Raw genomic sequence first — 72,089 nt, 5'->3', positions numbered from 1 at the left:
AGGAAAACAACAGACCAATTCCCTCTAATGAACCTGGATGCTAAAATCCTAAACAAAATCCCTGCTACTCATATTCAAAAACACATCAAATGAATCATACACTATCATCAAGTTAGTTTCATCACTGCTATGCAAGGTTAGTTCAAAATAAGAAAATCAATACAATGCATCACATTAACAGATCAAAAGAAACAATTCACACCATCATCTCCATCAATGCAGAAAAGCATTTCACAAGATACAGAATCCTTTCTTGTTAAAAAAAAAAACACTTCAAAAAATAGAAATAGAAGGAAACTTCCTCAAAATGAAGTGCATATATGAAAAACCCACATCTAGCATCCTATTAAATGATACAATTCTAAAGGTCTTCACTTTAAGATCTGGAATAAGATAGTGATGCTCACTTGTTACTGCTGTGATTTAACATTGTATTAGAAGATCTGGCTTGACCACTTAGGCAAGAAAAATATATAAAGACACCTAAGTTGGAAAGGAGGAAATAAAAATGTCTCTGTTTGCAATGCCATGATCTATAAATAGAGTCCTGAGAAACCTACAACAAAGCATCTAGAGCTGATAAATGAGTTCAGTAAAATGAGGGGATATAAGACAAACATGCAAAAATCAGTAATATTTTTTCATACCAATAATGAGCAATATGAGCATGAATTCAAGAAAAAATCCATTTACATAAGCAACTAAAAGAAACAAATATCTAGTAATAAACTTAACTAAAGATGTAAAATATTTGTACACAGAAAACCTCACAACATTGTTAAAGGATATTGAAGAAGACCTAAACAAATGGAAGAATCTTCCTTTTCCGTGGATTGGAAGATTAAACAACATTAATCTGTCCATCCTTCCCAAACTGATTTACATATTTAGCACTAATAAAAAATACAACATTTTTTACTGAACTAGAAATCTATTTAAGAAATTTATTTGGAAGGGCAAGGGGCTTTAATAGACAAACACATTGAAAAAGAAAAAAGGAATCGGAGGAATCACAATACTTTTCTTTAAATCATATTAAAGAGCTACAGTGGTCAAATCTGCATTGTATCAGCACTGGATAGACATACTGAACAATGGAACCAAATTCAAAGTTCTGATATAGAAATCCATAAAAGTCAACTAATATTCAACAAATTTCCAAACCTGCTCAACTGGGACAGAATGGTGACTTCAAAAAAGGTGCTTACAGAACTGGATAACTACTTTCAAATATATAGAGAGCATGATGGTCTTACAACCTATACAAAAGTTAACTCAAGATGGATCAAAGACCCAAATATAAGAGCCAAGAACAAAAAGCTCCTAGAAGATAATGTAGGGAAGCATCTATGAGACTTTGTAGTAGGAAATGGTATCACTAACTTTGCACCAAAGTGTGAGAAATGAAAGAAAAAATAGATAAATGGGACTTCCTCAAATTTAATAATTTTTCACTTCAAAGGATTTTGTCAAGAAAGTGGAATGTTTCCCTAAACATTGTTCTTCTGTTCTATTTGAACTTTTGCATAAGGCATAAGTACTAGCATTGGTAAGTCTAAATCCAAGGGGCTTAAATCTTTGAGCTGTCCATGTGACTCCTGGACTTGGATTCTCATTAGAGTTGTAATACCTACTCTCCAGTTCTTTGCTCTCACCCAGTACAACTAACAAAGAGGTGATGATGGACAACTACCTTACCAAGAACTGAGAAAGTCTATAACTGCAACCAAGAGTGTCCCATCCATCAGCCCTAGGGGATCTCAGCCTTCTCAATTAGAGGTGGAGTGGACATCACCATTCTGAATCCTCAGGATTGGGGAATGAAATATAGATTAAGTAAATTTACTGGTATTCTACAATAACTTGTGATTCAAGCAATGGAAGAAATTATATCATGGATGTGGAGGCAGTGACCACTGGAGATTTTGAAGTCAGGGAAAGGGAAAAACAGATGTAATATGGGGGCATTTTCAGGTCTTGGGAATTGTCCTGAATGACACTACAATGACACATGCAGGCCAGTATATATTTTGCCATAACCTAAAGAATTGGGTGGGAAAGAGTGTAAACTACAATGTAAACATTAATCCATGCTTAGTGGCAATGTTCCAAAATGTGGTCCTCAATTGCAATGAATGTTCATCACTAATGAAAAATGTTGTTAATACTGGAAAATGTGGAAGATGTGGGGGGCAGGGCATATGGGAATCCCCTATATGTTTTATGAGACATTTGTGCACTGTAAGTATATTTTAAAATAAAAAAACAACAACAGCCTATTCAATGGGAGAAAATATATGGTAATTGTTTATCTAATGAGTATCTAATATCCAGAATAAAAGGAAATACTCATTCATTGTTGGTGGAATTTAAAATTGTGCAGCCGTTGTGGAAGATAGTTTGTCATTTCCTCAGTAAGCTAACTATAGAACTGCCAATGATTCATTAATCCCATTACTGGGTAATGGGATTCAGAAAAACTGAAAGCATGGACATGAACAGATATATGCTCACCAGTTTCATAGAAGCATTATACACCATTGTCAAAAGGTGTAAAAATAAACTACATATCCATCAACTGCTGAAAGGATAAACAATTGTGGTATATACATACAATGGAATATTACTCACCCATAAGAAGGAATGCAGTATTTTTTTTCTTGTGGCACATTCATTGCATTTGGAGAATACATTTTCAAGTACTGCTGCATCATATGGATTGTAGTTTACATTGTAGTTTACACTCTCCCCCAGTATATTCAGTGGGTTAAGGCAGGATATATAATGTCCAGTGTCTTTTCCTGCAATATCATTTAGGACAATTCCAAGTCCCCAAAATGCCCCCACATCACATCTCTTCTTCCCTCTAGCTGCCCTCAGAAACTACCAATGGCCACTGCCTCCACATCAGTACCATTTCTTCCACTGCTACAGCCACAACAATTCTATAATAGAATGCCTGTAAGTACACTCTAATCCATATTTTATTCCTCCATCCTGTGGAACCTGGGATGGTGAAGTCCACTCCACCTCTAAATTGAGAGGGGGCTTAGATCCCATATGGCTAATAGATGTTATTCTTCTGCTTGCAGTTGTAGGAACTCTCGGTTCCCTAATGTGGTGGTTGATCATCTTCATCTCCTTGTTAGCATACCTGGGTAAGTCCAATGAACCAGAGAGTAGGAGTTGCAACTCTGCTGAGGCTCAGGGCCCAGATAGTACATGGCCAGTCCAGAGATTCAAAGTTCCTGATTATACACCAACCCCAGCACCAACCACAGGTTGAGTAAAAGTGACAGAAGAGCCATGTGTAGAAAAATCACATCTGAGTCCAATTCCATCACACTCAATAGCACAAATTGCAAAGTAGGGCCCATTGACAAGGCACTGAACTCCAGAGCTATCTGCCATGACCATAGAACTTGTGTGTCTCCATAGCTCAGAAGCACCAGTACCTGTTGTTGTATCTACTTCAGCTGTCTCTGGGATCCTGCTGAGATATGCATAAGTGCTACCCCTCTGATGACCCCCCAACTCATTTTGAAGTCTCTTAGCCATACAAAGTCATTTGTCTTTACAAATTTTCCCTTTTATTCAAGGTTTTTTCTAGTTGCACCACCAGCTGGTGATTGGTATTAATCCCTCAGCACCAGGGAGGCTTATCCCCAGGAGTCATGTCCCACACTGGGGGAAATGTAATGCATTTAAAAGTTGAGCTTGACTTAGAGAGTGGCCACATTTGAGCAAAATGGAGGCTCTCAGGAGGTGACTATTAAGCACCCTGCAGCTATAGACCTAGTTTAAATGAAAGAGGATTACTGTCTCACAATTTATAAAAAATCAAATCAAGATGGATCCAAGACCTAAATATGAGAGTCAAGACCATAAAGAGCTCAGAAAACAATGTAAGGAAGAATCTACAGGATTTTGTAATAGGAAATGGCTTCATGTACTTCATGCCCAAATCACGAGCAGCAAAAGAACCAATAGATAAATGAGACCTCCTCCAAATTAAAGCCTTTTGCACCTTAAAGGAATGCAGTATGAACACATGGAGTGGCATAGATAAATTTTGAAGAACTTACATTGAGTTTAGTAAGCCAGTCACTGAAGCACAAATATTACATGAACTCACTGATATGGCAAACAATTTCAGGAGATTAACAGAGTTAGAGTTGGAAACTATGTTATCAGGTGGCAAAAAGGGAATAGAGGGTGATAAGCTGATGTTCAATATGGACAATATCTATTATAAGTTGGAAGAGTATTGTTGGGCAGTTGATTCGGATGATAGTTGTGCAGTGATGTGTTTGTGTACAATGGTGCTGGAATTTGAGGGGGTGTAGGGTGAGGGGGTTGGTTGGACTATCCATGGAGCTTGGAGGAGGGCTGGAGGAAGCAATAGGTGAACCCTGGAGATTATTTGTGTTTGTGGTTAAAACTAAAATGCTGGGAATGTTTCTTTGGAAAATATGTATGGGGAGGTTTACTGGTGCAGGGTGTGGGGGATATGCAAGATTGTGCACACCTGGGGCATGATTCTATAAAATATGAAAGAGTTAACCTGGTCAGAGTGTATGTCAGTCACTATAAGGAAATATCAAACTCCCATCTATACAAGTTCTGCTATGTTCTCAATGAGAGGAGCAATAATCTCTCAAGAACGTAGACAGTGACTAATAGAAAAACAGACCGTTATGTCAAGCCATCCATATATTGCATGTAACTATGGAATGTCATTATTTTAAAATTGAAACTTAATGATTAACATAGGTCTGAAGGGAGGAGTGGTGAAGAATAGAATAGATGGAATATAAGGCAATTTTATGGCATTGGAATTGTTCTGAATAATCTTGCAATGCCTGATACAGGCTGGTTGAAATTTTGTGAAAATCTATAGAAGAGTACATTGCATAGTTTATACCATTTACCATGGTTTATAGAAAATTTTCAATATTTGTACATCAATTGTAAAAATGTATACACATTTAAAATGTTATTAATAAGGGAGAGTATTGGATATAGAGGAATCCCCTGTATTTGCTATATGACTCTTCCATAACCTAAAGATTCTTTTAAGATAAAAATATAAGACACTGGGGGAACATACAGAAGAAATTGTCAAAATTTTCAGTGTGAATAAAAGATAAGGGAGAAATTCTTCAGGACCAGGCTGTTTCTGGATTTTGCAGGGCAGGAGGTGTCTGGACATCGATTTTGTGGGAAGGTAACAGAGAAAATTCGTGTTAAAGATAAAATTGAGGCTCTCTTACATGGAATTAGGGGCTGCATGTGGGACGCTCCCCCCTGGGGTGGGCAGAATTGTGGCACCAGCATTGCGGCAGCGATTCCTGGAGGCTCTGCGGTACTGGGGAATTCATAAGCCCTGAGTGAGCTATTAAGAGGCTAACAGGGCAGGAGGTCTTCACAAACCGATTTGGTGAGACAGATGGGAGTTATTTGTGAGGTGGGGAATTTTTGATTTCTGCCATGAATAATAGCGTTTCCGGCTAGAGCCCCACCTCCAAGGCCGGCTGCTGATGTGCAGCAGCCTTAAATTGTTCACAGTAAAGAGACGTCACCAGGAGGCTATTTCAGGGGATTGCAGGGTGGGAGGCAACTGGAAGCTGATTAGGGGAATCTTTTGTGAGGCATGGGATTTTTGGTTTTGGACACTGAAACAGCACTTCCGGCTAGAGCCCCGGCCCCTAGGTCTGGCTGCAGATCTGCAGCATCCTTAAATTGGCTGCAATATAGAGGCGCCCCCAACTGGCTGTTTCAGGGGCTTGCAGGGCGGAAGGTGTCCTGAAGTTGAATTGGTGATACAGCCACAGAAGAGACCCTAGTGAAAGGGGGAATTGCGGGTTTCAGACACATAGGTCAGAGTTTGCAGATGTGACCTCTCCCATAGGGCTGGCACCCAGCAGTGGGGATCCCTGAAGGCTGTGTTGAACTGTGGTGCTCCCAGGCTCCCTGTTAATCAGATTTGAGGTTGCCAGGTCTGTGTCCCCTAAACCCTGGTGGCCCACAACCCAGAGACTCACACCTCTTGAGTCTGCAATATCACAGACTTTCCATCCCTGAATCCACCACACCCTGAGGCCCATCTGAGGTCCTTGATTTTCCTAGTCTCCAAGGTTTGCGGGTTTTTTAAATTTTAATTTTTAATTTTTAATTTTTTATTGTCCTGGTAGTTAATATTGCATTATTTCCTAGTCTTTTCTCCCATTGTATCCCCCACGGTCTTTTTTTTTTTTTCATTTATTTAGGGTTTTTTTGTTATTGCTGTTGTTGGTGTTCTATATCTTCTTTTCTTTTCCTTACTTGTCCCCTCCAATTTCTTTACCCGCCCCCACTATTTCTTTCTTTCTTTCTTTCTTCTCTCTCTCTTTTTTCTCTCTCTCTTTTCTCTTGTCCCTCATTTTCTTCTTATTTTATTTTATCTTAATCATACAATAGGTGCTACAGGGAATACCTCACATTTGCTGGGCTTCCTCATCCTCTGTTGCCTCATTTCTGTTTGAAATGATTTTGGCTACCTACACTATCCCCTTTCCCCCACATCTTGGTATCCTCCATCATCTACTGTCTCTCCTATATTGCACCTCCCTTTCTTTGATCCACAAAGTGTCAACTCTTAATTTCTAATACCTTTGTTTTATTTTCTGTCTGTTATCCACTCTTGAAACTATCGCCTTTCTTTTCTCTTTCCCTCTCTCACAAAAATACTAGCTTTTTAATTCATACCATATTCCCCCCATATACAGTCGACTACCCCATTATAGGTACTCTACTCACTACTATAAATCTACACAACTTACATGAATCTAATATCCATCCTCCCAGATCTCATATTGTTGCTCTGTTAACATTTATTACCAATACTACTTTACACATTTTCCTTTCTTACACAATTGCCTTTCCCTGGCCCTAATACTTTCCTTCAAAGTGAACTCAGCCAGCAATAAGAAATTGGAATAAGAAGAACAAAGTGACAAAGAAAAGATAAAACACTTATGCAAGAACAACAGCTAATTAATCCCCAAGACTAGACAAAGAAGCTAAGGAACTGATTAAACCTGTCAAGATAAATGATGACCAGACAGCAAAAAATATCTACAAACCAAACCCATAATCAGGAAAACATGACTGATTCCAATGAACATACTAAAAACCAGGAAGGGGAACAGAACTTCACACAAATAATTAAAGATCTCAGAATGTATATCACAGACAAATTTCATGAAGTAAAGGAAGAGGTTAACAATATGAAGACAACATATAATAACAGGAGTTTAAAATGCTGTTTGACCTAATATAAGGGGGAAACGGAAAGGAGAAATGAGTTTATATGGCTATGAGTCTCTAAAAACGAGTCTGGAGGTTGTCAGAAGGATTGCCCTTATGCACACCTGAGCAGAGTCTCAGAATCAGATAAAGTAGATACAACTCCAGGTATTGGTTCTTTGGAGGGCTAAAGAGACCCACAGGTTCTATGATCATGGCAGATGGGGTTCACTGCCATGTCAGTTGGCCCTTCTTTGGAGCTGGTGTTTCTGCATAATGGAACTAGACTCAGATGGGATCTCTTTTCACAAGCCTTTCATTCTACTTTACTGGAATTGTAGTTGGTGCTGGGGTTTAAGATATATCTAGGGGATTTGAATCTCTGGACTGACAATATGATAGCCAGGCCCTGAACCTCAACAGACTTTAACTGCTACACTCTGACTTATTGGACTTACCACACTCAGCTAACATGGAGTTGAAGAATGTCAACCACCACACCATGGAGCCTAGAGTGCCTACAACTGAAAGCAGGAGGATTGCATCCAGTATCCATCTGGAATCTAAACCCCCTCTTGACATAGAAGTGCAATGGACACAACCAATCCAATGTCTACAGAGAAAATGTGGCACTGGTATGGGAAAAGTGGCCATGATGGTTGCTGGGTGTGGGAAATGGGAGGAAGAGATGAGATGTGGAGGCATTTTAGAGATTGGAGTTGTCCTGGATGGTGCTTCATGGACAATTATGGGACATTGTAGATCCTCCCAGGGCCCACTGGATGGAACATGGGAGAATATGGGCTATGATGTGGACCATTGACATTGAGGTGCAGTGATGCCCAGAGATGTACTTACCAATTGCAATGGATGTGTCATGATGATGGGAGAGAGTGTTGCTGTGGGAGGGGTGGGGGGTGGGGGCAGTGGGGTTGAATGGGACTTCATATTTTTTAATGAAATATTTTTTTAAAAATGAATTAAAAAAAATAAAAAAGTAAACCATAAAAAAAAACCAAACACTTGGAGGGGAAATTGCAGACATACACAGAAAGATAACAGATATGATGGGAATGAACACCACAGTTTAAGAAATCAAAAATGCACTCGCAGCAAATAGCAGCAGATTAGAAGAGGCAGAGCAGAGAATTAACGATGTGGAAGACAGTACATGGGAAATCAAACAGATAGTAGAATTGATCGATAAAAAGATAGAAAAAATCCAGCTAGGACATAGAGACCTGAAAGACAATGCATAACACCAAACATACGTATTATAGGAATCCCAGAAGGAGAAGAGAAGGGAAAGGGGTCAGAAGGAGTGTTGCAGGAAATAATGGCTGAAAACTTCCCAAATCTACGGAGAGAGATGGATGTACATATCCAGGAAACACAACACACCCGAAACATCATAAAACCCAACAGACCCACCCCAAGACATATACTTGTCAAATTATCCAATGCTCAAGACAAAGAGAAAATTCTAAAAGCAGCAAGAGAAAAGAAAACCGTCACATACAAGGGAAGCTCCATAAGATTAAGTGCTGATTTCTCATCTGAAACCATGGAGGCAAGAAGGCAGTGGTATGATATAGTCAAGGTACTAAAGGAAAAAAATTTCCAACCAAGAATACTCTATCCAGTTAAGCTAGCATTGAAAAATGATGGAGAGTTCAAAATATTCACAGATAAACATAAATTGAAAGAGTATGCAAACAAGAAACCTCCCCTTCAAGAATTTCTAAAGGGAGTTCTGCAAGAAGAAAGGAAAAAACAGGACAGGCAGAGTTGCAGGAGAGTGTAAGAGCAACAAAAAAGACAAAAAGAGAAGGGGAAAAAAAACCAAACAAAGGAATTATGACAAACACAAATCCAGTAAAAATATGGCTAACATAAATAATTACTTGAAAGTAATAACACTGAATGTCAACAGATTAAACTCACCTATCAAAAGATTCAGACTGGGACATTGGATAAGGAAATATGACCCATCTATATGCTGTCTAAAAGAGACACATCTTAGACCCAGAGATTCATGGAGGCTGAAAGTGAATGGTTGGAAAACAATCTTACAAGCAAACAATAACCAAAAAAAAGGCAGGAGTGGCTATATTAATATCAGACAAAATAGACTTCAAAGGTGAAACAATTGTGAGAGACAAAGAAGGATACTACATATTAGTGAAAGGGACGACAATCTGTCAAGAAGAATGAAAATCATAAATATTTATTCTCCTAACAAGGGCGCCTCTAAATACGTGAGACAAACACCAGAAAAACTAAGTGAAAGAATAGATGCCTCTACAATTATAGTGGGGGAATTTAATACAACACTATCAACACTGGACAGAACATCTCCAAAGAGAATCACTAAAGAAACAATATATTTGAACAGTATACTAGAGGAGCTGGATCTAATAGACATATACAGATCATTACACCTGAATACAGCAGGATATACATTTTTCTCAAGTGCACATGGATCATTCTTCAAGATAGACCATATGTTAGGCCACAAAGAAAGGCTTAATGAATTCAGAAAGATTGAAATCATACAAAATAATACCTCTGACCAAAGTGGAGTGAAGCTGGAAATCTGCAAGGGCCAGAGGCCCAGATATCACACCAAGATATGGAAATTAAACAGCACACTCTTAGAAAAACAGTGGGTCAAAGAGGAATTCTCAAAAGAAATCAATGACTACATTGAAACAAATGATAATGATAACACAACATACCAAATTTTATGGGATGCAGCAAAAGCAGTACTGAGAGGGAAATTTATAGCCATAAATTCATACATCAGAAAAGAAGAGCAAAAATTGAAGAACTAACTGCACATTTGGAGGAATTAGAAAAAGAACACAAAGTAATCCCACAGAAAGAAGGAAGGAAATAACAAAGATAAGAGCAGAACTAAATGAAATAGAAAATAAGAAAGCACTTGAAAAGATAAACAAGACCAAGAGCTGATTTTTTGAGAATATCAATACAAGTGACAAACCTTTACCGAGACTAACAAAGAAAGAGAGAAGACGCACATACACAAAATAAGACATGAGGAAGGAGATATCACCACTGACCCCATGGAAATAAAGATTATCATAAGAGGATACTTGGAAAAACAATGTTCCAACAAAATTGACAATTCAGAGGAAATGGACAAATTCCTAGAAACACATAAGCAGCCTATATTGATGAAAGAAGAAATTGATGATCTCAACAAACCAATCACAAGTAAAAAGATAGAAATAGTCATTAAAAACCTCCCAACTAAGAAGAGCCCAGGGCCAGACCGCTTCACAGGTGAATTCTACAAAACATTCCAGAAAGAGCTAACACCAATCCTGCTGAAACTCTTCCAAAATTTTGAAACAGAGGAGCATTGCCTAACTCCTTCTATGATGCCAACATTACCCTAGTACCAAAGGCAAACAAAGACACCACAAGAAAGGAAAACTACAGACCAATTTCTCTAATGAACCTAGACGCAAAAATACTTAACAAAAGACTTGCTAATTGTATTCAACAACACATTAAACAAATTATACACCACGACCAAGTGGCATTCATTCCAGTATGCAAGGATGGTTCAACATAAAAAAATCAATCAACGTAATACACCATATAAACAGATTGAAGGAAAAAAATCACAGGATTATATCTATAGATGTAGAAAAAGCATTTGACAAAATACAGCACCCTTTCTTGATAAAAACACTCCAATAGATGGGAATACAAGGAAATTTTTTTAATATGACAAAGAGTATATATGAAAAACCTATAGCCAACACTGGTGACAATGGAGAGATCCTAAAACCCTTCCCTCTAAAGTCAGGAACAAGACAAGGATGCCCACTGTCTCCTCTTCTATTTAACATTGTCTAGAAGTACTTGCTCGAGCACTGAGGCAAGAACCAGCTATAAAAGGCATTCAAATTGGAAAGGAAGAAGTCAAAATTTCATTATTTGCAGATGACATGATCCTATACATAGAAAACCCTGAGAGGTCTACAACAAAGCTTCTAGAAGTCATAAATGAGTTTAGTAAAGTCACAGGTTATAAGATCAATGCGCAAAATTCAGTAGCATTTCTGTACACCAATAATGAGCAAGATCAGGAGGAAATCAAGAAACAAATACCATTCACAATAGTAAATAAAAAAATCAAATAGGAATAAATTTAACTAAAGATGTAAAATTCTTTTACACCGAGAACAATACAAGACTGTTCAAGGAAATCAAAGAAGACCTAAATAAATGGAAGAATATTCCCTGTTCATGGATAAGAAGACTGAATATTATTAAGATATCTATCCTACCAAAACTGATCTACACATTCAATGCAATCCCAATAAAAATCAACACAGCATTCTTTAAGGAACTAGAAAAACTAACTACGAAATGTATTTGGAAAGGAAAGAGGCCCCAAATAGCCAAGGACATATTGAAAAAGAAAAACAAAATAGGAGGAATCACACTACCTGACTTCAAAATATACTACAAAGCTACAGTAGTGAAAACAGCATGGTATTGGCATAAGGAGAGACACACAGATCAATGGAACTGAATTGAAACTTCTGATATAGAACCTCATATATATAGCCATATAGTATTCGATAAAGCCACCAAACCCTCTCAACTGGGAGAGAATAGCCTATTCAACAAATGGTGCCTGGAGAACTGGATAGCCATATGTAGAAGAATGAAAGAGGATTACCATCTCATACCTTATACAAAGATCAACTCAAGATGGATCAAAGACCTAAATATAAGAGCCAAGACCATAAAGACCTTGGAAAGCAGTGTAGGGAAACATCTACAAGACCTTATAATGGGAAATGGCTTCATGAACATCACACCAAAAGCACGAGCAGCAAAAGAACAAATAGATAAATGGGACTTCCTCAAAATTAAAGCCTTCTGCACCTCAAAGAATTTTGTTAGGAAAGTAAAAAGGGAACCTACACAATAGGAGAAAATATTTGGCAACCATATATCCAATAAGAGACTTACAGCTTGCATATATAAAGAACTCCTATATCTTGAAAATAAAAAGATAAGCAACCCATTTAAAAAATGGGAAAAAGATTTAAACAGACACTTCTCCAAAGAAGAAATACAAATGGCTAAAAAGCACATGAAAAAATGCTCCAAATCTTTAGCTATCAGAGAAATGCAAATCAAAACTACAATGAGATACCATCTTATTCCCAGAATGTTGGCAGCTATGAAAAAACAGAAGAATACAAATGCTAGAGAGGATGTGAAGAAAGGGGAACACTCATCCACTGCTGGTGGGAATGCAGAAGGATCCAACCATTCTGGAGGAGAGTTTGCTGGTTTCTCAAAAAACTAACCATAGATTTGCTGTATGACCCAGCAGTTCCACCGCTGGGTATATACCCAGCAGAACTGAAGGCAGAGACACAAACCCATATATGCACACCAATGTTCATAGCAGCATTGTTCACTATCGCCAAAAGTTGGAATTGACCCAAATGCCCATCAACAGATGAGTGGATAAATAAAATGTGGTGTATACATACAATGGAATACTACTCGGCTTTAAGAACAAATACACTACAAATATACGTGATAACATGGATGAATCTTGAGAACCTTATTTTGAGTGTAGCAACCCAGGCATTGAAGGACAAATACTACATGACCTCAATGTATGAAATAAGTAAGCTGCCTCAGAGAGCTAGAGACTGGAAGATAGGCTTACAGGAAATTGGGGAGTAGAGGAAGAATGTAAGCTGACATCTACATGGGTGAAATCTATGATAAGCTGGAGGTAAGTATGTGTACAAGGAAGAGATAAAATGGGGGCATAGGGTTACCTTTGGGTGGGGCTTTGGGCGTTTGAGGGGGGCTAGGGATGGGCAGATGGGTAATATTGCCCAAGAAATTGGGAGTGTGTGGGGCAACACACAAACATAGGAGATTGTCAGGTGTTGGTTGAGAGTATAATGCTGAGAAAACCTTTTCAAAATATAATTAGGAAAGTTACCTGCTTAAGATACTCAAAGGGGATAATCTGATGCAGGACAGACTCCTAGGGAGTATCTGAATGCTCATTTTGCCAGAGTGGGTTATACCATTGGGTAGAGACGCATATAATGAGAATGAAGGTAGACCCACAACCTGGGGAGGACTAATGCCATCAAATAGAGGGAACTGTATCTGTCAAGAGAAATGGTGGCTCCCAGGGCATTAGGGCAGTTGAGCAAGTGAAACCCTCAACCCTGTTGCAAGTATCTCTGAACATGGCTCCTCAAGAAATGAAGATTGACAGTCACTGTGGGCCCCAAGGGGAGGAGTAAATAGATATCGAATAGATGGAACAAAAGTAAATGTGAGGGCAAAAGAAGTATTTCACAAGAGTACACAAGGATGGATATAAACATGTAATATTACACCAAAAACATATAGGGGACGACAGACTAATAGTGTAAACCATAATGTAAAACATAGGATAACTAAAAAATTTAGAAAACTCTATAAAGTATGAACCACAATGTAAACACAAATATTACATTGTTTGAAAGCTGTTGTCTCAATATCTGTATATCAGTTTCAGTAAATATGATATGAATAAGTTAAAACATTATCACTGTGGTAGGGAAAAGGTTTTATAATGGATATGTGGGAGTACTGCATATTGTATAGATGAATTACTGTGATCTAGGGCTCTTGCAAAGAATTTCTTCTTTGAAAACATGTCTATTTAAAGCTCTTGCTCATTTTATAAATGGATTGTTTGTCCTTTTATTTTTGAGATGTAGGATTGCTTTTTATATTCTTATTAGTCCATTATTAGATAAATGGTTACCAAATATGTTCTCCCACTATGTACACAGCCTTATAACTTTATTTACTAACTTCTTTGAAGATCACAAAATTTTAATTTAGAGGCAGTCCCATTTTTCTCTTATTACATTAATTGTTCACATTTTGGGTGTAAAGTCTATGCAACCATTTCCTAAAATAAGATTTCATGCACGCTTCCCTACATTATCTTCTAGGTGTTTTATGGTCTTGTCTCTTATATTTAGATTTTTGATCCATCTTTAGTTAATTTTTCACAGGGTGGGAGATGGTGATCCTCCATCATTTTGGGGGGAGTGGATATGCAGTTTTCTATGCACTATTTTGTTGAAGAGGCCATTTTGTTTGAGATACATGTGCTTGGTGGACTTGTTGAATAACAGTTTACATTATATGCTAAGGTCAATATCATGAATCTCAATTTGCTTCATTGGTCACTACCTCTATATTTGTGCCAATCCCATGCAGTTTATTAAATACTTTTAAAAATTAAAGATACTTAAATTACATAAATGTTATATAAAAAAATGTACAGGATTACCATATGCCCCAATCCCTACCCCTCCCACACTTTCCCACCTTAAAAACATCATTCTTTAGTTTGGTAAAAGAAATAAAAATAGGCAGCAGACTTGGCCCAGTGGTTAGGGCATCTATCTACCACATGGGAGGTCTGCAGTTCAAACCCCGGGCCTCCTTGACCCATGTGGAGCTGGCCCATGCGCAGTGCTTATGCACACAAGGAGTGCACTGCCACACAGGGGTGTCCCCCACATTGGGGATTCCCACGCACAAGGAGTGCACCCTGTGAGGAGAGCCACCCAATGCAAAAGAAAGTGCAGCCTGCCCAGGAGTGGTGCCGCACATGCGGAGAACTGACACAACATAATGACACAACGAAAAGAAGCACAGATTCCCATGCTGCTGACAACAACAGAAGCAGACAAAGAAGATGCAGCAAATAGACACAGAGAACAGACAACCTTCGTGGGGGGAGGGGAAGGGGAGATAAATAAATAAATAAATAAATAAATCTTTTAAAAAAAGAAATAAAAATAAAATTTAAAATTTTGACATTATGATTTTCCTCACAGTAAGGTCTGTTGTTTTGTAAGCAAACTGTCATTTTCTTCAACCTATTCCCCCAATGTATTATTTTTTTCATTTTATCTTCAAAGAAGCTTTAGGTTACAGAAGTCACATACAGAATATAGGGGTTTCCCATATATCCAACATCCTCCCTATTTTCCCTTTCCCCTAATAATAACATTTTAAATGTGGATGGTATAAAATTGAAGCATTACTACTAATCATTGTCAATGATTTACATTATGGTATACATTTTAGAATATACGCTTTTATAAATTTTAATGAAATTTAGCATGTTCTTTATCCATCATTGCAAGATCATGTAGAAAAATTCCAATGTCTCCCAGAAGCCCCATGTTCCATCTATTCTATTCCTCACTCCCCCTCCTCTCTAGATTCATGGCAATCACTCCTTGAAAAATAAGATTCATAGTTACTTGCAATATTGAGAGCTTGACATACTGGCCTGTCCTCCCATATAAGGCACTGCTTATGCTCTCAAAAGACTACTGCCCCTCTATCTGAGAACATAGCAGGAATCCCCAGGATGGGTGTCCAACATTTTCCCATTCATTTTGTGTGTCTCCACCCACTGATACAGTGCACTGTATGATCACTCACACACTCACTAGAAGCCTTCCCTGGAGCATCCTGAACTCCATGCCCCCACAATAAAAAACTTCAACTAGTAACTCTTCCCTGGCTTATTTGCTGAAATAACATTCCCAACATTGCAGCTTCAGCCATATTCATGCAAATTCCCTGAGTCAATCTACTTCTTCCCCCAACCATCCCCCAGTTCCATGGATAGTCCAACACTGTCTCCCAAACTAAACCCCTCACAAACCAGCACCACCCATCCCAATAACATCACTGCACCACTGTCATGCCCATCTATTACACCACTACACCCATTCAAAAATGAAAAATCCAAAATCAAGATTTTGTTCATATGGGCATTGACTCACAAACTTCAACTCCCTTTCTGTTTCCTATAAACCTATCTTCCAGACACTAGCACTGTAATTCTGCTGAATTTACTTAAATCATGTCAGTGGGGTCAGGTAATATTTGTCCTTCAGTGCCTAGATTGCTTCACTCAACATAAGGTTTTCAAGCTTATTTCATATTACCCGATGTAGTAATGATGCAATTCTTCTTACAATTGAGTAATATTGTATGTGTATGACAGAGATTGCTTATCCATTCATCTGTTGATGGACATTTGGGTTGTTTCCAACATTTGGCATTAGGGAATAATGCTTCTATGAACTTTGGTGTACATATATCCATTCATATCCCTCTTTCATTTCTTCTGGCCAGTAGTGGGATTGCTGTATCATATGGCAATCATAAGGCTTCCAAAAAACTGCCAGACTGTCCTTCACAATTGCATCATTCTGCATTCCAAATAGCATTGGATAAGGTTTCCTTTTCCTCCACATCTTCTCCCACACTTGTAGTCTTCATTGCTTGCAATTGGTCTGTTGAGTTCGTCAATTTCTGCTTTCTTCAATTAAGGCTGCTTGTGTGTTTCCAGGAATTTATCCATTTCCTCAAAATTATCCATCTTGTTGGCATACAATTTCTCAAAGCATCTTCCTATGACAGTCTTTATTTCTGTGGGGTCAGTGGTGACATCCTATTCCTTCTTTCCCATTTTATTTATTTTCTTCTGTCTGTTTTTCTTTATTAGTCTGCTAAGGGTCTGTCAGTTACATTAATCTTCTCAATAAACCATCTTTTCATTTTGCTTCTTGTTTCTAGTGCTTCCATATTTTCAATTTCATTTAGGTCTGCTCTAATCTTTGTTATTTTCCTTCTTTCTAATACCTTTGGGGTTAATTTGCTGTCCTTTTTCTTTTTTCTCCAGATGTGTAGTTAGTTCTTTGATTTTAGTTTTTTTTTTTTCTTTTTCAATATAGGCATTTATGACAATGAATTTTCCTCTCAGTATAGTTTTTCTGCATCCACTAAGTTTTGATTTGTGGTGTTCTCAGTTTCATTTGTTTCAAGGTTGTTACTGATTTATTTTGCTATTTCCTCCTTAACCCATAGATTATAAGTTTTTGTTGTTTAACTTCCATATCTTTCTGCCTAAACTGCTTCACTGCCCCTCATCGATTTGCAGTTTCATTCTATTATTGTACAGAAATTACTTTTTACATTGTCAATCTTTCTGAATTCATTGAGTCTTGTTCTGTGGCCTATCATGTGGTGTATCCTAGAGAATATCCAGGGACACTCTATAAGAATACATATCTCACTGTATTTGGGTGTAATGTTCTGCATGTGTCTAGCAGGTATAGACCCTGTAATGTATTTTTCAAGGTCTTTTTCTTTATTGATTCTCTTTAAAGATCTTCCAATAGTGATAATGTTGTACTAAAGTCTTTTACTATAATTGTAGAGGCATTTATTTCCCCACTTAGTTTCTCAAGTGTTTGCCTCTTGCATTTTGAGTTGCCCTGATTTGTTGCATAAGTGTTCATGATTTCTCTTTCTTCTTGGTAAATTAACCCTTTTACTAATATATAGTGCCCTTCTTTGTCTTTTATAACAGTTTTGCACCTAAAGTCCATTTTGTCAGATATTAGTATTCCAATACCCACCCTTTTATTGGTTATTGTTTGCAAGTAAAATAGTTTTCCAATAATTCTCTTTTAGGCTCCATGCATTTCTGTGTTTAACGTGAGTTTTTTGGAGACAGGAAATATATGGGTCATAATTAATTACCCAATCTGTCAATCTATGTCTCTTGATTGGAGTGTTTTATCCATTAACTTTAATGTCATTAGTATAAAGGAATTATTTATATTATTCATGCTATCTTTAGTCTTATGAATGCTATATTTTGTTTTTATTTCTTTTTATGTTTATAGTTATTCTTACTCTCCTCTCCAACTCTTTTTCATGTCTTTTCAACCTGCAGAACTCCCTTTGAATATATTATAGGTAAGGTTTCTTATTGTCAAATTTTCTTAATTTCTGTTTAGATGTGACAATTTTAAACTTTCCCTCATTTTTGAATGCAAACTTAGCTGGATTCAGTATTCTTGGCTAGAAGGTTTTTTTTTTTTTCTTTTCTTTTCTTTTACCACCTTAACTATGTTATACCACTGCCTTCTTATCTAGTGGTTTCAGATGAGAAATAAGGACATTTATCTTTCATGTTTACCTTGTATGTGATGTATCTCTTTACTCCAGCTGCTTTCAGTGTTCTCTCTTTGTCTTCAGCATTGGACAATTTGACAAATATATGTTTTGGGGTAGGCCTATTAGGAATTATATTGTCTAGGATGTGCTGCACTTCCTGGTCTTTTACATCCATGTGCCTCAATAGAGTTGGTAAATTTTCAGCCCTTATTTCTTCCTACACCTCTATTCTCTTTCCCTTCCTTTCTCTTTCTGGGATGCCTATAATGCATATGTTTGTGTGTTTCATGTTGTGATTTAGGACTCTAAGTCCTTTCTGGACTTTTTCTATTTTTATCTATCTGTTGTACTCTCTAATTTCAGATGTAAGGTCTTTCACATTGCTAATTCTTTCAAGTGTCTGTTCAAACCTGTTTTGTTTCCAGTATATTCTTTATTTCTTGCTTTGTGCCATTCATAACCATCATATCCATTATCTTTTTATGTTTATTTAAAATTTCTTAGTATGTTCTCCCAGTGTCTTCTTAACATCCTTAATCACTTTCTTCACTTCATTAATTTGATTCATGGTGTTTGTTCGGACATCTCTAATTGGTTTTTCCATGTACTGCATCACCTCCTGCATTTTGGTTTCTTCATTAAACTGACATTACTTCCAGTTTCTTAGTATGGATTGTGATTTTTTGTTGGTGTCAAGGCATCTGTTTGTCTTGATGGGTTTATTCAGCTGAATAGCTTCTCTTACTAATCTATGGTTTTAATTTTTTGTTGTTTTTGTGTGAGGTAAAGTTTCACATTGATACTTCATTCCTCTTATTCTATTTCCTTGCTGTTGTCTATACTCTCTTGAACAAAAAAAGAATTAGAATCTTAGAAAAGGATAGAGATAAGAAGGGAAAAAGAATAATAATAGTAATAATTTAAAAGGTAGAAGGGGAACAATACAAGACAGATTGTCTTTGGCTTCTTTACCTTTCAAGTACCCTCATAGATGACTCAGAGCACTTTCCCATTCTATATACATTGAAATGAACTCCTTTAGATAAGTCCCTGTATTCTCCAATTTCCTGAAAATCCATCTGCAATTTTGACCACTGTTGCTTTGGAGTATGATTGAAAGTCATGTAGCATGAGTCCTCCAATTTCATTTTTCTTTTTCAATATGTTTTTGGCCATTCTGGCCTACATGCCTTTCCAAATAAATTTCATTATAAGCTTTACTATTCAACAAAAAAATGCTGCTTTTCTTTTTATTGGGATGAGTTTGTCATCTCTGTAAATGAGTTTGGGTAGGACAGTCATCCTACTGATGTTTAGTTTTCCAATTCATGAACAGGGAGTCTTTTTTCCATTTATTTAGGTCTACTTAGATTTCCATGAACTATGTTGCTTCTATTTACAAGATTTTTCATCTTTAGTTTTTATTCATAGATATTTGATTCTTTTAGTTGTTATTGTAAATAGAATTTATTTTCTTGATTTCCTCCTCAGATTGCTCATTATTGGTGTTCAGCAAAGTTACTGCTTTTTTCACATATTGATTTTTTACCCTGCCAATTTACTGAATTCATTTATTAGCTCTAGATTCTTTGCTATAGAATATTTTTGAGTTTTTTTATGTATAGGATCTTGTCATCTGCAAATAGTAAAATTTTTGCTTTTTCCTATTTGTATTCCTTTGATTTGCTTTTCTTGCCTAAGTCCTTGAACAAGTACTTCTAATACAATAGAAAGTAAGAGTGGTGATAGTGGGCATCCTTGTTTTGTTCCAGATCCTAGAGTGAAATTTTGCACTGCACAATAAATTATATATATATATGCCAAATCATTTTAAGGAAGTATCCTTCTCTTCCTTTGTGATTTTAACTAAAAGAAGAATGCTGTATTTTGTCAAATGCTTTTTCTGCATCAATAGAGATGATCTCCCATTTATTTTTTCTTTTGATGTTTTAGTTTGTTTCATTACATTGATTTTCTTACATTGAGCTTTCCTTGCAAACCAAGGATGAAAGCAACTTGATCATAGTGTGTAATTTATTTGTTGTGTTATTGGTTATGATTAGCAAGTATTTTGTTGGGAATTTTAGCATACAGATTCATTTGAAACACTCATCTTTAGTATTCTTTTCTTTTGCCATTTATATGTGCCTTTGGTATTAGTGTTATGTCATCATCACAGAATGAGTTAGGCAATATTCCCTCCACTTTTATTTTTTGGAAGAGTCTAAGAAGGATTGATGTTAGTTATTTCTGGAAGGATTGGTATAATTCACCAATGAAGCCATTTGGTCCTTGGCTTTTCTTAGTTTTCAGGTCTTAGTTGCCTTATTCAATTTCTTTACTTGCAATTTTTCCTGCTGAGTTCATCAATTTCTTCTTTCATCAATGTTGTCTGCTTTTGTGTTTCTTGGATTTTTTCCATTTCATAGAAGTTATCCATCTCTTTGGCATTCTGGTTTTCAAAGTATCCTCTTATACATTTATTTCTGCAGAATCAGTGATGATACATCTCTTTTTGTATATTTCCATTTTCTCTCTTGCTTGTTAATATAGCTAAGGTTTTGTCAATTTTAGTATTCTTCTCAAAGAAACAGCTTTCAGTTTTGTCAAAATTTTCTGTAAATTTTTTTAATTCTAAATTTTATTTAGGTCCACTCAAATGTTTCCTTCCTTCCTTTGCTTGCTTTGGGTTTAGCTTGTTATTTAATTTTGGCTCCTCTAAGTGTGCAGTTAGTTCTATTTCAGGTCTTTATTTTTTAAATAGGCAGTTAGGATTAAAAACTGTCCTCTTAGGTCTTCTTTGGCTGTGTACATAGGTTTTGATATGTTGTGTTCTCATTTTCATTTGTTTAAAGTTAATTACTTCTTTTGTTTGCAATTACCTCTTTGATCCACTGATTTTCTAAGAGTATGTTATTTGACTTCCATATCTTTCTTTTTGTGCCTATTCTCTTTCCCTACCACATTTTCATTTCCACATTCATCCATTGTGGTCACAGAAATTACTTCATATAATTTCAATGTTTCTGAATTAATTGTAAGTTGTTTTGTGCCTACCATGTAGTCTATCCTGGAAAATTATCCACGTGTTCTCATGAAGAATGTATATTCTGCTGTATTTAGGTATAGCATGATGTTTTATATGTCTATTAAGTCTAGAGCTTACAAAATTCTCAAGGTCTCTGTTTCTTTACTGTTTTTCTATCAAGATGTTCTGTTTAATGGTGATATTCATGTATTAAAGTACCTTACTTTGATTTTAGAGGCATCTATTTTTTCACTTAGTTATTCCAATATTTGCCTCATATATTTTGGGGCACCTTGGTTAGGTGAATAAATGTTTGATTGTTCTCACTTTTTTTATATATAACATCTTTTATTAATATATAGTGTTCTTTTTCTCTTACGATAATTTTCCACTTAAAGTCTATTTTCTTTTATAATAATCTGACTACTCCTACCTGATTTTGCTTATTGTTTGTATGTAAAGCAACCATTCACTTGCAAACTTCATCTCTGGGTTTAAGGTGAGTTTCTTGTCCAAAGCCTATAGATGTATCATAATTCTTCATCTATTCTGCCAATCTGTGTCTTATTGGAGAGTTTAATCCATTATTATTCATTGTTATTGAGTTGTTTCGTGATATTTGTTTGGACATCCTTGATTAGTTGGTCCATAGTCTCTATCTCCTATTTTTCAGTTTGTTCTTTAGACTGGGTCATGGCTTCCTATATCTTAGCACAGCTTGTTATTATTTGGTTGTGTCTAGGCATGTGCTTGTCTTCATGAGTTTATTCAGATGGTTATCTTCTTTTACTACTCCATGGTTTAATTTTGCTTTGTTTTTTTAAACTTTCCTTTTTCAGACTTTGTTCCAGATATTCTATAACCTTGTACTTGTCTGTGTCTCCCTGAAAAAAATTTAAAAACATAGAAAAGGAAAGATAAAAGAGAATAGTAATAATAATAATAATAATAATAATAGAAAAGGAACCATAAAAGATTGAGGAAAAATAAATAAAAAGAGTGAAAATCAAAAAAAATAAAGGTATAAACATAAATGGTATACTGAAAAAAAACCAGGAAAATAGATATGAGAAGGAAAGGTAGAAAAATAAAAAGAGCTGAAAAAAGAGAAGTAAAATAAATTAGGAAGACCAAGTAAGAGAAGGTGGGGAAAAAAAAGAAAAACAATGGAAGAGGGAAAAAAGAATGAAAGAAAATAAATATAAAATCTAAGGAGAAAGGAAGAAAGATAAAAAATGAAACAAAGAAAATAAATAATCATATTAATAATAAATCCAGGAGAAAAACACTTCCTTCTTAGGCCACTAAGAGCAATCTCAGAGTGCCATTGCTCATCAATCACCCTACATTCAAACTCAACAGGAAGGGTACCCAATTTTAGAGAATTAAATAAAGAATAAAAAATTTAAAAACGTAAAATTAAAATATAAGAAAAATGTAAAATAACAGATCAAACTACCTAAACTAAACAAATAACAATGTAACTAAATAACTAATCTCAATCTATAAATTCCTTTTCACACATACCAGAAGGATGCTTGATATCCCTGGGTCTCCCCTGGGACTCTTATCTTAAGCAGTGCTGGGTATTGAACTAGGGATATAGTAAATATGAGGCAGATATTTGTTCACTGATCTACACCCTCTCCAGTCCAAAGGTTAGGTAGGTTTTGAAAGTTTCTCTGCCTCTCCTCTCCCTCTAAACCTTTAGGTGAGTTGGACTTCTAAAAGTTTTCTGGCTATCTCTCTAGCACTATTTGGCACCTGTTAGCCTATCCTCTCACTGTCATAGTTCCTCCATCTCCCAGGGCAGGTGTGCATGGCAACCTGCCTGATACAATCACCACCTCCTTTCTCTGTGGGATTGCTTCAGCACTGACTGGGGTCTTTATATTATATTATATTTCCCCCCTCTATTCTGCTGTCCCTTTCTCCCCTCCCCTTTATACTTCTCTCTTTCTCTGAGTTGGCTGAGTGTCTGTCCCACACCTTTTTACCCCTCAGCTCCCCTATGGATGGTTCCAGCTGAGAATCAAAGTGGGCTAAACTGGCCAAACTCCCTGAAGATAAACCACTCTCTGCCTTCCTCCAGAGCTCTCCTCCTTCAAGGGAGAAGGACATATTTCCCATCTAAGTTGGTTGTAGTGAGCCAGGGATTTTAGTGAGGCTATTTAGCTTGAGGGTGGAGGACATGTGCCATTCCCAGGTGCAGTGGTAAGTAACTCATGGTTTTAATTTGACTTCTTTTTTTCTCTGTGTCTTCTCCATCATGAATGAAGTACAGAAATCCCTTGATCTGCAGATCCTGAAAGCCATTCCCTTGGATAGGTTTTGCTCTTCCATCCTTCACTGTTTATGTGAGAAATTAGAGCCCTATCTAGGTATTCTGATGACATCTTCCCTTCGATCACTATATTCCTTTAAAGTGTTCAGTCATTGTGCTTTACATATTTCTAAATTTCCTGAAAATTCAAATATGTAGTAAATATGTAAAAAGTATGTATTTTATTTATGTAATACATACATATTATTGTTTTTACCAATATTGCTGTGGCAGTTTGATATTATTGATGAATTTCAAAAAGAAATATAGATTATATTTGTAAACTTGTCTGTTCCTTTGGGTGTGATATCATTTGATGGTATTAAATTTAGAGTTTTCACTTTTAATGGATTAAATTAAGGTACGATCTTTGATTCTACTGCATCAAAAGGATATTGAGTCCCTTCCCTTGGTGTTCGAAAATACACAGAGGAAATGACAAGGCAGAGGAGATAGCTGAGTTTTGATGCTGGAGCATCAAGGAGAAAGTAAAGTCATTCACCTGATAGTTTACATTTGGCCTTTTGGAGAAAGCAGTGCAGCTGAGCATGGAAAGAAATGAGCCCTGGAAAGAGAGACCAGCCTTATGCCAGCGTATGGCTGAAACTAAAGGAAGCTGGGACTTAGAGACTGAAGAGGAAGAGGAAAGCTGAACATTTACAGACCCCAGCAGACATCTTTCTTCAACATATGGCAACAGACTTTGGTGGGGGAAGTAACATGCCTTTATGGCCTTGTGACTGTAAGCTTCTACCCCAAATAAATACCCTTTATAAAACTGACAGATTTCTGGTACTTTACATCAGCAACCCTTGGCTGACTAATTGCATTGTATTATTATAAATATATATATGTATGTGTATATATATATATATGTATATTCATCCACACATCTTTTAATTCATCCAATTATCTTTATTTTATATCTTAAAATATTTGATTTTCAGGTAAATTGCAAACATCAGCATGGTTCAACCATAAACGATTGTCGATGCACTTACTTACCTGCAATTATTTTGGTGTTTCTTTGGTTTTAAACATAACTTACAAACAGTTAAATATAGTATATAGTATTCAAATATTTTGACAATCATAAGCACTACTATAGCCCCACCCTTAACAAAATAGAGCACATTTTCATTACCTGAGATATATCTCTTTGACCTTCCTTTTGAATTCTTAAATCACACTATATCAAATGAGAAGTTCTGTTTCTGTTGTTATCGTTGTTTAATTCATTCATGTATTTTCTGTCTATAAACCAATTCCTTGATGGTGATTTTTTTCAACCCACTCTGGAAAATGATGGGAGTGGAAGACAGTTTGGTAGTTCCTCACAAAATTTAGAATTACCATATTAGCAAGCAATCCCACTTCTGGGGATATACCCCAAAGAATTGAAAGCAGGTTCTTGAATAAATACTTCCATGCTCTTGTTCAAAGCAGCATTATCCACAATTGCCAAAAGAGGGAAGAAACGTGTCTATCTGTTGAAGAAAGTGTATACAAGATTTGGTATATGCATTCAAAGGAATATTATTCAGATAAATAATGAATAAAGTAATGAAGCATTCAACAAATGGATAAAACTTGAAGATACCAAGTTGGGAGAAATACAGACACAAGAAGCACAGGAGGACACATACTGTGTGATTTTTCCTGATATGAAGTAATTAGAACAAGCATCTCTTAGTGTCAGAATATAGAATATGGTTTACGTGGTGATGAAATCGTGATTGAGTATAAAGTAAGGCTTAAATTGTAGAGTTCCTATTTCAAATGATGGAAAATTTCTTGTAGTGGTGTTAGGGGATGATACCCTAACCCTATGTATATAAGTAACTCAAATTCAGTGCCCAGAGGAGAAGGGGTTACCCTGAGGCCTGGACTCAATTTGAGGGTGCCACACCTCTCTGTCAATGATGCCTAAGCTCTGCCCAAACCTAGATGTTCCAGTACTGGTCCATCCAGGGAACCTTGGATGGAAAAATAATTAATCTTTTTGGCATTAAACTCCATTTGTTCCTGATCCCAAAGCAAAAGTGCCTGCACCATGTTGGCCAGAGTGAATGGCACTGCTGCTGTTCCTCTGCCCCTCCTGGATGGGTCAATGGGACTGCAGAATTTTACCTGAACAATTTACCACTCTTCTGAGGTCCCTCTGTTGTGAAGGGGGTGGGCAATGTTCTATGGTACAGATAGAATTTAATGGGTAAGTGGATAAAGAAGTTACATTTTTAGACTTTTAGATACTGGTGTACAGATGACTAATATCCCTGCACTGTTGCTACCAACATGATAGGCAAACAGATAATCTTATAAGATTTTGCAAGGCAGCAGAAAGCCTGTCTCCTTTCAGAGCCTCTGTATTCCATTTTCCTCAAATTTTTACTTTGTTTTCTTCACAGATTACTGGTATAATGAATTAAGTAATCCTTCAATTTACTTACTTGTGTTTTGCAGTAGCTATTCTGTTATTTTGTGTTTCTATATTGCCAATGTTTTTGGCTATTGTGTGGTTAAAATTATATCTCAATTTTCATATCAGACTCATTAACTTCAGGGCACAACAGCACAGAATATAACAGCTCATGCATGAAGATACAAAACATTTTCTTCACCAATATTGTCTTGCCAATCTGAAGACAGTTGGATTATCTTCTCTCAGACGCTCCCTTCCAGCAAGCTATCAATGTTGTGAAATCAACTATCACACCCAACAATCTATATATGTGTACTGCTATGTGGTTAGATAGAAAAAAGTTAGCAGCTAAGCTGTGGTTCATCTTTGTACCTTGAGAACACAGATAGGAGAAATAGTTAAATCAGACCTTTGTTGTACTTTTTCTAATGAGATGTCCTGCTGGTATTTTTCATGTGAAGGAGATTTGGTCTATGAAATGTGTTTAGGAGGATATAATTTGCTTTCTTAAGTTTTCTTTGTTGTAAAAGCTTAAAATTAACAAGTTCATAGAACTAATTTTCTGAAATATGTCAAAGCATACTATGAAATTTTTCTAGTAGAAAATGAGGTATTTTCTGTCCCATTTGGGTCATTTCCTAAGCCAAATAACTGCTTTTGTACAAGGTAATGCCTGTCAGTTATGTTTTGGAGAACTCCTTTTTATAATCAGAGGAATTTTATATACTAAAGTAGTAAGCAATGCCTACGGGAATTGCAACCATAGTCATAGGCTTAATTTTTTGTTTCCACCTTGAGTCACTTGTGTCCTCAGAGCTACTAATAAAATTCATACTGGTTAAGATTTCTGATTCTTATGAGTCCAAATTGGTTCTTAGTGGGGAAGTTTAGCAAGTTAAAAGCACAATAACCACATTTATAAACCATGGATTCAAGGCACTAAGTGACACTTTAGTGACAATTAACTTCTGTCCCAGACTAGGTGGATGAAGGAAAATACTGTTGTTTGGTGGAGATGCCTAAATGTTCACCCTCAGTAAATAATAATAATACTTCTAACTTGGGTTCCACATGATTTTTTAGTGTGTGGAAATAAAAAACCTATTACTGATACTTGGTGCACAACATGTTAGAAAGAGCATCATTTAAATGCTGTTGAGTAAATGTTGAAATGGAACTCCTATAATTTCACATTTCCTTCATTTTCTGCTGAAGTTCATCATCAAGCAAGATAATGTTTGTGAAGAACTCATGAAGGTAATGAAGCAAAAGTTGCATGATTAAACATTTTTATCATTTCAGTGGACTGCTTAGAGAAAAAGGGGTCAAACATCAAGGTTATATCATTACTTTGGTTCTGGAAGGTTAATTTGAAATTTACCTTGAAGATGTACAATCCATTAAAAGATTTAAATTAGTAAAGAAACAACTTAAATTGAATTAGGAAACTGGACAAAACTAAGTAAAGAAACAATGAGCAGAAAGAAGAGGGAATGTGTCTTGTTTGCTTAATAAATGACCAATCATAGGGCCAGAAAAAGACATGGCCAAACCACGAATTGTTGATAACAATTAAATCTATAACTCCTAATTGTTTTTTGTAACTAAAATTGTGGTGAGGAACTGAATTAACTTTAGGGATAGTTGTTTTGTAAATCCACACAGTTAAGTAAACATCCATTGTTATAGGATAAAGCTGAAATTTAAAAATTACTATCCTAAAATCCATTTAATTAATTACTGTGTTCTCTGAATTCCATTTTCATTGCCATTATAAATTTGTTGGATTTTTTTCTAAAAGAGGTGACATATCTTTACCAAATTTGTTGTATTTTTTTCTTTGTATGAAATTCTGATATCTCATTTTTTTAAATTTATGTAGCCTATTATCTATATATTCTTTGCAACATTTATATAATTGAAGTATCTTTTTAAAAAATAAAAAAGGAAAACCAGAAGAAAAGACATGAACAAAAAAATGTACTTAGCCTCATGGTGAACTACAAATCTAGGATATTCTGAGCTGTTTGAAATTTCTTGTAACTCTGGAAATAAATGAGTTTATTTTTTCAATGACCCTTTCCTTCTGAGGAAAAATGTGGTAGTTAAATTTGATTCTATTCCCAGGGTATTTACTTAAGTCAAGGAGGATCACGTTAAAATAGGAAGGAATCTTAGCCAATCATGCATAATTCTTAGTCTGGAACAAGATTGTAGGTAAGATCATGTACTGCAGCTGAATGAATCTGGATAAGATCAAACATTCTTTGTTCTGAACACATTTTGTGACCTACTCTCCTTTGCGATCCTAGTCAGATGTCTTCACTTCTGTAAGTGTTAATTTTATCATTTTAAAGTGGGGATGATAGGTTTGCATAGAAGAGAAGTAAAACATATCCATCCACTCTGAGTTAAGAACATTTTCTTCAGACCTTGAGGAACATTTGGAAAAGCCTAATTACCATAAGGGTGTGTTGTAATGCTGCAGTCCAGGAGCATACAAGTCTGGATAAGATGAGTTCACAGTCATAAAGGAAATTTGGTGGGAAGTTGGCACAGTCCAGTACATTCTACTTCACCACCTGTTTGGAAACAGAGATAGGGAAAATTATACCATACTTATGCATCCAGAATTTTATTCCAAATGTTATTAATTTTTCATTATTTAACAACACAGTAACACTTTCCAGGCATTCTCTTTATCTTGTTTAAGTTATTTTGTACTACCTCTTTCCTTTTATTTCCCATTGTGACCACTTATTCCATGCCATCTTTTAAAAATTCATTGCTCCATTTTTAGAATAATATCTGAGTCACAACTCATTTATCTGCCACAAAGATATCTTTCTTTTAAAAAACCAATTAATTTTGAGGAAATGGAGGCTTGCTTATGTTATACCCCTGAGCATAAAAAAGCTGCCTTGCTCTCAAGGTAGACATGTGAAAGTTAAAACTCTGAGCACATCACTGATATGCCTCAATTCTCCCATCCCACTTAGGATGACCACTGTCACAAACATTTGTTAAATAAAGTGTTCTACCTTTACAGCTCTCAGGCTACTGAGGTTCTACTTAGTTGCCAGTGTGTATCCTTGTTGAAATATCATTCCTTTCCATTTTTACCAAAAAAATAATACCCAATTTTCAAAGAATAAGCATTTCCTTTGCCACATATTTCCATCAAACTACACTGATGCCCTTAGTATGCCTGAAGCACTTATTGCCTATTCTAATCTTTTGCAGTCATGTTACATGGTTTTTATAATTTTAAACAATATTTTAAAGAATGTAAATAAAATATTATTTTCTTTGAATAACTAACATGCCAATGTAGGACATATATTGGGGGGAAAGGACTGAGACATTAAATAAAATTTTGTATTGGGCATATAATTGCTGATAATTTGTTTTGATTTGCTGAATTCTTCAAAAAGAGTTCAGACATAGAAGAGAAGAAAAACAAAATGATTTGGGGGAACACTGATTTTAAAGATAAAATTCAAAAATTTGCTGTTAAAGCAGAAAAAACTCTATGAATGATTTGATGGAAAACTAGATATTTTAAGGCAGTGTTTTCCAAATTCAAAATGTCTCAGATTTTCCTAGAGACATAAGTAAAATACCTGGGACTAAGCATCACTCAAGAAATTCTCTTTCTTTCTGGGTTGGGAACGGAGAAATTTCATTTCTAAAAACCCCCCAAGTGATGCTGATGCTATTGCTCATGGTACCACATTTAAGAACCACTCTTCTAGGGAATTGGCAGCAGAGTTGAGACAATCCTAAGAAAGAAAAAACATACATTTGTTACAAAATCTCAAGGAGAGTTCTTAGAGCACGAGCAAATTTCACTTGAATAACACACAGTCATTTACAAACATTATTTTGGTTTTCTGTTTGCTATTCTTCTAACTTCATGATGTAAATTCAGTCAGTTTATGAGGGCAATTTAATTGGAAGGTAGAAGGAATCACATACCCTTTCAGAATGTATGAAGTATATGGTGGGAGAATTGGAATGATACCCAAATGAAGGTATTTTATAGGAAAATGCTTTTATGAGTTTAAAAACTTTGCCTGGTCTTGCTCCAAATATTGACCCTGAAGAGCTAAATTCTCCTTATTTTTTAAAGCCCTTTCTTGTCACTCACTACATTACATTTTAGTTGTTTTATGATTATATCTAATGATTAATAGTTGAATAAAATTTTTCAGTATTTCTTCAGTAGGGCCTACAAAGTTATAAATAACCAACACCAATATTTTTCTGAATTTAGATGTGATGAAATGGATGTTGGCATTCTAACTGCAGAAGCCAGAGAAAAAATGAGAAAACAAATCCTCATATACAAAGTTTATATCACAAACAAGAAAAATAAATTTAGCTTAAAAAATATATTTCAGATAACTGCTGCAGATTCATTGAGAATTTTACTATACTGTAGTATAGTAAAATCTGAAATACTGGCAAAATCATCATTCTACTTGATATAGCTTCATAATGGGATCCTGCATATGCTACCACCACTTAAGACTATGACAATTAAATGGGTTTTACTAAATAGCATCAACATGCTTTTCCAATGGACAGTAGTGCACTACAACTTTAAGTAGGATGGATCCACTTTTTCTCCATGATAAGAGGGAGGGGATAAAATAAGTGTAAAGAAAACAGATTGGTGGAGAACTATAGGGAAAATGGACTGTTCTAAAGACATGTTGATAACAGGATGTAGAGAGTGGTGAAGGCTAAGATCAGTGAGAGGTACATTGGGGGAATATAAATAAAACTAAACAGGAAAGAATCCAAGAGTTTATTACCTTAGGTGTATAAAGATTAGATTTGGCTAAAAACCTCTCCTAACTCTCTAATGGCAACAGCAACAATCCTGAAGAATTCACTGAGAATGTTGTATATTCTAAGCCAAATGAAATGCTTGTGAAAATTTTTTTGCACGGTTCAAATAGTTTAGTACTGTTTTGAAGTGATTACCAAAATTGAGGTCTTTTTTCCAAACAAAATATAACACAGCAAAAGGAAAAAGATGATCTCATATATTTCTGTTCTGTATGCCCCTACTAAATTTCCTAAAGAATTTATCTAAGTTGTCAAAGAAGAAAAAACAAAAACAAAAAACAAAAAAACAATAAAAAGACTTTGGGGGATACACTGGGAGAAAAGACTAGGAGATAATGCAATGTTAGCAATCAGGACATTAAAAAAATAAAAAAAATAAAAATGAGAATAAAAACAAAACAAAAGAAAAAAGAAAAAATGCAAACGTTGAGGGCTAGGACCTTCAAGGACCTCAGATGGACCTCAGGGCATGATGGATTCAAAGATGGAAAGTCTGATATATTGAAGACTGAAGAGGTGTGAGTCTCTGGGGTGTGGGCCACCAGGCTTTAGGGGACTCAGACCTGGCAACCTCAAATCTGGTTAACAGGGAGCCTGGGAGCACCACAGTGCAACACAGACTTCAGGGATCCCCGCAGGTGGGTGCCAGCCCTATGGGTGAGGTCACATCTGCAAACTCTATCTTATGTGTCTGAACCCCGCAATTCACTCACTCACTGGGGTCTATTCTGTGGATGTATCACCAATTCGGCTTCAGGACACCTTCCACTCTGTGAGCCCCCAGAATGGCCACCTGGGGGCGCCTCTACACTGCATCCAATTTAATGACGCAGCTCAGTAGCCAGGCCCGGGGGTGGGGCTCCAGCCAGAAAGGCCGATAACAGAGTCCTAAACCAAAATTCCCACGCTTCACAAAATATTCCCCTAATCGGCTTCCAGACATCTCCCACCCTGCCAGACCCTGTGACAGCCTCCTGATGACATCTCTTTATTGCTAGCAATTTAAGTCTGCTGCAGATTGACAGCTGGGCTTGGGGGGGGTGGGGCTCTAGGCGGAAGCGCTATTATTTGTGTCCACAATCAAAAATTCCCCGCTTCACAATAAAACTCCTGTTTGTCTCCCCAAATTGGTCTGCAAAGGCCTCCTGTCCTGTTAACCCCCCAACAGCCCACTCAGGGCTTATGAATTCCCCAGTACTGCAGAGCCTCCAGAGATTACCACAGCAACACCAGTGCCATGGCTCCACTCACTCCAGGAGGGAGTGTCCCGTGCGCAGCTCCCACCTCCATGTAATAGAGTCTCAATTATATCTTATAGATGAATTTTCTCTGTTACCTTCCCACCAAATCGATGTGAAGACACCTCCTGCCCTGCAAAAATCCTGAAACAGCCTGGTCCTGAAGAACCTCCAACACTGCCCAGTTGCTTCTTTGCAGGAGAGATTATCAGGTAAGCTCACTCAGCCACCGTCTTGCCCCACCCCCTGCTTCCTGTTATTGTAGATGATGTTATAGTTTTGATAGAAAATAGCTGATTGTTAGTTTCTAAATAAATATGATGTGGAAACTTGGGTTGAGGCTCTCAGTTTCAGAAGCTGTAAGTCCCCTGGTCCCATCTTTATTTCCTCTCTTATGTCTTTATGTCACTTTATTTCTTCAGTTCTGTGTCATCTTCCCTTTGTGAAGACCTATTGCTGAGCTGGTCTCAGCACAATGCACTCTTGAGAAAACAGTGGGTTAAAAAAGAAATTGCAAGAAAAAGTAAAAATCTCAAGATGAATGAAAAGGTGAACACTGCATAGTTAAACACAGCAAACAGTGCTGTCAGTGAAATTTATAGCCCTCAATGCATGCATAAAAGAAGAAAGAGGTAAAAATTACTCTTAGGAAATATATAAGACCAGTTGAAGACCAACAGCACACCTCTTGGAACTAGAAAAAGAACAGTAAACTATTCTCAAAGCAAACAAGAGGAAAGAAATCATGAGTATTAGAGCAGAAAAAATAAAATTGAGAACAAAAGAAAATTATAGAATAAAAAAAGTTGGTACTTCAAGAAGATCAACAAAATTGACAAACCCTTAGCTAGACTGGCAAAAACATATAGAAGATGCAAATAAATAAAACCATAAATGAGAAATGAACATTAATACTGACCCTAGAAACACATGACCACCCTACACTGATGTTAGAAAAAATAAAAGACTCGACAAACCAATCACAAGTAAAGAGATTGAAAGAGTCATGAAAATTTCCTAAGGGTGGTGGCATGTTGGGTAATGGGAGAAGTGTGGGGATGGTTGCTCCTGTAACATGCATCTAAGGCACATGAATATGTTCAAATATTCATGGGGCATTGGCATTTTGGATGGAATTCCATGCAGAAAAAGAGAATATTGACTTTCCATCCTGGCAAATTATGCTACATTCTCTAATAGAGCTGCAAGTATCCTCTGAGTACAAAGGCAATGTGAAGGAAACAGACCCTCATGCAAGGCCCTTGAAAGTGATGATTGTACTTATGAATGTTTCCTTATGAAATTGAAACTTAGACTTACATTATATATTTCCTAAGAATAATTATCTCATGAAAATTTCCTTGTTGCTCAAATGTGGCCTCTCTCTAAGCCAAACTCACCATATAAACTCATTACCTTCCCCCCAGATTGGGATATGACTCCCAGGAATGAGCCTTCCTGGCATGGAGGGATTATTACCAAGCAACAACTAGCAATGCATCTAAAAAAAAGACCTTGACCAAAAGGGGGAAATATTAAAGAAAAATATATTTTTATGGTTAAAAGATTTGAAAGTGAGTTGGGATGTCACTTCAGAAGCTAAACTTATATACATCTCTGCAGGATCTCATTGACTGCCACAGTAAACACTGCCTCAAACAACAGGGCTCCTGAGGACTCTAGAGACATACAGACACTATAAGCAGTGCAGAAAAGCTCAGGAATTTGGCATCCTGTCTGTAGGCTAAACTTTGAAATTTATGCTCCCCAGTGTAACAGAGTTAGACTCATTTATAGTTTCCCTACTCATACTAATGGTTTTTCTGTCTCATTTATTTGAAAGTATAATTAGCATTATACTTGTTAAATATATCTTAGAGACTTAAATCTTTGATCTATTCATTTACAGCCACTACTTTCCACTTGCTTGGACTAGCCTAGGACAACTAACAAAAGATGATGATTGAAAACAAACAGCCCAAGGAACAGAAAGTGTCTGCAACTGCAAGCAAAATAGTTCCATCCAGCTGTCCCATTGAATCTAAGCTCCCTCTCACTGGGAAACAGAATGGGCATCATTGTCCCAAAAATTCTCAAAATTAGGGAATGAACAATGGGCTAAAGTAGACTTATTATTCTATTATTAGGTTATTATTATTTCAGCAATGGAATAACTTTTATCATTGATATAAAGGCAATAGACATCGGAGGTTCTGATGGGAGGGAGAAGGAAGAAGATGTGTAATATGGGGGCATTTTCAGGATATTGGAATTGTCCTGCATGACATTGTGATGTACTATAAGAAAATTAAGAATTGTGAATTCATAAGCTTTGTAATAAATAGAGTCTGTTGTTTTAGCCTAAAACTGTGAATGATTTAACTTGTCCATTGTCCTTTGGAATGTTGTAATGCTGCTATGAGGCAACCCTCTCACCTAGTAAGAAAATAAATAAATAAATAAATAAATAAAATGAAGGATTCAAAGGAACAAGTTACCAGTTTTGGCAATTGCATGTATCTCCTGTAAAAGTAAAAGTTGAAAACCTTCATGTTCCTATTCAGTGTACCATGAATAGAATAGAACAAAGACCCTTCAAGAAACCACATCTCCTGTGGAGGGCTGGCTACCATCCTCCTGCTGGATGGATTTAGTTACTTTTGATGAGGTCATTCCTCAAGAGTTGCAAGACTCATTGGATTTCTGAGACTTAGAATCTTTTAAAAAGGATGGTCTCCAAACTGCCAGTCAGTGACTTACCTATTAGGGGGCATTCTGCCTTGGGCCTTTTTTCCAATCAGGATACTGATTAGCTGCAAAGAGGTTCTGCAGCCATGTGAGAGATGAGATGTTGAGGTTTCCCCTGATTTGTGAGTGGTTGTATATACTTTCATCCTTTCCTATGTCTTTAATTGATTACTTTTTGTGATTTCTCAAATGTTATAATCATTTGAAATAACCAGAATCTCATTTGATTTAATAAAATTGCCTCGATAGCATTTAGAGTTTCTCCCTCTTCCTTAGCAGAACATATTGCAATGATGGATACAAGCCATTATATAGTTTTCATAAACTACAAAAGTGTGTGGAACGCAGCTTAAATATAATTTAAACTATAGCCCAAGGCTAATAGAAATACTTAAATGTTTTTTCATCAGTTGTGACAAATGTAGCATACTAAAAATAGAAGTTAATGTGGGAAAGTGTGGGAAGGAAAGTTTGTGGAGCATAGGCAAATATTCTATTTTTTTGTTGTTAAAATTTATTTAATCTAACCATCCTTTAAAAATAAAAAATCATTAATAAATTATTTTCTCAGAAATGAAATGCCTAGGATGAGATGGCTTCACTAGTGAATTGTCCCAAACTCTTTCTTTGAAACCAATATCACCCAAATGCCAGATAAGGATGTTACAAAAAAGAAAATTATGGACCCATTTCTCTAATAATATGAAAGCAAAAATCCTCAGCAAAACACTTGCCAATCAATCCAAACAAACGTTTAAAGAATTGTATGTCATGCTCAAGTGGTTTTTATCCCAGGTATGCAAGTATGTTTCAACCTAAAAAATTCATTGTAATATATCAGACACTGCTTTCCAACAAGTTACCCATGCTGTGAAATCATCAATGATAACCATCAATCTGCACCTGTTCACTGCTATGTGTAACTAGAGGGGAAAAGGTTAGCAGCTCTGCTGTGGTTCAACTTTCCTACAGTTGGAACACAGCCAGGAGAAATATTCAAATCAGAGCGTTGATGAACTTTTTCTAATGAGATCTCCAGCTGGTATTTTTCATGTAGAAGGAGGCCTAGTCCAAAAAAATGTGTTTAGGAGGATATAATTTCCTTCCTTAAATTTCATATGTTGTAAAATCTTGAAATTAACAAGTATTAATACATAGAACTGGTTTTCTGAAATATGCCAAAGCAGTCTATGCAGTTAATTCTAGCAAAAAAAATGAATTATTTCCTTATCCAGATAGCTACTTTTGTATAAGGTAATGCCTGTCCGTTATAATTTGGAGAACTCCATTTTAAAATCAAATCCACTTTATATAATAAAGTGGTAAACAAGGCCTAGGGGATCTGCAACCACAATCATAGACTTAATTCTTTGTTTCCACCTTTAGTGCCTTATGTTCTCAGAATGACTAATAAAATTCATACTGGTTAAGTTTTCTGATTCTTATGATTTCAAATTGGTTTTTAGAGGGGAAGTTTAGCAAGTTAGAAGCACAATGACCACATTTATAAACTATGGATTCAAGCCACTAAATGACACTTTAGTGAAAATTCATCTCTCCTGTCCCTGACCAGGTCGATGAGGGAAAATACTGGTGTTTGGTGGAGATGGCTAAACATCCACCCCCAGTAATCAGTAAAAATTCCTTTAAATTATGGCCCACATCTTTTGTGTGTGTGTGGAAATAAAAAATGTGTGACTGAGATCTGGGGCACATGTTAGAAAGACCATCATTTAATTTGCTTTGAATGAATATGGAATTGGAGCTCCTATAAATTAATATTTGCTTCAATTCTGCTGAAGTTCATCATCAAGCAAGCTAATGTTTGAGAAACACTCATGAAGGGGATGAAAAAGAAGTTTCATGGTTATGTAGTTTTATCATTTCAGTGGACTGCTTAAAGAAGGATTCAAACATCAGGGTTAATAACATTGCTTTGGTACTGGAAGGTTAGCAATTTGAAATTTACCTTGAATATATACAATCCATTGAAAGATTTAAATTTGTAAGGAGGCAATTTAAATTGAATTAGACAATTGGACAAAATCAAGGAAAAAAGAAATGATGATCAGAATGAAGAGAAAGTTTTTCTTGCTTATTGATAGATAACCAATCATATGGCCAGAGAAAGCCATGTCAAAACCATGAAATGCTTAATACAATTAAGTCTATAACCCTAAGTTGTTTTGTGAAGCTAAACTTTTAATGAGAAATTGATTTAATTTTATGCATAATTGTTTTTTAAATCCACAACAGTAAAGGAAACATCCATTTTTATAAGGAAAACCTGCAATTTAAAAATTACCAGAGGAGGTGGGGAAAGATGGCATCTGAGTGAGTGCACCTCATAATCTCTCCTGCAAAGAAGCGGCTGAGTAGGGTTGGAGTCCTACTGGACCAGGCTGTTTTGGTTGCTTGCAGGGCAGGAGGTGTCTGGTGTCGATTTAGTGAGACAGTGGTAGAAGAGAATCTTGCAAGGGGTAGAATTTTGGTACCCTTCCCCCTAGGGCTGTTGGCCCAGCCATGGTGATCCCTGAGAACTTTGCTGTGTTGAGGTATTCCCAAACCTTGAGAGGGCTGTATCAGGGGCTTGCAGGGGAAGAGGTGTCTGGATGTCGATTTGGTGAGAAAGTGACAGAAGAGATCCTTGTGAGAGGTGGAATTTTGGGTTTCTGACATGGAGGTCAGAAGATGTGGACAAGACCACTCTCCCTAGGGCTGGTGGCCTGGCTGCAGCAATCCCTGAAAACTTTGTTGTGTTTCAGTGTTCCCAAACCCTGTGTTAACAGGATACATTGATCCCAGGTCTGTATCCCCTAAACCCTGGTAACCCATGCTCCAGAGAATCACACACCTTGAGTCTGCAATATCATGGACTTCCCATTCCTGAATACACTGTGCACTGAAGTCCATCTGAGGTCTTTGATTAACCTAGCCCTCCATATTTTGTGTTGTTGTTTTTTTCTCCTTGAGCTTGGAGGAGTATACCAGATGACTTGGGGAGAGTCTGGGAAGAAAGGAGAGGCAAAACTGCTGCGAAAGCCCAATTTACCTAAACATTCTGTGATAGGAAACTTGGTCTGGGAGAAGGTGGAGTCAGAAAATCAGGTAGACCTTCCCTAGCACACCTAAGGGGGAGGAACTATAGGACGTGCTATCCAAGCTTTGAATAGCATATTTGGGGTTTCTGGTGAGGTGTAGGTGCTCTCATGCTGGAAATAAAGAGTCATAGTCTTCTGTGTTGAGTTGGTTCAACAAGGACCTACTTGAATCACTTGCTGGACTTTTCAGGCAGCTTTCCTGCTGCCCTGGGAGAGAGATAAGTGAGGAAGGGAGAAAGGGGGAAGGTCAGATCCCTAAACATTTTGTTTAACTGCAAAGAGGATTCCTACCTTGAAAAGTTGTTTCTATTCTTTTTTTTTTTGTCATGGTTGCTAATGTTCCATTGTCTCCTGGCCTTTTCTCCCATTTTATCCATCAAAGTCCTTTTTCATTTATTTAGTTTTTTTCTCTTTTTATTTTTCTTGCTTGTCTCCCCCCCCCCTTAATTTTGCCACCCTTTTTCTCTTCTCTTTTTTATTTCTCTCTTTTTCTTTTTTTCGATTTCATTTTCTTTATATGATAGATGCTGCAGAGAATGCTTCACATTTGCTGTTTCCCCACCCTCCATTTCCTCTTTTCCGTGTGTATTGATTTTGGCCACCTACCCTATCCCCTTTCCCCTACATCTTTCTATCCTCCAACATCTACTGTTTATCTTACATTCAACCTCCCTTACTTGGGCGCCCAAATTGTCTGACTTTTTATTTCTAATACAAAGTTCTATATTCTGTCTTTTATCCACTCTTGATATTATTGTCTTTTGTTTCTCTTTCCCTCTCTCATGAAAACACTGATCTTTTAATTCATACCATATGCCTCCCCATATTCAGTTGACTGTTTCATTACAGGTACTCGACTTACTGCTATAAATCTACACAACTTACATGAGTCTAATATCCATTCTCCTACATTTCACATTGTTGCTCTGTCAATATTTATTATCAATACTACTTTATATATTTTCTTTTCTTACTCGTTTTGCTTTCCCTTGCCCTAATATTTTCTTTCAAAGTGAACTAAGCCAGCAACAAGAAAATAGAGTAAGAAGAACAAAGTGACAAAGAGAAGACATAACATTTATGCACGAACAACAACTAATTAATCCCCAAGACTAGACAAAGAAGCCAAGAAACTAATTAAACCTGTCAAGATAAAATGATGACTAGACAGCAACAAAAACTACAAACCAAACCAATAATCAGGAAAACATGCCTGAATTCAATGAACAAACTAAAAACCAGGAAGGGGAGCAGAACATCAGACAAGTAATTACAGATCTCAAAACAGATATTAGAGACCAACTTAATGAACTAAAGGAAGAGATAAACAATATGAAGAAAACACTTGGAGAGAATACAGAAGAAATTGCATACATATGCAAAAAGATAAAAGACACAATGGTGATGAACACCACAGTTCAAGAAATAAAAAATACACTCTCAGGAAATAGCAGCAGATTGGAAGAGGAAGAGGAGAGAATTAGAAACATGGAAGACAGTACATAGGAAATCAAATAAATAGTAGAACTGATTGATAAAAAGATAGAAAAAATCCAGCTGGGACTTAGGGACCTGAATGGCAATGCAAAACACACAAACATACATATTATACGCATCCCAGAAGGAGAAGGGAAGGGAAAGGGGACAAAAGGGGTGTTGGAGGGAAAAATGGTTGAAAATTTCCCAAATCAACTGAGGGAGATGGATGTACATGTCCAGGAAGCACAACGTGCCCCAAACAACGTAATCCCAACAGGTCGACCCCAAGACATATACTTGTCAAATTATCCAATGCTCAAGACAAAGAGAAAATTCTAAAAGCAGCAAGAGAAAAGAGAATCATCACATACAAGGGAGGCTCCATAAGATTGAGTGCTGATTTCTCATCTGAAACCATGGAGGCAAGAAAGCAGTGGAATGATATAGTCAAGGTACAAAAAGAAAAAAATTTCCAAACAAGAATAATCTACTGAGCTAAACTAGGATTCAAAAATGATGGAGAGTTCAAAATATTCACAGGTAAACAGAAGTTAAATGAGTATGCCAACAAGAACCCTGCCCTTCAAGAAATACTAAAGGGAGTTCTACAGGAAGAAAGAAAAAAACAGGACAGGCAGAGTTGGAGGAGAATGTAAGAGCATCAAAAAAGACAAAAAGAGAAGGAAAAAACAAACAAAATATGACAAACAGAAGTCCAATCAAAATATGGCTAGCATCAATAATTCCTTGAAGGTAATAACAATGAATGTCAATCAATTAAACTCACCTGTCAAAAGATTCAGACTGGAAGATTGGATAAGGAAATATGACCCATCTATATGCTGTATATATGAAACACATCTTAGATCCAGGGATTCTAGGAGGTTGAAAGTGAATGACTGGAAAACAACCTTACAAGCAAACAATAATCAAAAAAAGTTAGCAGTAGCTACATAAATATCAGACAAAATAGACTTTAAATGCAAAACAATTGTGAGAGACAAAGATGGATATTACATATTAGTGAAAGGGACAATCTTTCAAGAAGAATGAACAATCATAAATATTTATGCTCCTAACAAGGGCGCCTCCAAATACATGAGGCAAACACTGGAAAAACTAAATGAAAAAATGGGTGACTCTACAATTATAGTGGGGGACTTTATTTTTTTATTTTATATTTTTTAAATTTTTAAATTGATTTTGTAAAAATATTACATTAAAAAAAATATATGAGGACGACTTCAACCCCACCACCCTCACCCCACCACTCCCCCCCCCACCAACACTCATTCCCATCATCATGACACATCCATTGCATTTGGTAAGTACATCTCTGGGCACCTCTGCACCTCATGGTCAATGGTCCACATCATGGCCCATACTCTCCCCCATTCTATCCAGTGGGCCCTGTGAGAATTTACAATGTCTGGTGATTGCCCCTGAAGCACCATCCAGGGAAGCTCCAAGTCCCTAAGACACCTCAACATCTCATCTCTTCCTGCCATTCCCCATACCCATTAGCCACCATGTCCACTTTTCCCACTCCAATGCCACCTTTCCTCTGTGGACATTGGATTGGTTGTGTCCATTGCACCTCTATGTCAAGAGGAAGCTCAGATTCCTCATGGATACTGGATGCAATCCTCTCGCTTTCAGTTGTAGGCACTCTAGGCTCCATGGTGTAGTGGTTGTCCTTCTTCAACTCCATCTTAGCTGAGTGAGGTGAGTCCAATAATCAGATTGTAGGTGCTGGAGTCTGTTGAGGCTCAGGGCCTGGCTATCACATTGTCAGTCCAGAGATCCAGATTCCCTAAATATATCTTAAACCCCGACACCAACTACAACTCCAGCACAGTAGCATGAAAGTCTTAAGAAGAGAGATCCCATCTGAGTCCAGATTCATCATGCATAAACACCAGCTCCAAAGAAGGGCCATCTGACATGGCAGTTAAACCCATCTGCCATGACCATAGCACCCATGGGCCTCTTTAGCCCTCAAAGGAACCAATATCTGGGGGTTGTATCTACTTTATCTGTCTCTTAGACTCTGCTAAGTTGTGCATAAGGGCAATCCTTCTGACAGCCTCCAGACTCTTTTTTAGAGACTTGTAGCCATATAAACTCATTTCCCCTTTCCATTTCCCCCTTACTTTAGGTCAAACAGCATTTTAAAGTCATGTTATTTTATGTAGACAGGGATATTCTACTGATCTGCATTGAACCTTCCATTCCAGGTCATTTTCCAGTTGCATCATCAGTTGGTAGTTGATAGTGACCCCTTGGTGCCAGGGAGGCTCATCCCCGGGTGTCATGTCCCACACTAAGGGGAAGGCATTGCATTTACATGCTGAGTTTGGCTTCGAGACTGGCCACATTTGAGCAACATGAAGGCTGTCAGGAGGAAACTCCCAGGCACAATGCTGCTCTAGGCCTTGTTCTTATTTCAGTCATATCAGCTCACAAGCATAGTCATTAGTATCAGGGCTCACTGTTGGACCCTCTTTCCTTCCTGGTCCTTGCTGCTGCACCTGGGAGACTGTTGCTGCTCCCCTAGGGACCATGACAGAGCACCACTGGCCAGGAACCCAGTACCCCCCCAGCTGTAGTTTGTAATTGTTGCCACAATGGTATATCCAAACATTACCATGCACCCTGGACATATGTCCTGTATAGCTCCCTGTCAGCCATATATCACCTGTCAATAGTATCCTATACCAGTATCCCTCCATTGCCATTGTTGAACCACTCTGTGATCCAGAACTTCCTGAAAATTGAAGTAGTGGGGGACTTTAATACACTACTATCAACTTTGGACAGAACATCTCAAAAAAGAATCAATAAAGAAACAAAAACTTTGAGCAGTATATTAGAGGAGCTGGACCTAATATACATATACAATCATTACACCCAAGTACAGCAGAATATACATTTTTCTCAAGTGCACATGGATCATTCTCCAAAATAGGCCATATGCTAGGCCACAAAGAAAGGCTCAATGAATTCAGAAAGATCAAAATCATAAAAAATAACATCTCTGACCATAGTGGATTGAAGCTGGAAATCTGTAAGGGCCAGAGGCTCAGATTTCACACCAATATGGAAATTAAACAACACACTCTTATAAAAACAGTGGGTCAAAGATGAAATCCAAAATAAATTAATAACTGCCTTGAAACTAATGAAAATGATTACACAACATACCAAAACTTATGGGACGCAGCAAAAGTAGTACTGAGAGGGAAATTTATAGCCATAAATTCATACATCAAAAAAGAAGAAAGAGCAAAAATTGAAGAACTAACTGCACTTTTGGAGGAATTAGTAAAGAAACAACAAAGTAACCCCACAGGGAGAAGAAAGAAAGAATAAAGAGTAGAACTAAATAAAATAGAAAATAAGAAAGCACTTGATAAGATAAACAAAACCAAGAACTAGTTCTTTGAGAAGATCAATAAAATTGACAAACCCTTAGCAAGACTAACAAATAAAAAAAGAGAGAAGATGCAAATATGCAAATTAAGTAATGAGAGAGGTGATATCACCACTGACCCCACAGAAATAAAGATTATCATAAGAGGGTACTTAGAAAAACTATATTCCAACAAAAATATCAATTCAGAGGAAATGGATAAATTCCTAGAAACACATAAGTACCCTATATTGATGAAAGAAGAAATTGATGCTCTCAACAAACAAACAACAAGTAAAGAGATAGAATCAGTCTTTAAAAACCTCCCAACTAAGAAGATCCCTGGACCAGATGGCTTCACAGTTGAATTCTACAAACCATCCCAGAAAGAACTAGCGCCAATCCTGCTGAAACTCTTCCAAAAAATTGAACCAGAAGGAACATTAAATAATGCATTCTATGATGCCAACATTATCCTAGTACCAAAGCCAAACAAAGACACCACAAGAAAGGAAAACTACAGACCAATTTCTCTAATGAACCTCGACACAAATATCCTCAACAAAAAATTTGCTAACTGTATTCAAAAACACAATAAACGAATTATACCATATGACCAAGTGTGATTCATTCCAGGTATGCAAAGATGGTTCAACATAAGAAAATCAATCAATGCAATACAACATATAAACAGATTGAAAGAAAAAAATCACATGATTATATCTATAGATACAGAAAAAGCATTTGACAAGGTACAGCACCCTTTCCTGATAAAAACCCTGCAAAAGATTGGAATACAAGGAAATTTTCTGAACATGATAAAGAATATATATGAAAAACCCACAGCCAACATTGTTTACAATGGTGAAATTGTAAAAATCTTTCCCTCTGAGATCAGGAACAAGACAAGGATGCCCACTATCACCTCTTCTGTTTAACATTGTCTTAGAAGTACTTGCTCAAGCACCGAGGCAAGAACTAGATACAAAAGGCATTCAAATTGGAAAGGAAGAAGTCAAAATTTCATTATTTGTAGATGACATGATCCAATACATAAACCCTGAGAGGTCTTCAACAAAGCTCCTAGAACTCATAAATGAGTTTAGTAAAGTTGCAGGTTATAAGATCAATGCACAAATATCAGTACCATTTCTGTGCACCAATAATGAGCAAGCTCAGGAGGAAACTAAGAAACAAATACCATTTACAATAGTAAATGAAGAGGAAGCAAGATGGTGGCTGAGTGAACTTGCCTTGCGGTCTCTCCTGGGAAGAGGCAGCTGGGTGCCGCCGGAGGTTCTCTGAGGCCGGCTATTTTTGGGATTTTTGCAGGGCAGGAAGTGTCTGGACATCAATTTGGTCGAAAGGTAAAGGAGAGGATTGGTCTATAAGATATAATTTAGGATCTATTGCCCGGAGGTGAGACCTGCACATGGGTTGCTCCCTCTTTGGGGGTGGGTGGAGCCACAGTACCGGCGCAGCGGCTCCACTTTTTGGTGGCTCTGCGGTGCTGGGGAGTTCATGAGTCCTGGGTGGGCTGTTGGGGGGTTGATGGGATGGGACGCCTTTGCGGATTGATTTGGGGAGACAGATGGTGTTTTGTTGTGAAGTGGGGGAATTTTTGATTGCGGACACAAACAATAGCGCTTCCACCTGGAGCCCCGCCCCCACAAGCCTGGCTGCAGATCTGCAACGGAATTAGATTGCTGGCAATAAAGAGACGTAATTGGGAGGGCGTTATAGGGTGCAGTGAGGGAGGGGGACACATCTGGAAGCCGAGTGAGGAATATTTTGCGAAGCCTGGGAATTCCGGTTTTGGAATCTGTTTTCGGCGTTTCCAACTAGAGCCCAACCCATGGGCTGGGCTTTGGATCTGCGTCATTAAATTGGCTGCGGTGTAGAGGCGCCCTCACGTGGCTGTTTTGTGGGAACACAGGGTGGAAGCTGTCCAAAAGCTGAATTGACGATATACCCACACAAATAAACCCTAGTGAGTAAGTGAATTGCAGGGTTCAGACATAGAGTTTGCGTATCTGACTTCCCCCATAGGGCTGGCACCCAGCTGTGGGGATCCCTGAGGACTGTTACACTGTGAGGCTCCTAGGCTTCCTGTTGACCAGATTTGAGGTTGCCGGGTCTGAATCCCCTAAACTTTGGTGGCCCACACCCCAGAGTCTCACACCTCTTGAGCCTTCAATATCTCAGACTTTTCACCCCTGAATCCATCACGCCCTGAGGTCCATCTGAGGTACTTGAATGCCCTAGCCTACAATGTTTGCATTTTTTCTTTATCGTTTCATTTTGTTTTGTTTTTATTTTCATTTTATCTTATTTTTTTTACTTTTTTAAATGTCCTGATTGCTAATATTGCATTATCCCCTAGTCTTTTCTCCCAGCGTATCCCCCAAAGTCTTTTTTTTATTCAGTTATTTAGGGTTTTTTTTTCTTTCTTGTAGTTGCTGTAGTTGGTGTTGCAATTGTGTTCATGTATATCTGTTTTTTTCTTTCCCCTACCTGTTCCCCACCCTTTGCTCACTGCCTTTTTCTCTCTTCCTTTCTTCTCTTCATTCTTTTCTTTTCTTTTCTTTTTCTGTTTTCTCTCTCCCTCTTGTCCCTCATTTTCTACTTATTTTATTTTAACTCAATTATACAATAGGTGCGGCAGGGAACACCTCACATTTGCTGGGTTTTCTCATCCTCCACTACCTCATTTCTGTGTGAACTGATTTAGGCTACCTACACTATCCCCTTTCCCCTACATCTTGATATCTGCCATCATCTACTGTCTCTCCTATATCCACCTCCCACCTCCCTTTCTTTGATCCGCAAAGTGTCTAACCCTTAATTTCTAATACCTTTGTTTTGTTTTCTGTCTGTTATCCACGCTTGAAACTATTACCTTTTTTTTCTCTTTCCCTCTCTCATGAAAACAATAGCTTTTTATCTCATATCATATTCCTCCCATATTCAGTCATCTACCTCATAATAGGAACTCTACATACTGCTATAACTCTACACAATTTATATGAATCTAACCTCCATCCTCCCAGATCTCATATTCTTGCTTTGTTAACATATATCACCAATACTACTTTACACTTTTTCCTTGCTTACATAATTGCCTTTCCCTGGCACTAATACTTTCCTTTAAAGTGAAGATGCAACTAGAAAATGACCTTGAATTAAAGGTTCAATATGGATCAGCAGAATATCCCTGTCTACATATAATAACATGACTTCAAAATGCTGTTTGACCTAATGTAAAGGGGAAATGGAAAGGAGAAATGAGATTATAAGGCTATGAGTCTCTAAAAAAGAGTCTGGAGGTTGTCAGAAGCAATGCCCTTATGCACAACTGAGCAGAGTCTAAGAGACAGATAAAGTAGATGCAACCCTAGGTATTGGTTCTTTTGAGGGATAAAGAGATCCACAGGTTCTATGGTCATGGCAGATGGGTTTCACTGCCATGGCAGATGACCCTTTTTGGAGCTGGTGTTTCTGCATAATGGAATTGGACTCAGAGGGGATCTCTTCTCACAAGACTTGCATGCTACTTTATTGGAATTGTAGTGCTGGGGTTTAAGATATATTTAGGGGATTTGAATCTCTGGACTGATAATAAGACACCCAGGCCCAGAGCAGCTCCTACACTTTGATTTATTGGACTTACCCCACTCAGCTAACATGGAGTTGAAGAAGGTCAACCACCACACCATGGAGCCTAGAGTGTCTACAACTGAAGCAGGAGGAGTGCATCCAGTATCCACGTGGAATCTAAGCCCCCACTTTGCGGTCACCCCTCAGGCTGAAGTGTGGTTTGCTGGCCTGGCAGGGGAGTGGCCGCGGTAGGCGTAATTCCGCTGCCCCCATAATAGGGTGGTTGGTCGGGCCCACCGCCACCCCTGAAGGAAGCTCGGCATGGGTGCAGAGTGCCCTCGGGTCTCCCCTTCTCGGCAGCCATGCTTCCGTGGCCGCCCCTCCTCCCAGATGGCGCCACCTGATGCCTTGTGGGGCGGCCCCCTTCTTCTTCCTTCTCCCTGCGCAGGCGCAGGGCAGAAAATTCCAGTCTGCCCTTTTCCCCTCCCCCGACAGCAGCAACAGCCAGGTGTGGGCAGAAAAATCCAGCCCGCCCTTTTCCCTTCCCCCGACAGCAGCAACAGCCAGGTGTGGGTGGAAAAATCCAGCCCGCCCTTTTCCCTTCCCCCAACAGCAGCAACAGCCAGGTGTGGGCGGGAAACTCAAGTCTGCCCTCCACCCCAGCAACAGCAGCCACCAATCCCTAAACCCTGCCCCTTCCCCCAGCAACAGCGACAGCCAATCCCTAACCACCACCCCTCCCCCGTCCAGTACCGCCCACTGACCTTTCACTGGCAACCAATCATAACAGGGCGTGGCTTCGACCAATCAGCCTTCCCCAGCCCCTATAAAACTGTTGCCTCTCCCTCAGTAAAGTGGACTTGCGTGTTTACCTTGTCTCCACGGTAGTTCTTCTTCCGTGCGCCCTCCAGTCCTGAGAGCCCCCGACAAGGGCCTGGCCTCCATTGTCCCCAGTTCGTCGCCTGCTTCTCCGGGTGACCCCTTCGTCGCCTGCTTCTCCGGGCGACCCCTTTGTCGCCGGCTTCGCCGGGCGACCCCGTCAGCCGAACTGCGCAACCCCTTGTGAGACTGATCCCTCGTCTGCTGCCGGACCAACCCCTCATCCCAAGTGGGACCGACCCCTCATCCCAAGCGGGACTGACCCCTCGTCCAGAGCTGGACTGACCCCTCGTCCGCAGCCAGACCCCACCTCTACCAATCGAGCAAGCTGTCGCACACTTGACATAGATGTGCAATGGACACAACCAATCCAATGACCACAGAGAAAATGTGGAATGGTTGTATGAAGGGTAGCCATGGTGGCTGCTGGGTTTGGGGAATGGGAGGAAGAGATGAGATGTGGAGGCGTTTTTGGGACATGGAGTTGTCCTGGGTGATGCTACATGGACAATTATGGGACATTGTAGATCCCCCCAGGGCCCACTGGATGGAACGTGGGAGAGTGTGGACTATGATGTGGACCATTGACTACGGGCTGCAGTGATGTTCAGAGATGTACTTACCGGGTGCAATGGATGTGTCATGATGATGGGAGAGAGTGTTACTGTGGGGGGAGTGGGGGTGGGGGCGGTGCAGTTGATTGGGACCTCTTATTTTTTTAATGTAATTTTTAAAAATAAATAAATAATTTTAATTAAAAATAAATAAATAAATAAAGTGAACTTAACCAGCAACAAGAAATTAGAATAAGAAGAACAAAGTGACAAAGAGAAGGTATAACACTTACACAAAAACAACAGCTAATTAATCTCCAAGAGTAGACAAAGAAGCTAAGGAACTGCTTAATCCCATCAAGATAATATGATGACCACACAGCAACAAAAATGTACAAACCAAACCAGTAATCAGGAAAACATGGCTGAATCCAATCAACAAAACAAAAATCAGGAAGGGGAGCAGAACTTCGCACAAGCAATGAAAGATCTCAGAACATTTATCACCGACAAATTTGATGAAGTAATGAAAGAGGTTAACAACATGAAGACAACACTTGGAGGGGAAATTGCAGACATGTGCAAAAAGATGACAGATGTGATGGGAATGAACACCACAGTTCAAGAAATCCAAAATACACTTGCAGCAAATATCAGCAGATTAGAACAGGCAGAGCAGAGAATTAGTGATGTGGAAGATAGTACATCAGAAATCAAAACAGATAGTAGAAGGGGTCGATAAAAAGATAGAAAAAATCCAGCTAGGACTTAGGGACCTGAATGACAATGCAAAACGCTCAAATATACGTATTATAGGCATTGCAGAAGGAGAAGAGAAGGGAAAGGGGTCAGAAGGAGTGTTGCAGGAAATAATGACTGAAAACTTCCCAAATCTACTGAAAGAGACAGATGTACATATCCAAGAAGCACAGCGCACTCTACTAGTCATAAACCCCAACAGGCCCACCCCAAGACATATACTTGTCAAATTATCCAATGCTCAAGACAAAGAGAAAATCCTAAAAGCAGCAAGAAAAAAGAAAACCATCTCATACAAGGGAAGCTCCATAAGATTAAGTGCTGATTTCTCATCTGAAACCATGGAGGCAAGAAGGCAGTGGTATGATATAGTCAAGGTCCTAAAAGAAAAAAACTTCCAACCAAGAATACTCTATCCAGCTAAACTAGCATTCAAACATGATGGAGAATTCAAAATATTCGTAGATAAACAGAAACTGAAAGAGTATACCAACAAGAAACCTCCCCTTCAAGAAATTCTAAAGGGAGTTCTCCAGGAAGAAAGGAAAAAACAGGACAGGCAGAGTTGGAGGAGAGTATAAGAGCAACAAAAAAACAAAAAAATAGAAGGGAAAAAAATACAAACAAAATATGGCAAACACAAATCCAATCAAAATATGGCTAACACAAATAATTCCTTGAAAGTAATAACACTGAATGTCAATGGATTAAACTCACCTATCAAAAAATTCAGACTGGGACATTGGATAAGGAAATATGACCCATCCATATGCTGTCTAAAAGAGACACATCTTAGACCCAGAGACACATGGAGATTGAAAGTGAATGGCTGGAAAACAATCATACAAGCAAACAATAACCAAAAAAAGGGCAGGAGTAGCTATATTAGTATCCGACAAAATAGACGTTAAATGCAAAACAATTATGAGAGACAAAGAAGGATACTACATTTTAGTGAAAGGGACAATCTGTCAAGAAGATCGAACAATCATAAATATTTATGCTCCTAACAAGAGTGCCTCTAAATACGTGAGGCAAACACTGGAAAAATTAAGTGAAACAATAGATGCATCTACAATCATAGTGGGGCACTTCAATACACCACTATCTACCTTGGACAGAACATCTCAAAAGAGAATCACTAAAGAAACAAAACATTTGAACAGTATATTAGAGTAGCTGGATCTTATAGACATACATAGACCATTACACCCAAACACAGCAGGATATACATTTTTCTCAAGCACACATGGATCATTCTCCAAGATAGACCATGTGCTAGGCCACAAAGAAAGGCTGAATGAATGCAGAAAGACTGAAATCATACAAAACAATATCTCTGACCACAGGGGAGTCACGCTGGAAATTTGCAAGGGACAGAGGCCCAGATTTCACACCATGATTTGGAAATTAAACAGCACACTCTTAGAAAAACAGTGGGTCAAAGAGGAAATCTCAAAAGAAATCAATGTCTACCTTGAAACAAATGATAATGATAACACAACATACTAAAATTTATGGGATGCAGCAAAAGCAGTACTGAGAGGGAAATTTATAGCCATAAATTCATATATCAAAAAAGAAGAAAGAGCAAAAATTGAAGAACTAACTGCACATTTGAAGGAATTAGAAAAACAACAACAAAGTAACCCAACAGGAAGAAGAAGGAAGGACATAACAAAGATAAGAGCAGAACTAAATGAAACAGAAAATAAGAAAGCACTTGAGAAGATAAACAAGACAAAGAGCTGGTTTTTTGAGAAGATCAACAAAATTGACAAACCTTTAGTGAGACTAACAAAGAAAAAAAGAGAGAAGATGCAAATACACAAAATAAGAAATGAGAAAGGCAATATCCCCGCTGACCACACAGAAATAAAGACTATCATAAGAGGATACTTTGAAAAACTATATTCCAACAAAAATGACAATTTAGAGAAAATGAACAAATTCCCAGAAACACATAAGCAACACATATTGACGAAAGAAGAAATTGATGATCTTAAAAAACCAATCACAAGCAGAGAGATAGAATCAGTCATTAAAAATCTCCCAGCTAAGAAGAACCCAGGGCCAGACGGCTTCAAAGGTGAATTCTACAAAACATTCCGGAAAGAACTAACACCAATCCTGCTGAAACTATTCCAAAAAATCGAAACAGAAGGAACATTGCCTAACTCCTTCTATGATGCCAACATTACCCTAGTACCAAAGCCAAACAAAGACACCACAAGAAAGGAAAATTACAGACCACTTTCTCTAATGAACCCAGACGCAAAAAAAACTTAACAAAATACTTGCTAATCATATTCAACAACACATTAAACGAGTTATGCACCACGACCAAGTGGGATTTATTCCAGGTATGCAAGGATGGTTCAACATAAGAAAATCAATCAACATAATACACCAAATAAACAGATTGAAGGAAAAAAAACCAAATGATTATATCTATAGATGCAGAAAAAGCATTTGACAAAATACAGCACCCTTTCTTGATAAAAACAGTCCAAAAGATTGGAATACAAGGAAATTTTTTGAACATGATAAAGAGTATATATGAAAATCCTAAAGCCAACATTGTTTACAATGGAGAAATCCTAAAATCCTTCCCTCTATACTCAGGAACAAGACAAGGATGCCCATTGTCTCTGCTCCTATTTAACATTGCCTTAGAAGTACTTGCTTGAGCACTGAGGCAAGAACCAGCTATAAAAGGCATTCAAATTGGAAAGGAAGAAGTCAAAATTTCATTATTTGCAGATGACATGATCCTACACATAGAAAATCCTGAGAGATCTACAACAAAGCTTCTAGAACTCATAAATGAGTTTAGTAAAGTCACAGGTTATAAGATCAATGCGCAAAAATCAATAGCATTTCTGTACACCAATAATGAGCAAGATCAGGAGGAAATCAAGAAACAAATACCATTCACAATAGTAAATAAAAAAATCAAATACGTAGGAATAAATTTAACTAAAGAGGTAAAAAACTTATATACCGAGTACTATACAAGACTGTTCAAGGAAATCAAAGAAGACCTAAATAAATGGAAGAATATTCCTTGTTCATGGATAGGAAGACTGAATATTATTAAGATGTCTATCCTACCAAAACTGATCTACACATTCAAAGCAATCCCAATAAAAATCAACACAGCTTCTTTAAGGAACTAGAAAAACTAACTATGAAATTTATTTGGAAAGGAGAGAGACCCTGAATAACCAAAGACATATTGAAAAAGAAAAACGAAATTGGAGGAATCACACTACCTGACTTCAAAACATACTACAAAGCTACAGTAGTGAAAACAGCATGGTATTACATAAGGAGAGACACACAGATCAATGGAATTGAATTGAAAACTCTGATATAGAACCTCACATGTATAGCCATATAATATTCAATAAGGCCACCAAACCCTCTCATCTGGGGGAGAGTTGCCTATTCAACAAATGGTGCCTGGAGAACTGGATAGCCATATGTAGAAGAATGAAAGAGGATTACCATCTCACACCTTCTACAAAGGTCAACTCAAGATGGATCAAAGACCTAAATATAAGAGCCAAGACCATAAAGACCTTGGAAAGCAGTGTAGGGAAACATCTACAGGACCTTGTAATACGAAATGGATTCATGAATATCACACCAAAAGAACGAGCAGCAAAGGAAGTAATAGATAAATGGGACTTCCTCAAAATTAAAGCCTTCTGCACCTCAAAGGAGTTTGTCAAGAAAGTAAAAAGGGAGCCCACACAGTGGGAGAAAATATTTGGCAACCATATATCTGATAAGAAACTTATAACTTGCATATATAAAGAACTCATATATCTTGAAAATAAAAAGATAAACAACCCATTTAAAAAATGGGAAAAAGATTTAAACAGACACTTCTCCAAAGAAGAAATACAAATGCTTAAAAAGTACATGAAAAAATGCTCCAAATCTTTAGCTATCAGGGAAATGCAAATCAAACCTACAGTGAGATACCATCTTACTCCCATAAGATTGGCAGTTATGAAAAAAACAGAAGAATACAAATGCTGGAGAAGATGTGAAGAAAGGGGAACACTCATTCACTGCTGGTGGGAATTCAGAAGGATCCAACCATTCTGGAGGACAGTTTGGCGGTTTCTCAGAAAACTAACCATAGATTTGCCATATGACCCAGCAATACCACTCCTGGGTATATACCCAGCAGAACTCAAAACAAGGACACAAACCGATATATGTACACCAATGTTCATAGCAGCATTGTTTACTATCGCCAAAAGTTGGAATCAACCCAAATGCCCATCAACAGATGAGTGGATCAATAAAATGTGGTATATACACACAATGGAATAATACTCGGCTCTAAGAACAAATACACTACAAACACACGTGATAACATGGATGAATCTTGAGAACCTTATGTTGAGTGAAGCAACCCAGGCATTGATGGACAAATACTACATGACCTCAATGATATGAAATAAGAAAGCTGCCTCAGAGAGCTAGAGACTGAACGATAGGCTTACAGGAAATCAGGGGGTGGAGGAAGGATGTGAGCCGATGTCTGCAGGGGTGGAATTTATGATGAGCTGGCGGTAAGTATGAACACAAAGAAGAGATAAAATGGGGGCAAGGAATTGCCTTTGGGGGGGGCGTTGCTGGTTTGAGGGGGGCTGGGGATGGGTGGATGGGTAATATTGCCCAAAAAGCGGGGGAGGGAGGGGTAGCATATGAACAAAGGAGAGTATCAGGTGTTGGTTGAGAGTAAAATGATGAGAAAATCGTGTCAAAATATAATTAAGAGTGTTACCTGTTTAGGATACTCGGAGGGGATGGTCTGATGCGGAACAGGTTCCTGGGGAATGTCTGAAGGCTCATTTTGCCAGAGTGGGTGGTACCATTGGTTAGAGACCCGAGTAGTGAGAGCGGGGGTGGACCCACATCTTGGGGAGGACTAATGCCATCAAATAGAGGGAACTGTATCTCCTGAGAGAAAGGGTGGCTCCCAGGGCATTGGGGCAGTTGAGCAAGTTAGGCCCTGAACACTGTTGCAAGTATCTCTGGACGTGGCTCCTCAGGAAACGGAGGTTGGCTGTCATCGTGGGCACCAAGGGGATGGGAAAATGATGTTAAATGTGTGGAGCCAAGGTAAATGTGGGGTAAGAGAGGCGTTTCGCGAGAGTACACAGGATGGATATATAACATGTAATATTACACCATAAACATATAGGGGATGACAGACTGATAATGTAAACCATAATGTAAAACATAGGATAACTAACAATTTAGAAAACAGTATATCCTAAAGTATGCACCACAGGGTAAGCACAGATGTCACCTTGTTTGAAAACTATTGTCTCAGACTCTGTATATCACTTTAAGTAAATATGATGTGAATAGGTTGTAAGAGTATCACTGTGGAAGGGAAAAGGTTTTGTGGTGGATGTGTGGGAGTGCTGTATATTGTATATATGAATTGCTGTGGTCTAGGGCTCTTGTGAAGAAAAGTTCAATAATTAGGGAAAAAAAAAAGAAAAAGAAAAAGATAGGATGTAGAATTTTTCCAAATCAACACGTATTCTATATCTAACCTTTAAACCCATCGCTATATGCCATTTTGCTAGTAAGGGATCCTGACATTATATTGGGCTTCAATTTTCAGGAAGTTCTGGATCACAGAGTGGTTCAACAATGGCAGCAGAGAAATACTGGTATAGGATACTATTGACAGGTGATATATGGCTGAGAGGGAGCTATACAAGGCATATGTCCAGGGTGCATGGTAATGTTTGGATATACTCATAGTGGCAACAATTAAAAACTACAGCTGGGGGGGGGTACTGGGTTCCTGGCCGGGGTTTCTCAGTCATGGTCCCTAGGGGAGCAGCGGCAGTCCCCCAGGTGCAGTGGCAAGGACCGGGAAGGAATGAGGGTCCAACAGTGAGCCCCTGATACTAATGACTATGCTTGTGAGCCTATATGCCTGAAATAAGAATAAGGCCTAGGGCAGCACTGTGCCTGGGAATTTCCTGCTAACAGCCTTCATGTTACTCAAATGTGGCCAGTCTCGAAGCCAAACTCAGCATGTAAATGCAATGCCTTCCCCCCAGTGTGGGACATGACACCCGGGGATGAGCCTCCTTGGCACTGAGGGATCACTATCAACTACCAACTGATGATGCAACTGGAAAATGACCTGGAATGGAAGGTTCGATGCGGATCAGCAGAATATCCCTGTCTACACATAATAACATGACTTTAAAATGCTGTTTGACCTAATGTAAGGGGGAAAAGGAAAGGAGAAATGAGTATATGGCTATGAGTCTCTAAAAAAGAGTCTGGAGGCTGTCAGAAGGATTGCCCTTATGCCCAACTGAGCAGAGTCTAAGAGACAAATAAAGTAGATACAATCCCAGGTATGGGTTCCTTGGAGGGCTAAAGAGACCCACGGGCTCTATGGTCATGGCAGATGGGGTTCACTGCCATGTCAGATGGCCGTTCTTTGGAGCTTGTGTTTCTTTGTGATGAAACTGGACTCAGATGGGATCTCTTTTCATAAGACTTTCATGCTACTTTACTGGAATTGTAGTTGGTGTTGGGGTTTGAGATATATTTAGGGGATTTGAATCTCTGGATTGACAATATGAGAGCCAGGCCCTGAGCCTCAACAGACTCCAGCTCCTACAATCAGATTTATTGGACTCACCTCACTCAGCTAAGATGGGGTTGAAGAAGGACAACCACCACACCATGGAGCTTAGAGTGCCTACAACTGAAAGCAGGAGGATTGCACCCACTATCCATTTGGAATCTGAGCCTCCTCTTGATATAGAGGTGCAACAGACACAACCAATCCAAGGTGCACAGAGAAAAGGTGGCATTGGAGTGGATAAAGTGGACATAGTGGCTGATGGGTGTGGGGAATGGCAGGAAGAGATGAGATGTTGAGGTGTCTTAGGGACTTGGAGCTTCCCTGGATGGTGCTTCAGGGGCAGTCACCAGACATTGTAAATCCTCACAGGGCCCACTGGATAGAATGGGGGAGAGTAAGGGCCATGATGTGTACCATTGACCATGAGGTGCAGAGGTGCCCAGAGATGTACTTACCAAATGCAATGGATGTGTCATGATGATGGGAATGAGTGTTGGTGGGGGAGGAGTGGTGGGGTGGGGGTGGTGGGGTTGAATGGGACCTCATATTTTTCATAATGTAATTTAAAAAAAAATAATTAAAAAAAAACAGAGCTGAAGCTCTTTCCAAAAAAAATGTAAATCATAATATAAAACTTAAGATAACTAAAAATTTAGAAAATTGTATAGTCTAAAATATAAACCACAATGTAAACCCAAATGTTACCTTGTTTGAAAGCTATTGTCTCAATATCTGTACATCAGTTTCAGTAAATATAGTATGAATAGGTCAAAAGATTTATTGCTGTGGAAGAGAAAAGGGTTTTATCTTGGGTATGTGGGAGTGCTGAATATTGTATATATGAATTACTGTGATCTAAAACGTTTGTGAAGATAAGCTTAATATTAGGAAAAAAAGAAAAAGAAAGGACATAGACACTGAGGAAAAGATGGAAGAAGTTGCCTTGTCAATTCGAATACAGGGCAACACTTTTTGCAGTGATGGAAAGCAAAATATCAAAAACAAAGCTTTTCCATTTTAATTTTTTGATACCCCTATATATTTTTACCTTATTCTTTCTAAATTAATATTTATTCTACATCTAACCTTTAAAGTCATCACCATATTCCATTTTAGTATTAATGGAACCTGGTGATATATTCGGCTTCATTTTTAAAAAAATATTTATTTATTTCTCTCCCCTTCCCCCCATTCCCCCACCCCAGTTGTCTGTTCTCTGTGTCTATTTGCTGCATCTTCTTCTTTATCTGCTTCTGTTGTTGTCAGCGTTATAGGAATCTGTGTTTTTTTTGTTGTTGTTGTTGTTGCATCATCTTGTTGTGTCAGCTCTACGTGTGTGTGGTACAATTCATGGGTAGGCTGTATTTTCTTTCAGCTGGGTAGCTCTCCTTACAGGGTACACTCCTTGTGCATGGGGCTCCCCTATGTAGGGGACTCCCCTACGTGGGGGACACCCCTGCATTGCATGGCACTCCTTGCATGCATCAACACGCATAGCCAGCTCCACACGGGTCAAGGAGGCCTGGGGTCTGAACCGCAGACCTCCCATGTGGTAGACAGATGCCCTAAACACTGGGCCAAGTCTGCCACCTGGGCTTCATTTTTGAAGACGTTTTGGGTCACAGGGGGGTTCAACAATGGGAGGGGAGGAATACTGGTGTGGGATGTTATTGACAGGCAACATATGGTTGGCAGAGAGTTCTCCAGTGTATATATCCAGGGTACATAAAAATGTTTGGATATTTTCATAGTGGTTACAATTAAAAACAACTGAGGGAGTGCTGAGTTCCTAGCCAGGGGGTTCTATTGCAGTCCCTAAAGGAACAGCAACAATCCCCCAAGTATGATGACAAAGATCAAAAAAGAAGGAAGGTCCAACAATGAGCCCTTGATACTAATGACTATGTTTGTAAGCCTGTGGACCTGAAATAAGAACAAGGCCTAGAGCTGCAGGGTGCCTAAGAGTTACCTTCTGAGAGCCTCCGTGTTGCTCAAATGTGGCCAGGCTCGAAGCCAAACTCAGCAGGTAAATGTGTTGCCTTCCCCCCAGCATGGGACATGACTCCTGTGGATGATCCTCCCTGGTTTCAAGGGATTACTAGAAAATGACCTTGAATAAAAGGATCAACTCAGACCAGAAGAATATCTCAGTCTACAAATAATACCAGGAGTTAAAAATGCTTTTTAGCCTGAATAAAAGGGGGAAATGGAAACAACAAATGAGTTTATATGGCTTTGAGTCTCCAAAAAGAGCCAGGAGATTATTTGATGGGTTGCCCTTATGCACATCTCAGCAGAGTCCCAGAGACAGATAAAGTAGATACAACTCCAGGTATTGATTCTTCTGAGGGTTACAGAGACCCACAGGTTCTATGGTCATGGAGATGGAGTTCAGTGCCATGTCACTTGGCCCTACTTTGGAGTTTGTGTTTCTGTGTGATGGAGCTGGATTCAGATGTGATCTTTGTTCACAAGTCTCTCCTGTTACTTTTACCAGAACTGTAGTTGGTGCTGGGTTTTAGTGTATACCCAGGGGACCTGAATCTCTGGACTGACCATGTGATATCCAGTCCCTGAGCCTCAAGAGACTTGCAACTCCTACACTCTGGTTTATTGGGCTTACCCCACTCAGCTAACATGGAAGTGAAGAAGGTCAACCACCACACCAGGGAGCCAAGAGTGCCTACAACTGAAAGTAGGAGAATTGCATCCAGCATCCATGTGGAATCTAAGCCCCCTCTTGATATAGATGTGGAGTGGACACAACCATTCTAAGGTCCACAGGATGGAGGAATAGAGTATGGATTAGAGTGGACTTACTGATATTCTATTCATGAACTATTGTGATTAGTAATTGAAGAACATGTGGCATTGGTGTGGAGAAAGTGGACATGGTGGCTGCTGGGGGTATGGAGAGGGTGGAGGAGATGTGATGTGGGGGCATTTTGGGGGGTTGGAGTTGTCCTGAGTGGTGCTGCAGGGACAATTGCCGGACATTGTATGTCCTCCCATGGCCCACTGGATGGAACATGGGAGAGTGTGGGCTATGGTGTGGACCACAGGCCATGGGGTGCAGCAATGCCCAGAGATGTACTCACCAGATGCAATGGATGTGTCATGATGATGGGGGAGAGTGTTACTTTGGGGGGAGTGGTGGGGTGGGGGCGGTGGGGGTGAATGGGGACCTCATATTTTTTGAATGTAATATTTTTTTAAAAAATGAATAAATAAAATAAAATTTAAAAAAACTGATGATGTCACACAGACAAAAACAAAAAACCATGAATGAAAGAATACAGTGGTGTGATATATTTAAGATACTACAAGAAAAAAACTTCCAGCCAAGAATCTTATAGCCAGCAAAGTTGTCTTTCAAAAATGGGGGTGAGTTTAGGATATCCACAGAGAATTTCTAACCAAGAGACCAGATTTTCAGGGCATTCTAAAGGGTATGCTCGACCTGAAAAGAAAAGAAAGGAGAGGCCTAGAAGAGAGTCTAGAAATGAAGAAAATATCAATTATTGTAACTAAAAGTGTCAAAAGGAGTGGTGAAAGAAAATATGACAGATAAAACTCAGTCAAGAATAAACGTTACCAATGACGTAAAGCATTTGTATTCAGAAATCTGCAACTCAATGTTAAATCAAAAAAGTTCTAAATAACTGGAAGTACATTCCATGTTTACAGATTGGGAGACTAAATATCATTAAGATGTCAATTTTACTCAAATGATATACAGATGCAATGCAATCCCAATAAAAAATCCACAAGAATTTTTTTAAGTGAAAACATGATTATCAAATTATTTGGAAGGGCAAGTGGTCCTGAATAGCCAGTATCATCTTACAAAGGAAAGCAAACTCTCTTCTCTACACTTTACATTTTATTACCTTGCTATAATGGTTAAAAGAGCATGGTACTTGTGTAAGGACAGACCCATAGACAAATGTAGCCAAACTGAATGTTCAGAAAGAGACCTTCATATGTATGGTCAGGTGATTCTTGACTAGCCTGTCAAATGCACACATCTTGGACAGAACATTCTATTCAACATCCTGAGAGAACTGGATATGCATAGACAAAAGAAGGAAAGAGGACTCCTGTATCACATCTTATCCAAAAATTAACTCAAGATGGTCCAAAAACCTAAAAATAAAAGCAGTAACCATTAAGCTTCTAGAAGAAATTGCAGGAAAATAGCTTCAAGACCTGGTGGTAGGTGGTAGATTCTTAAAGGAGATAAGAGGAGGACTGAGATGGACTGCTGATATTTAATGTATGTAGCAGTTTTAATTAGCTTTACTGTAAAAATGTGGAAATGTATAGAGTGGATGGTAACATATAATGAGTAACAACTAGTTTATAAATGGGAATGTGGTTAAAAATGGTAGTCTAGATATGTAAATGCCAATTAACAGAATATTAGAGAATATTCTAGGAACAGAATAGCACAGTAAACTAAGAGGTGGATGAGAATTGTGGTTGATGGTACAGGTGCAAGAGTGTCCTTTGTTAGCTAGAGCAAATGTACATTACTATTGCTGGTTGGTGAGAAAATAGAGGAGCATGGGAAAGATACAACTGGAGTGATCTATGGACTGTGGTTAGCAGTAATATAATATTCTTGCATCTATGCCAAAGATTTACTGTGTTGATAATGGGGTAGTATGGAAAATGTGTGCCAAATGTGAACTGTGGACATGGTCAGAATCAGATGATATTATTTAATTTGTAACCAATGATCTACCACAGTGTGGTGTGTTGATAGAGTAGTATTTTTTGGAAATTCTGCCCATGTGCATGATTGTTTTATTAAAAATATATTAAAAATAATAATAGGATGGGTTGTGGTAAAATACACCAAATATAAAATAAGGACTATAATTAGTAGTAAGATTTTGACAATATTCTTTCATAATTTGTAACAAACATCTCACGACAATGCAAAGTGTTCATGGACGTTTGATATGTGTGACCCCTGTATGATGTTATGCATGTTTGCTTTGTAAGTTCACAACTTTTACTATACACTTACTATTTATATATGCTCATATATAAATGATATAAAAATAATGGGGGAGTTGGGTAGTTAGTAGTAATATTTTGACAATGCCCTTTAATCATTAGTTTAAAAAGTATAACAACAGCATAAGTTATTACTGGTAGGGTGAGGTGCAAGAGTCCTGTATGATTTTTATGTTTGTTTTGTAAGTTCACAACTATCACTGTATACTTATTGTTTATGTATGTATATGTATGAGTTATATACTTCAATATATTTTTAAAAATTAAAGAAATAACTAAAAATGTACTTTCCACAAAAAGGCACAAATATATGCAAAATATAAAACATAAAATGAAATGTGTATGCTAACACTAATATAAAGTAGAATTAATAAAAATGACTTTTAAGGGATAAGGAACTTCATTCCACAACTATTAATGGCTCAGTGAAAATGGTAACTTAAAAATCCTAATCACTTATGCAACAAATAGCAAACCTTCAAAATATGTGAAGCAAACTGATATAATTGCAAGAGGGAACAGACATCTAAATAATTACAGTAAGAAATTTTGATCCCTCTATCTCCCTATAATATCTGAGGTCAATGATCATATTCTGTATGCCTCTACTCATTCTTTGATTATTGTGGCAATTTTACTTATACCCCAATAAATGGTCCATTTGGTAAATGTTCAACATGCATCTGAAAATATTATATAGTTTGTACTTTTTGGTGTACTGTTCTAAAAATATTAATTAGGTCAACTTGGTAAATTGTGTTGTTCAGATATTATTGATATTCTTAGTTTTTATCTGGCTATCAGTTTTTAAGAGGCACCTATTAAACCCTTTGAATACAGTACCCTTTTTGCATTTCTCAATTTCCTTCTCATAATTTTTGCTTTTTCTCATATCATATTATGTCTTTATGTGTATACAATTTTATGCCATTTTATTCAATGAATATTACAAAATATATTTTAAATTAAAACAGTAAATAGGTCTGTTTGCTTTAGGGGATTGGCCTCCTAATAAGATGGCACAAAACCAAGATATAAATTGTTTAGGGTACAAATTGATTTATTGAAAATATAAAGGAACCTGCATTTATGTTTATTTTACTGCTATTGTTTTAAATCATATTAATATTTACACGTTATTAGCTCTACAGTGCATTTTTACAATAATTGCAAATATAGATTATGGATAAATACATACTCATATATGTGGGGTATTGTACAATTTTACTACAATTGCTCAGCAGAAAAATAATTGCACACAACATAATAGTTTGCAAAGCATTGTAGTTCATCAGTAAATGATTATGTCAACACAATTTGATAATAACACTCTTAGAATAATGAACAGTTTGGGTGATGATTTTAATTAGTGTAAGAGGATTCCCAATTCACAGATCAAGTAATTGAATACAGCAATGCAAATTATTGTGCATGCTTTTTATATATTTATTCAATATGGCTAATTATTTTTTCACCCACTAGAGATGACTGAGCATATATGTAGGGATTATGATTCCACATATATGAGAAACCTCTTTGAAACTCTACTGAAATCCATATTTCCATCATATTATTTTCTTAATATATATAGCAAAAATGTAACAGAAGCTTTATAATTGAAGTGGGAATAAATTTGACTTAAATGTGTATTCTTATCATAAGGAATTGAATACCTACTAATAAATAACATTAATCCCAAATTATGTAAACATATCTCTGAAAAACTCTTCATAAATATTTGGGATTGAGCAAAATGTATTTATTGAAAATTTATTATTTCTATATCATGAAAAACAAGATAAAATATTGATCTATTTTACCAAAAATAACATCATCACATGCTTCTGTTTTATTAAGATATAATTTATTATATACAATTTAGGAAGTTTTAAAATTTATTAATAAATAAAGGATTATCTCTTTTATAATTGTATAAGTAGAATAGGCAATGTTAGTATACAGACATTATTTTGTAGGATTCTCTAGATTTCAAAGAGATACATGAAAAGAAACCTATTTTGTATATAGGTTTTAGGAAAGAGCCTTGAACAGTGATGTTTCAGACATCAGCATATGTATAAGTTTTGGAAAGGAGACCTCAAAATGAAATTTTTTTATGTTGCTTCTCTACTGTCACATAATACAATGACTATCCCTTAGAAATTATATGATCACATACCAAGTTGAAAATAGTCAACAAAGTTAATTTTGAAGCATTTTGCAAATCATCTAATCAGCATGGGAATTTCTTGAAATAATTATCCTAGCAAGTTCCATAGTAAAGCTTTTTTCTCATCATCCTCTTTATAGCCTCCTTTATCTGCTTGTTTCTAAGACAATAGATAATAGGATTCAACAAAGGAGGTACTATAGAATAAAACACAGAATTGATCATGTTCTGAATTGTGGGTGAGTTGGAAGTTGAATTCACATATGCAGTGATGGCTGAAGTAAGAAAGATGGTTACCATAAGGATGTGAGGGACACTGGTGGAAAAGGCCTTTCCTCACTCTGCCTTGGGTGGGAAGTTAAGCACAGTAGAAAATGTGCAAATATAAGACATGGTGATGAAGGCAAAGCAGCCACCAGCAATCACCACTGCAGAGATAAAAATTAAAATTTCATTATTAAGGTGGAAGAGCAGGAGATCTTCAACCGAGTGGGGGATTTCACAGAACAGATGAACCACATTGGATTGACAAAAAGGAAGCCAAAATATTTTGCCAGTGTGGAATCCAGAGTAGGTCAGACCACTGAGTGCAGAGGCCAAAGTCATCTGGACACAGACCCAAGGGTTCATGATCACAGGGTAGTGGAGAGGCTGGCAGATGGCCACAAAGCAGTCAAGTGCCATGGTGGTGAGCAACAGCAGCTCTATATTAGAAAACCAAAACACAAAGATCTGAGATACACATCCTGCCATGGAGATTACCCTGTTGTCAAGAAAGAAGATGACACAGGTTTTGGGTATTACAGAAATGCAGCACATGTCCAAAACAGAAAGATTCCTAAGGAAAAAGAATATGAGGATGTGAAGTTTCTTGTCAAGGTTAGTTACTGCAACGATGAGAAAGTTGCCCATCAGGGTTACCAAGTACATCAGAAGGAATAGCATGGCATGCAAGGCTCTGAGCTCCCACACATCAGAAAATCTTGTAAGCAGGAATTCTGTCACCATGGTAGAGTTAAGAATCTTTAAATAATGTGCTATGGACACAGAGAAAGACAGATGATCCCTAAACACCTGGGGAGTCAAGATGAAGGAAAAATTAATCTAAGTATATTTATCAATTGACAGTTATTCAATATTTTTCTTCTGTGAATCATACTGGATAGAAGGAAATAACATAGTGTTGTCTTAAGCTCCTTTAGTCTTATTGCTTCTGTTTCTGACTGCTATGATAGTGGTAGAAATGAAACAAATATATAGAGAAACATGGTAGATTATAGATTACAGGAACAGGAGATGGGTAGAAGGAATATTGCTTAATTAGTGCAGATTTTCTGTTTTAGGTGATAAAAAATTGGGGTCATGTATGTTAGTGATGGTATCACAATATTTTAAGTGTAATAGTATCAATGAATTGTACACTTGAAAGTGATTAATATAGAGAATTTTGTTAATATAGAGAATTTCATATGTTATTACATTTTTTAAAAAGCAAAATCTCTTAGAGCATGTAACCATGTTTGTTTAATTTTCATCAAATTTTAACACATACTAACAATACAATGGGTATACTTAGGGGATATTTGAGTTAAGACAGATAATATCTATATAAAGTGACAAATTAGAAATATTCTAAATGTGTTAATGTTTTATGTTTTTAATTGATGACCAAACACAATCTGGATAAATATAGGAGGCTAACATTACATCACAGTCTCTCCAAATTTTACGTGTGGTTGTAATCCATTGCTTGACCATGAAGTGGGATGTTGTTTTTTCCCCATTTCTACCACAGTAATGATTTAATCTGGAAATTCTCCTTAAGAAATTCTATCTCTGATGATCAAATTCTTGGCTGCATAAGTCACAGGCAACTATTAACATGTATTCTTTTTCAATATTGACATTGGTTTCTTCAGTCTCTCTCTCTCTCTCAATATTAATTAGGCCCTTATAGTTTGTTTTTGTTACTTTCTTAGGAAGATAGCATAATCAGCCAAATGAGTAATAGGAACGCCATCTTTAATTTATTTAGAATTCCCTATGTAATTTATTCACTATTATTCACATATTATTTAATGCAATTTTCATTATAACTCTGCAAATTGGGAAATAATATTTAAAATTTAAAATTGAAAAGACTGTCAGTTAAAGCTCAAGAAATTTTATTAAATCATGGAAACACAAGGGGAAGTGTAGGCATTCAAAGCCAAATTTGACTGTGTAGCTAACCCTTGAGACAAGGCATATTTCTTTCTCCAGAACTCCTGAACCTCCTGGCCTTCACTGTTTCCCACCACTCTAATATCTGCCCTTCATGCAAACTGATCACTTATCTATCACAGTCTGTCAAGCACTGTGGGAGCCACAAGAGTATGATTTTTGGATTTTTACATCACAGTGATCCAGGTCTGAAGCATCCACTCCATTGATTTCCTGCATATTAAGTACTACATAAGAACAGTTCAAACCGATTTCCCTATTACTCCATATTTCCATATTTCTTATGCATTCCTGAGAGCATGTGATGGTTTCAACTCAGGATAATTCATTTTAAGCTGTTTTTAACCCATCTAGTACAGTAAAATATCTTTTTCCTAGACTTCTCAAAAATAAAACCATTTTATCTCTATTTAAAATTCTTAGTTATCATATCCTAATAATTTAAGAATTTAATAGAAATAATTTCTTTGTATTTCACTCAATTTTCTCTCTTACTGGCTATTTTAGAATGAATGGAATTATCCATTTCTAAGGCTCTAGTCTTCATTCTCTCCCCTCATGTAATCATGTCAATGCTTCTCATTAAATGTCATTTTCCCATTTCTTTCCATATGTTTATGAACTTACATAAATGCTTCAATTTCCCTGTTCAAAATATTAATGTGACACTTTGATCCATTAACTAATATTAAATTTTTTGTCTACTTTCTTTCATTAGCCTTTGTCAAATGATTTTTTTTTCATCCAACTCAGATTTTTATGTGAATCTTAATCTTGCTGTCAGGATCTAAGCCTCCATTCCCATAACTTTTACATCAAAATACCAATTAGCTTTTACTTCAATCTTCAGCTTCTGGTACTTCCTCAACTCTGTAGTGTGTTATAAGGATTTTCACCCCTGGTGCCATGTATCTGTTCTCTCTTGATTCACCTTTGTAGTGGTTTAGTCACACATTTCATTGAGGTACATGGGGATGGGGTCTAAAGTCTCTTATAACAATATTGAGGTCCAATTGCACTTTTTATGATCTTCCAAAACCCTTAGTTTGGAATTCTCTTCTTCCATCTTCTCCTCTGCTCCATTTCTACTGTAACTTCTTAAATATTCTGCTTTCATCTAATTTTCCACCACTGTGTCACAGTATTTTCCCCTTATTTGTAAACTTCACTCTGGTTTCCTCCTTATCCTTTACAAAGATTGCAATCAGACTCTAAGAATTCTGGCAAATCAGCAAGGTGCATTTCTTATTATAGTTCTTATATAATCAGTCCTTCATCATATCATGAGGCAAGGTATAACTTTCTGACTTCTTGCAATATATCATTTGCAATATCCTTTTCTCAAAAGTTCTTGTATTACTTAAAACTGATTGTATGTTATTTAAGGATGCAAAACTATTCTTTCATTACTTCCTTTATCCACTAGCAAGGACCAAGCATTTATCTGGACAGGTACCATTCTAGGCCATGGGGATTCAAAGGATAAGGTACAGTACTCACCAAAACTCATTTGAGCAGAGAAACAAATATTCCAAGAAAGGAACACTATGTATTGTATAATATTTTATGGTCCCACTTTTATGAAATACTTATAATAAGAAAATTCATAAAGGCATAAAATAGGTAATAGTTTGGGTAACAATGAGGAGTTATTGTTTAAAAGATGTAGAGTTTGAGGTGATGATAAAGTTGTGGTAGAAAATTTTTGTGATGGTAGCACAATCTTTTGAATGAAATTTATACCACTGACTTATACACATGAATGTGAGTAAAATGGGACATTTCAGGTTGCATATATGCTACTACAATAAAAAGGTTAAAAAATAAAAAATTGGAAGAATAAAACAAAAATAAATAAATAAAGGGAAAACAAATCAATAACAAGAAAAAACCCACAATGAGATACCATCTCACACCCACCAGAAAAGCTACTATTTAATAAAACAAAAGGAAATAACAATTGCTGGGTAGGATCTGGTAAATTATGAACACTCATACATTGGTGAGTATTTAAAATGGTGCAGCCAGTGCAAAACAGCATGGTGATTCCTCAGAAAATTAAGTATAGAATTATCATATGACCTAGAAATTCTTCATCTAGGCATATACCCAAAATAATTGAAAGTAAGAAATCAAACAGACATTTGCACACTAACGTTCATAACAGCATTTGTTTCAATTGCCAAATGTTGGAAGAAACTCAAGTGTTTCTTGAGATGAATGAATAAACAATATTTGATATATGCATATTGTGGGATATTATTCTTCCATAAAAATGAAGCTCTGATATGTGCTGCTACATGGATGAACCTTGAAGACATCAGAGGTAGTGAAGTAAACCAAACAATACTGTATGGCCTCACATATATATGAAATAAGCAGATTAAGCATATTCATGAAATCAGAAACTATTCTACAGGTTACCAGAGCCAAGTGGGAAATCAGAATGGGGAGTAAATATTCAATTTGTATGGAGCTTCTGTTTAAGGTGATGGAAAATTTTGGCATGGATGATGGGATGGAGGCACAACTTAGCATACATAATTAACACCACTGAATTGTATATTTAATAATGGGAAAAAAGGCAAATTTTAGATTGCATATAAGTTACCAAACATACACCGCTATAGAAATGAACAAGAAAGTTTAAACAGTGTACTAAATTTAATAACAAATATAATGATGTTGTTTTATGAGTTGTAACAAAAGTATCACACTAATGAAAAATGTTAATACTTGATTAAATTTTGCATAAGAAGCAGGTATATGGGAACTCTTTATTCCTTCATGATGTTTCTTAAAGCCTACAACTGTTCTAATTTTTTAAAGTGAAAAAAATTATATATGATTATGCCTTGGATCTCTACCAGTTATATACAAAATATATTAGTTCAGTCAACGAGTTATTGGACTTAGATCAAATTAGATAAAATAAATGCCATCAGAGATACCTATGGAAAAAGTCTTCAAGAAAAAGTGCAATAACAACCTGTTTATTACTTTAATATTATTAAAACTTTTCTAAATGAAGGTCTCTGAAAATATTACAAAAATCCTTAAAACACAATCTATTCAGATTAGCTCTTGGAAAATGTTTGTACTTCTGCTTCCTACTGTTTCCATTTATACCATTTGAAATTTCTAACTAAGGTGATTTTATTACCATACATACATATTTCAATATTTTGTAATTTAAAAATATTTGCAAATAATGACCTTACTTGAAAAGCAATAGATTGATGGGTCGTTTGGTTTGTTGATTCAGGAAGTCATTAAATTCATCATAATATTCACTGGTCTAGAAAATAGGAATTATGATTGCTAGTATCATTCCTTGTGAATGATGATAAGAAAATATTTGTGGAATGAGTATTTATTTAATAACATTATGAAGCATTATAATATGAAATATAAAGACAGCTGTGTTTTGTAAAATATTATATTTTCCCATAAATCCTGAGCATATTTCAAAACTTCAATGAGCTAAGACAGAAAGAGAAAAATTCATAAATCTGCTCATGGGCAGATTTATGGATTTTTGGTAATATGTGAGTAACTAACGAATTTTGAGACATACCCAATTACTTGTGAATGTTCCCTTTCATAATGTCACTATAATTTTCAGATATTTGCCATGTTTGTGTAACACCTTAAAGAAGAATAGCCATCCATTCCACTAGTGAACCTTAAAGCACAATATATTTTCCCCTAGACTTGTCTATTTTCCTTGATTATTTGAAATGGTGTACATTTCCAGATCTGCTTATAATTGTACCATTGATTTCTTACTGAAAATGGAACTGTCACCATGTCAGTATATGTCACATAATCCTTTCATTGCTCTTTCTCTTGTGACTAATGTAACCACTTGTAACAAGGAGAAACTGCTAAATGTGAGAAAGCAAGGAGAGTGTGTCTTTCATACTGACTTTCCAGCTGCAAGACCCCCAATTTTTTTCTTTTTATTCCTTTCTGGTGGATATTATTTCAGGGCACTAAAAATGGTTTTATTACATAAATTTTGTTTTGTTGTTTTTGCTGTTTTAGGTCCACAGTTTATTTATAGCATTGTTTCAACTCACTGAATAAAATGGCTAGTTCTATAAGCTACAACTAGGTCTAACCTACTGAAGACAGTTACATTCTGAAGATTGAGATCTTATGAAGAGCTGCCTGAGATTTTCTACAAGGTACATTTTCAAACTAATGATCAGACCACTGCTCCACCAAATTAGAAGAAATAAAAGAGGTTTTCATAGTTTGAAAACAGAGGAAAAGAATTTAATTACCTCACAATTTCCAATTTTAAGTTTCTAGATTGAAATTTCATGTGTCAGTCTAGTCAAGTTAAAAATTCATGGATTTCAATGGAAAATAATTTTTGCCTTAGTTCTACCATTTTCTTGCTTTGGAGTTTTGGGAAACATGATTTCCTTATCTATAGAATTTGCTGTAATGCCTACCTTATGAATTTAACATTTAAAAAATATTCCAAATAGAGAAGGAACTCTAAGTGGAAGTCATGTTGAAAAAATTAAATAAGAGGGAAGTGGCTCTGGCTTAATAGTTGAGCTCCTATTTACCATATAGGAGGCCTTCAGTTCTTGTCCCAGGGCCTCCCTGTGAAGGCAGGCTCTCCTGCATGCCACAGAGTGCTGCCCAGCCTACAGGAACCATGGAGAGCAGACTCAGAAAAAAGGTGATACAACAAAAAGAAGGAAGCCAAGCAAGAACACAGAAGAGTCCAAAATGAATGAACACTTGGAGTTGTCCTGAGTGGTGCTGCAGGAACAATTGCTGGATATTGTATGTCCTCCCATGGCCCACTGGATGGAACGTGGGAGAGTGTGGGCTATGGTGTGGACCACAGGCCATGGGGTGCAGCGATGCCCAGAGATGTACTCACCAGATGCAATGGATGTGTCATAATGATGGGAGACAGTGTTACTTTGGGGGGAGTGGTGGAGTGGGGGCAGAGGGGGTGAATGGGGACCACATATTTTTTGAATGTAATATTTTTTAAAAAATGAATAAATGAAATATAAATTTTAAAAAAATGAATGAACACAGAGAGCAGACAGCAAGCAAGCCAAAAGGGGTGAGGGGAAAATAAATAAATACAGACACAACATACAGTGAATAAATGCAGACAGTAGACAGCATGCAAAAAGTCACAAGGTAGAGATAAAAAAAGATAAAAAAATTAAATAAGAATTACAAATCACTGACAAAACATTAAGCATTGCGATCCCTTCAGCATTTATATGTTTTCCATCTTAAAAACATAGTCCTATTGTTTATTAACTGGCCAAAAAATTGAAGGAAAGCCTCATGCTGTGCTTTTGCTAATTGAACTTAGTGTGAAAAAGGGATTGAGTTAATATAATGAGTTCTGAATGGATGTGAATAGAAACTGCAAATCTGAGACCACTTATTTACCAATAGACTGGAAGCAGCAGGGGGACAATATGCACAGAAAGGGTTTCCTGGGGTATGTAGAATTTTACATGAGTGTGCTTATCTAAATACAAAAGCAAGTTACTCACTGCAATTTCTGCAAAGACATGAAGAACATGTTTCCCATACGAAGAGTTGGGTGAAATATTTTTCGTTAGTACATATATTCATTTATTTTTTCATACACACACCCTTTTATTATTTAATAAATTTATAATTAACTTAATAATTTTGGGTGAATTGTATACAGAAGCTGGAATGGAAGTTGCATGGATGAATAAGTGACAAATGCCTGCATGGTTTTTCGTAATATATTTTGGGAAATTTCTTAAATTATTTCTGAGATATAAGGCTTTGTGCATATATTTTATTTTTATGTCACCATTTACCTAATTATTTTGTACCACCTGGCAAAGAAAAGATAATGGTGAAAAGTTGTAAATAAAAACTAAATAGAAATATATATATATACACACACACAAAATAATTATTCCCAATTTTGGGTAAAGCACAACCCACTATAATTAAATTTGTGTACATAATTTAAAATAACATTCTACACAAATGATGGGTAGAGAGCAGAGCTGCTCTTATCCCTACCTATCCCTACCTCTTTTGGTGGAAAGGACTCCATCAAATGCTGCGTTGTCCATTCACCCTTCACTTGCATTAATTATCAATTCTGCTAAATCTGCTGGGATGAGTTTTCAATATGATAATATAAAAAATATATTGGTCCTATTGTGTGATTGCCTTCTTTACCTATATTTTCTCTTCTAATTTAATTTACAATATTTCTCTCCCCAAAAAATAAGCAGTGCTGGAGAGAAGTAAGGGTGATTCATGGAAAGAGATGATGAAGAAAAGATATCAACACTAAACAGGGAAGCAGACTTGGCCCAGTGGTTAGGGCATCCGTCTACCACATAGGAGGTCCATGGTTCAAACCTGGGCCTCCTTGACATGTGTGAAGTTGGCCCATGTGCAGTGCTGATGTGCACAAGGAGTGCCCTGCCACAGAGGGGTGTCCCCGCATAGGGGAGCCCCATGCGCAAGGAATGTGCCCTGTAAGGAAAGCCGCCCAGTGCCAAAGAAAGTGCAGCCTGCCTAAGGATGGTGCCACCCACATGGAGAGCTGACACAACAAGATGAAGCAACAAAAAGAAACACAGAGTCCCATGACATTGACAACAACAGAAGCAGATGAAGAAGATGCAGCAAATAGACACAGAGAAAAGACAACCGGAGGCGGGGGGGGGGGGGGGAGGGAGGGAGGGAGAAGAGGAGAGAAATAAATAAATAAAATAAATCTTTTAAAAAAACACTAAACAGGAAACTTAATCATCTTTTCTTATGTGAATAAGCAATTCTGGATTTCATACAGGTATCCAATCCATTTCTGGTGCAAGCAAGCAGGAGTTGGCATATGCAATTGAGATTTTATTGTGTTTAATATGCTATTTTATAGCAATTTTCTCTGCATTCAGGTTTAGTTGAAAAAGTGTGGGCACAAAAATTTTAGAGAAAACCCTTGGGGATATAGCATTTTTTGTCTCTAATAGCCATTGTCCAGGGAAAATGTCAAGCAGATAATTGGCTCCAGTTAATGAGGGAAGAGGTCCCAAGTAGATGTTGTGCATAAAAGAACTTTTGTATATCGAGAAATATTGGAATATCTGAAGCTGTGAATTTCCTGTGGATCCCAGAGAGAAAGCAGCAGAAGGGAGTCTGGAATTCACAGCCTGTGTCAGATGCTTGGAAACCAGTAGAATGGAGCCATTTTCATTCTCAGTAGTGAGGCC

This window comes from Dasypus novemcinctus, chromosome 28 (assembly GCF_030445035.2).
Source record: "Dasypus novemcinctus isolate mDasNov1 chromosome 28, mDasNov1.1.hap2, whole genome shotgun sequence".
Classification (NCBI taxonomy): Eukaryota; Metazoa; Chordata; class Mammalia; order Cingulata; family Dasypodidae; genus Dasypus; species Dasypus novemcinctus.
The sequence above is the reverse complement of the archived record's forward strand: the minus strand, read 5'-3'. Positions refer to the sequence as shown.